This window comes from Salmo salar, unplaced genomic scaffold (assembly GCF_965601325.2).
Source record: "Salmo salar unplaced genomic scaffold, fSalSal1 ptg000152l, whole genome shotgun sequence".
NCBI classification, from domain to species: Eukaryota; Metazoa; Chordata; class Actinopteri; order Salmoniformes; family Salmonidae; genus Salmo; species Salmo salar.
In genome coordinates, this window is record NW_027675323.1 from 168168 (window position 1) to 240256 (window position 72089).

At 38.9% G+C, this 72089-nt stretch overlaps 4 protein-coding genes across 4 annotated transcripts; 2 read left to right on the forward strand and 2 right to left on the reverse strand.

Moving 5' to 3' along the window:
- Positions 1–13414: 13414 nt before the first annotated feature.
- On the forward strand, positions 13415–23248 carry LOC145867013 (uncharacterized). The gene is made up of 2 exons (XM_082971057.1): positions 13415–13995; positions 19183–23248. Exons 1-2 carry the CDS (start codon positions 13641–13643, stop codon positions 20760–20762), a joined length of 1935 nt encoding a protein of 644 aa, XP_082827183.1. The 5' UTR covers positions 13415–13640; the 3' UTR covers positions 20763–23248.
- Positions 23249–29876: 6628 nt separating this feature from the next.
- LOC145866964 (uncharacterized) lies at positions 29877–34917 on the reverse strand. Its single transcript, XM_082971019.1, has 2 exons — positions 34910–34917; positions 29877–31136 (listed from the first exon to the last, which is right to left on the reverse strand). Exons 1-2 carry the CDS (start codon positions 34915–34917, stop codon positions 29954–29956), a joined length of 1191 nt encoding a protein of 396 aa, XP_082827145.1. The 3' UTR covers positions 29877–29953.
- A 19-nt stretch (positions 34918–34936) lies between these two features.
- LOC145866965 (uncharacterized) lies at positions 34937–42866 on the forward strand. The gene is made up of 2 exons (XM_082971020.1): positions 34937–34946; positions 42037–42866. Exons 1-2 carry the CDS (start codon positions 34937–34939, stop codon positions 42696–42698), a joined length of 672 nt encoding a protein of 223 aa, XP_082827146.1. The 3' UTR covers positions 42699–42866.
- An 11867-nt stretch (positions 42867–54733) lies between these two features.
- LOC145866966 (uncharacterized) lies at positions 54734–55720 on the reverse strand (the record flags this gene model as incomplete). The annotated part of the gene is made up of 1 exon (XM_082971021.1): positions 54734–55720. A coding segment is annotated over one exon (828 nt), but the record flags the coding sequence as incomplete, so codon positions are not given.
- Between the last annotated feature and the right edge of the window lie 16369 nt (positions 55721–72089).

The following is a 72089-nucleotide window of genomic DNA, read 5'->3' on the forward strand; positions in this document are numbered from 1 at the left end:
GTTAAAAAATCCCTGGAGGACGTCATGAACAATTCATACAGTACAAAAACATATTTGAGTGTAGAATGCCCTTTTAAAAATCACACATTAGTTCAACAACTGCAGAGTTTGTGTCCCTGTTTTATAAGATATTACTCACTGTATTTACTGGTGTTAATCAGATCAATGTCCCTGTTTTATAAGATATTACTCACTGTATTTACTGGTGTTAATCAGATCAATGTCCCTGTTTTAAACTGTTGGGGATAGGGGGCAGTATTTACACGGCCGGATAAAAAAACGTACCCATTTAATCTGGTTACTACTCCTGCCCAGTAACTAGAATATGCATATAATTATTGGCTTTGGATAAAAAACACCCTAAAGTTTCTAAAACTGTTTGAATGGTGTCTGTGAGTATAACAGAACTCATATGGCAGGCAAAAACCTGAGAAGATTCTTACCAGGAAGTGGCCTGTCTGACAAGTTGTTGTCCATCTTGCCTCTGTTTATTGAAGACTGAGGATCTCTGCTGTAACGTGACACTTCCTATGGCTCCCATAGGCTCTCAGAACCCGGGAAAAAGCTGAATGACGTAATTCAAGGCCCAGGCTGAAACATTATCGAATTGGGCAAGTGCTCTATCAGAGGGCCATTAGACGAGGCTCGTGCATGAGGGGATAGCATGCTTTTACTTTCTCTCTCATTGAATGTAAACAGACTTTGCCGGTCGGAATATTATCGCTTTTTTATGAGAAAAGTGGCAAAAAAATTGATTTTAAACAGCGGTTGACATGCTTCGAAGTACGGTAATGGAATATTTAGACATTTTTTGTCACGAAATGCGCCATGCTCGTGACCGTTATTTACACTTCAGATAGTGTCTTGAACGCACGAACAAAACGCCGCTGTTTGAACATAACTATGGATTATTTGGGACCAAACCAACATTTGTTATTGAAGTAGAAGTCCTGGGAGTGCATTCTGACGAAGAACACCCAAGGGAATCAAACTTTTCTAATAGTAAATCGGAGTTTGGTGAATGCTAAACTTGCTGGGTGTCTAAATAGCTAGCCCAGTGATGCCGGGCTATCTACTTAGAATATTGCAAAATGTGCTTTCACCGAAAAGCTATTTTAAAATCGAGTGCATAGAGGAGTTCTGTATCTATAATTCTTAAAATAATTGTTATGTTTTTTGTGAACGTTTATCGTGAGTAATTTAGTAAATTCACCGGAAGTGTTCGGTGGGAATGCTAGTCACATGCTAGTCACCTGCTAATGTAAAAAGCTGGTTTTTGATATAAATATGAACTTGATTGAACAGACATGCATGTATTGTATAACATAATGTCCTAAGATTGTCATCTGATGAAGATCATCAAAGGTTAGTGCTGCATTTAGCTGTGGTTTGGGTTTATGTGACATTATATGCTAGCTTGAAAAATGGGTGTCTGATTATTTCTGGCTGGGTACTCTGCTGACATAATCTAATGTTTTGCTTTCGTTGTAAAGCCTTTTTGAAATCAGACAGTGTGGTTAGATTAAGGAGAGTCTTGTCTTTAAAATGGTGTAAAATAGTCATATGTTTGAGAAATTGAAGTAATAGCATTTCTAAGGTATTTGAAAATCGCGCCACAGGCTGGCAGTGGCTGTTACGTAGGTGGGACGAATTCGTCCCGCCTAGCCCATAGAGGTTAAGTATTCAGACCCTTTGCTATGAGACTCGAAATTGCTTTCGGGTGCATCCTGTTTCCATTAAATCATCCTTGAGATGCATCAACAACTTGTTCGGAGTCCACCTGTGGTAAATTCAATTGATTGGATATGATTTGGAAGGCACACACCTGTCTATATAAGGTCCCAGAGTTGACAGTGCATGTCAGAGCAAAAACCAAGCAATGAGGACGAAGGAATTGTCCGTAGAGCTCCGAGACAGGATTGTGTTGAGGCACAGATCTGGGGAACGGTACCAAAAAACACTCTGCAGCATTGAAGGTCCCCAAGAACACAGTGGCCTCCATCATTCTTAAATGGAATACTCTTCCTAGAGCTGGTCACCCGGCCAAACTGAGCGATTTGAGGAGGAGGGCCTTGGTCAGGGAGGTGACCAATAACCTGATGGTAACTCTGACAGAGCTCCAGAGTTCCTCTGTGGAGATGGGAGAAACTTCCAAAAGGACAACCATCTCTGCAGCACTCCACCAATCAGACCTTTATGGTAGAGTGGCCAGATGGAAACCACTCCTGAGTAAAAGGCACATGACGGCCTGCTTGGAGTTTGACAAAAGGCACCTTAAGACTCTAAGACCATGAGAAACAAGATTCTCTAGCTTGATGAAACCAAGATTGAACGCTTTGACCTGAATGCCAAGCGTCACGTCTGGAGGAAACCTGGCACCATCCCTACGGTAAAGCATGGTGGTGGCAGCATCATGCTGTGGGGATGTTTTTCAGCAGCAGGGACTGGGAGACTAGTCAGGATCCAGGGAAATATTAACAGAGCAAAGTGCAAAGAGATCCTTGATGAAAGACCTGCTCCAGAGTGCTCAGGACCTCAGACTGGGGCAAAGGTTCACCATCCAACAGGACAACGACCTTAAAGCACACAGCCAAGACAACACAGGAGTGGCTTCGGTAGAGGTCTCTGAATGTCCTTGAGTGGCCCAGCCAGAGCCCGGACTTGAGCCCGATCTAACATCTTGGGAGAGACCTGAAAATAGATGTGCAGTGATGTTCCCCATCCAACCTGACAGAGCTAGAGAGGATCTGCAGAGAAGGATGGGAGAAACTCCCCAAATGCAGGTGTGCCAAATAAATGAGCTAAATGAAAGGGGGGGGGGGAGAATTTAATCAATTTTAGAATAAGGCTTTAACGTAACAAAATGTGGAAAAAGTCAAGGGGTCTGAATACTTTCCGAATGCACTGTATACAGCAACACCTCCCCCATAAGCATTCCTGTCTTTTCTGTAGATGTTATATCCCTGTATTGCTACTGCTGTATGAAAGGAATTATCTCAGTGAGTTTCAGATGAACAGTACAGTGCATTCCAAATTCAATAGGCAGGCAAGTAAACAAAAGGGTTTTCAAATAAAAACTATTCCAGAAAATGTCAGGGCGTATTTAACACCCATCCAAGAGACTGTCGACCAATCGCGTTCACATTGTCATGCTGTCATGCTAATTCTCACGAAATCCCCTTTTTAAAGTCAGGGTATGAGCCGAGAAACAGGCCTATTATCCTTCAAAGTATGTAATGTTACGATTGCAAAGCTATACAATATTACAGAGAACAAGTTAATTATCTCACATCTCTGAAAATATTTGTAATGTTGTACTTCTAGTTCACATAGTGTAATTCATGCCAATGTTCTTTTCTTTAAACCTGTTAGGGCTAGGGGGCAGTATTGACACGGCTGGATAAAAAACATACCCGATTTAATCTGGTTACCACTCCTACCCAGTAACTAGAATATGCATATACTTATTACATATGGATAGAAAACACCCTAAATTTTCTAAAACTGTTTGAATGGTGTCTGTGAGTATAACAGAACTCAAATGGCAGGTCAAAACCTGAGAGATTCCTTTACAGGAAGTGGGCTGTCTGACCATTTCTTGAACTTCTTTTCCATCTCTATCATTTACTAAGGATCTCTGCTCTAACGTGACACTTCCCACGTCGTCCATAGGCGCTCAGAGCCCGGGAAAAAACAGAATGTCGTCTTTCCAGCCCCAGGCTGAAACACATTATTGCCTTTCTCAAGTGGCCGATCAAGGGACACTGGGCTTATGCGCGTGACCCCGACCGCCCCCGCCTTTGGGATTTTTTCCTCTGTTTGCCGAAAAGGAGATTCCCTGTCGGAATATTATCGCTTTTCTACGAGAAAAGTGTCGTAAAAATTGATTTTAAACAGCGGTTGACATGCTTCGAAGTACGGTAATGGAATATTTAGAATTTTATTGTCACGAATTGCGCCATGCGCGCAACACTTCTTTACTATTTCGGATAGTGTCTGGAACGCACGAACAAAATGCCGCTATTCGGATATAACGATGGATTATTTTGGACCAAACCAACATTTGTTATTGAAGTAGCAGTCCTGGGTGTGCATTCTGACGAAGACAACAAAAGGTAATCAAACTTTTATAATAGTAAATATGATTATGGTGAGTGCTAAACTTGCCGGGTGTCTAAATAGCGAGCCCGTGATGCCTGGGCTATGTACTTAGAATATTGCAAAATGTGCTTTCACCAAAAAGCTATTTTAAAATCGGACATATCGAGTGCATAGAGGAGGTCTGTATCTATAATTCTTAAAATAATTGTTATGCTTTTTGTGAACGTTTATCGTGAGTAATTTAGTAAAATGTTAGCGAATTCCCCAGAAGTTTGCGGGGGGTATGCTAGTTCTGAACGTCACATGCTAATGTAAAAAGCTGGTTTTTGATATAAATATGAACTTGATTGAACAAAACATGCATGTATTGTATAACATAATGTCCTAGGGTTGTCATCTGATGAAGATCATCAATGGTGAGTGCTGCATTTAGCTGTCTTCTGGGTTTTGGTGACATTATATGCTGGCTTGAAAAATGGGTGTCTGATTATTTCTGGCTTGGTACTCTGCTGACATAATCTAATGTTTTGCTTTCGTTGTAAAGCCTTTTTGAAATCGGACAGTGTGGTTAGATTAACGAGAGTCTTGTCTTTAAATGGCTGTAAAATAGTCATATGTTTGAGAAATTGGAGTAATAGGATATTACAAGCGTCCCACCTAGCCCATAGAGGTTAAGCTGTTAATACGAATCGAAAGGAGTTTCCAATATCCTCATTTCTTAAAGTATTTCTGGTGATAGCTAGTGATAGTGACACACAAGCTAGGTCTATTTTAAACATTGCCATCCCATGGCAGCATTTACCAGCCACCAGATTCAGAAGCTTTAAAACCACATAAAAAATATTTTAAACGCAATTCTATTTTTGCCCAAAGTTAAGATATAAATTATTCAAACTGAACATAATTCATGCTGGTTATTATTTTAGGCTATTTTAGTTTTGGAGTCAAAGATAGTTTTGGAATAGTTTTCAAACAGGTTTGTTATTTTATTTCAGTTTTCTAAATAGTTTCCCCCTAATTACTTTTTCTATAATAAGCATGGAGGTTTCCCCTATCAACCAGTCATAGGTACTGGTGACAAAGCACCTCGTAACCTAGCTGGGAATGGGACAGACTGAAACCACTCCCCTATCAACCAGTCATAGGTACTGGTGACAAAGCACCTCGTAACCTAGCTGGGAATGGGACAGACTGAAACCACTCCCCTATCAACCAGTCATAGGTACTGGTGACAAAGCACCTCGTAACCTAGCTGGGAATGGGACAGACTGAAACCACTCCCCTATCAACCAGTCATAGGTACTGGTGACAAAGCACCTCGTAACCTAGCTGGGAATGGGACAGACTGAAACCACTCCCCTATCAACCAGTCATAGGTACTGGTGACAAAGCACCTCGTAACCTAGCTGGGAATGGACAGACTGAAACCACTCCCCTATCAACCAGTCATAGGTACTGGTGACAAAGCACCTCGTAACCTAGCTGGGAATGGACAGACTGAAACCACTCCCCTATCAACCAGTCATAGGTACTGGTGACAAAGCACCTCGTAACCTAGCTGGGAATGGACAGACTGAAACCACTCCCCTATCAACCAGTCATAGGTACTGGTGACAAAGCACCTCGTAACCTAGCTGGGAATGGGACAGACTGAAACCACTCCCCTATCAACCAGTCATAGGTACTGGTGACAAAGCACCTCGTAACCTAGCTGGGAATGGGACAGACTGAAACCACTCCCCTATCAACCAGTCATAGGTACTGGTGACAAAGCACCTCGTAACCTAGCTGGGAATGGGACAGACTGAAACCACTCCCCTATCAACCAGTCATAGGTACTGGTGACAAAGCACCTCGTAACCTAGCTGGGAATGGGACAGACTGAAACCACTCCCCTATCAACCAGTCATAGGTACTGGTGACAAAGCACCTCGTAACCTAGCTGGGAATGGGACAGACGGAAACCACTCCCCTATCAACCAGTCATAGGTACTGGTGACAAAGCACCTCGTAACCTAGCTGGGAATGGGACAGACTGAAACCACTCCCCTATCAACCAGTCATAGGTACTGGTGACAAAGCACCTCGTAACCTAGCTGGGAATGGGACAGACGGAAACCACTCCCCTATCAACCAGTCATAGGTACTGGTGACAAAGCACCTCGTAACCTAGCTGGGAATGGACAGACTGAAACCACTCCCCTATCAACCAGTCATAGGTACTGGTGACAAAGCACCTCGTAACCTAGCTGGGAATGGGACAGACTGAAACCACTCCCCTATCAACCAGTCATAGGTACTGGTGACAAAGCACCTCGTAACCTAGCTGGGAATGGGACAGACTGAAACCACTCCCCTATCAACCAGTCATAGGTACTGGTGACAAAGCACCTCGTAACCTAGCTGGGAATGGACAGACTGAAACCACTCCCCTATCAACCAGTCATAGGTACTGGTGACAAAGCACCTCGTAACCTAGCTGGGAATGGACAGACTGAAACCACTCCCCTATCAACCAGTCATAGGTACTGGTGACAAAGCACCTCGTAACCTAGCTGGGAATGGGACAGACTGAAACCACTCCCCTATCAACCAGTCATAGGTACTGGTGACAAAGCACCTCGTAACCTAGCTGGGAATGGGACAGACTGAAACCACTCCCCTATCAACCAGTCATAGGTACTGGTGACAAAGCACCTCGTAACCTAGCTGGGAATGGGACAGACGGAAACCACTCCCCTATCAACCAGTCATAGGTACTGGTGACAAAGCACCTCGTAACCTAGCTGGGAATGGGACAGACTGAAACCACTCCCCTATCAACCAGTCATAGGTACTGGTGACAAAGCACCTCGTAACCTAGCTGGGAATGGGACAGACGGAAACCACTCCCCTATCAACCAGTCATAGGTACTGGTGAGAAAGCACCTCGTAACCTAGCTGGGAATGGGACAGACGGAAACCACTCCCCTATCAACCAGTCATAGGTACTGGTGACAAAGCACCTCGTAACCTAGCTGGGAATGGGACAGACTGAAACCACTCCCCTATCAACCAGTCATAGGTACTGGTGACAAAGCACCTCGTAACCTAGCTGGGAATGGACAGACTGAAACCACTCCCCTATCAACCAGTCATAGGTACTGGTGACAAAGCACCTCGTAACCTAGCTGGGAATGGGACAGACTGAAACCACTCCCCTATCAACCAGTCATAGGTACTGGTGACAAAGCACCTCGTAACCTAGCTGGGAATGGGACAGACTGAAACCACTCCCCTATCAACCAGTCATAGGTACTGGTGACAAAGCACCTCGTAACCTAGCTGGGAATGGGACAGACTGAAACCACTCCCCTATCAACCAGTCATAGGTACTGGTGACAAAGCACCTCGTAACCTAGCTGGGAATGGACAGACTGAAACCACTCCCCTATCAACCAGTCATAGGTACTGGTGACAAAGCACCTCGTAACCTAGCTGGGAATGGGACAGACTGAAACCACTCCCCTATCAACCAGTCATAGGTACTGGTGACAAAGCACCTCGTAACCTAGCTGGGAATGGGACAGACGGAAACCACTCCCCTATCAACCAGTCATAGGTACTGGTGACAAAGCACCTCGTAACCTAGCTGGGAATGGGACAGACTGAAACCACTCCCCTATCAACCAGTCATAGGTACTGGTGACAAAGCACCTCGTAACCTAGCTGGGAATGGGACAGACGGAAACCACTCCCCTATCAACCAGTCATAGGTACTGGTGACAAAGCACCTCGTAACCTAGCTGGGAATGGGACAGACGGAACCCTTCTGTGGTAACAGACAGGGGAGATTTGTAATCAAATCTAATTCCCAGGAATGGGGTTCATATGAACCACAGAGACTGTGTGGGATAATAACATGGCCGTGTCCAACCCTGCTTGTTCCCTCGACTCCGCTACCAACCACCAATCTCCAACAGGGCCCTTAACCTGTATCACTAGACACCTCATAGTGAGCTACAGGTAGGAATCAGCAATGAATCCCAATAATGAGACACCTCTGGGGAGGGGTGTCAGCAACATTTAAATAATATATATAGTGTTTTATGATAAACCGTTTTTACAAATCTGTCAAGACACCAACTTAGACTTTACCGATTTTGATGTGATATTTAAATATTGTGTGAAATTACTCTGAATTGATATGAAAGTACCGCAATTTATGTTTCTAGAAACGTATCGCAATTGAGAATCGATTCACATTTAGATGGATTATTTGACTATTTTAGCTGCCAGAGCCAGTCTACCACTGAAAATAACATACAGTCCTTGGACCTTGAGGAGTAACGGGGGCAGCAATCAGCAGTAGAAACAATAACAAAGCGTACTCCCTGCCCGTTTCGGTAAAAAGCTGAGGGATGGGGCTGGAGAAATGTAACCATCCATGATATCAACATTCTAGTTTTAACCATGTTTTGAGGATATACAATGTTTGTTATATTTACTGACAAACATTGGAGTAAATAAAAGCTTATATTTTGGGTTCTGATGGGGTTCGACAGTTGAACTAAGCTCATGAGGCATTTATAAGTGAATTCTTCAAGAAACAGATGGGTACATATCATTAATGTATAAGTCCCCAAATGGATGTAACAACTGCTGATTGCCACTTTAAGAGAACATATTGGGCTAATCTAATAGGAGATATTGAGGACTACAGTATTTCAGGCATTGTCATTGGATGCATTTGATCAATTGTTAACGTTTTGTTGATGGTCCACTCTTGATGTTCTACACGTTACAGTGAAGCTTCAGCCATTCCTACAGAACAACATTAAAGTGTAGAACCCCTTTACTGCATATTGGTTCAACGACTGCAGAGACGGTACTTACTGGTGTTAAACAGATCTCCAACCTCCTCTTCTTCCTCCAATGTGACAGTAATCTCCCCCTCCTCCTCTTTCACTCCAAAAACGACATCCTCCTCTTCTTCCTCTTCTTTTACTGTAACATCCTCCTCCTCTTTCACTCTGAACGTGTCTTCCTCTTCTTTTACTGTAACATCCTCCTCCTCTTTCACTAGAGCTTCTTTCTCCGTCCAGCAGACCTCCTCTTCTTTAGCAGGAGGAGAGTAGCTTAGTGAACTCATGGTCGGAGATGTTAGCATTAGCGACTAGCCTAGTTCTAAGCTAACTTAGCAAACCAGCTAGCTGACAAACAACGTAAATATATAATTAAATGGGCCAACAAGTACATACGACAGAAGTGTGTTTAATACACAGCGACTAATATACACCAAAACAGTGTAAAGAGCGTGAATGTTGTAGCTATGTTTGCTAGAAAGCTACCGAGGTGTCTGACTAGCTGTTGTTGTTGAAGGAGCGTCCCGTCCACTAGATTATACGTCACACTGGCAGCATCGCCTGAACCTAAAAGACGCACATCGCCATCTGCTGACTGGACTGGGCAACGCAGTTGAGGAACCAAACGTTTATTTTTCATTTATTTCATAAAAGTTGAATATTATATTAAGTCGTTCAAAGAGAAGCATGTGTTGATTGATTCGTTTTTAATGAGTGAGAATTTAAAACAAACTTTACACCCACTACATATTTTCATTGAACCATACTTCTGACATGGATCATTTTGACCCCAGAGGCATATCTTTTATCATAGCCAAAATGTGATTTATTCAATTCTTCCAATTTTTCATGACTTTGTCAATCACCTGGTTCTTAATAAATCTATATCATGGTTTAGTGTTTCTGTATCAATATGGACTTTTAACAAATTCAAATCCTTTGGAGTCATTTTAACTCCAGCCAAAAGCACCTTTGATAAATAGTATGTTTATTTCAAATCAAAATCACATACATGTGTTTAGCAGATGTTATTGCGGGTGTAGTGAAATGCTTGTGTTTCTAGCTCTGACAGTGCAGTAATATCTAACAATTAATATCTAACAATATCACAACATATACCCAATAAACACAAATCTAAGTATTTGAATCTAGGTTTCTCTGTAGACATGATCAATCCCAGCAGAGGGTGGAGGGGCTCCTGTATCAGTGGTTTTGACCAGATAGACACATGCAGACACACAGTATAGTGCCTCCCATGTACTCTCCTATGATTGGACTTTTCTATATCACATATCACATGACAGTGTATAAAGGTTCATTTGATTTGATCATGTACAAAACTGCGGTAGAAAAGTAAAGTATTCAGACCCCTTCACATTTTCCACATTTTGATACGTTACAGCCTTATTCTAAAATGTAATATTTTTTCCCCCTCATCAATCTACACACAATAGCCCATAATGTCATCACAATACCCCATAATGACATCACAATAGCCCATAATGACATCACAATACCCCATAATGATATCACAATACCCCATAATGACATCACAATACCCCATAATAACAAAGTGAAAACAGGTTTTTAGAGATTTTTGCAAATGTATTTACTTAGGTATTCAGTCCTATTGCTATGAGACTCGAAATTGAGCTCAGATGCATCCTGATTCCATTGATCATCCTTGAGATGATGCATCCTTGAGATGTTTCTACAACTTGATTGGAGTCCAGTTGTGGTAAATGCAATTGATTGGACATGATTTGAAAGGCACACATCTGTCTATGTAAGGTCCCACAGTTGACAGTGCATGTCAGAGCAAAAACCAAGCCATGAGGTCCAAAGGAATTGTCCATAGAGCTCTGAGACAGGATTGTGTCAAGGCACAGATCTTGTGAAGCGTACCAAAAAATGTATTCAGCATTGAAGGTCCCCAAGAACAAAGATGCCTCCATCATTCTTAAATGGAAGAAGTTTGGAACCACCAAGACTCTTCCTAGAGCCGGCCGCCCGGCCAAACTGAGAAATCGTAGAAGGGCCTTGGTCAGGGAGGTGAACAAGAACCCGATGTTCACTCTGACAGAGCTCCAGAGTTCCTCTGTGGAGATGGGAGAACCTTCCAGAAGGACAACCATCTCTGCAGCACTCCACCAATCAGGCCTTAATGTAGCAATGATTCAATTGTCAAAATGTATTTCAATGGACAATTCAGTGAACTGTTCTGTGAAAGGTGTTGGCTAGAGATGACATGCAGGAGCTCGCAGGGATTTGTAGTCTTGCATGTCGTCTACTTTGATGCCAATTAGCATTTTAGATTCCAAGAGTAAAGAGACACAAATATATTGATAAAGTATTTGTATTTATTATGGATCCCCATTAGTTCCTGCCAAGGCAGCAGCTACTCTTCCTGGGTTTTTATTAAGGATCTCCATTAGTTCCTGCCAAGGCAGCAGCTACTCTTCCTGGGGTTTATTATGGATCCCCATTATTTCCTGTCAAGGCAGCAGCTACTCTTCCTGGGGTTTATTATGGATCCCCATTATTTCCTGTCAAGGCAGCAGCTACTCTTCCTAGGGTTTATTATGGATCCCCATTAGTTCCTGTCAAGTAAGAAGTATGGTTAGGGAGTGTGCCAGCCTGCCTGAACCACCCCTTTCAAGCAAAAGGTATAAATGATGGGTTATGAACTAACAGGTATAAATGATGGGTAATGAATTAACAGGTATAAATGATGGGTTATGAATTAACAGGTATAAATGATGGGTTATGAATTAACAGGTATAAATGATGGGTTATAAATGATGGGTTATGAACTAACAGGTATAAATGATGGGTTATGAATTAACAGGTATAAATGATGGGTTATGAATTAACAGGTATAAATTATGGGTTATGAATTAACAGGTATAAATGATGGGTTATGAACTAACAGGTATAAATGATGGGTTATGAATTAACAGGTATAAATGATGGGTTATGAATTAACACATCCCCTGCGAGCCCAGGCATTTCAATACATTCAGGATTTCTTACGGTCCATGTGCAATGTATATGGTTATCTCTGTCTCTCTCTCCATCTCTTCTTTAACAAGCAGCCATGTTGTTGTCATTCCACTAGGGACCTGTTTTCAGCATTTTAAGTCTGCAGTCAATAACCGGTGTACTGGAATTATCCCTCTACAGTTAGGAGCACTCCCTTTAAGAGTGTGCTCCTAATCTCAGCTCGTTACCTGTATAAAAGACACCTGGGAGCCAGAAATCTTTCTGATTGAGAGGGGGTCAAATACTTATTTCCCTCACTAAAATGCAAATCAATTTATAACATTTTTGACATGCATTTTTCTGGATTTTTTTGTTGTTATTCTGTCTCTCACTGCTCAAATAAACCTACTATTAAAATTATAGACTGATTATTTCTTTGTAAGTGGGCAAATGTACAAAATCAGCAGGGGATCAAATACTTTTTCCCCCCACTGTACATCTACATGATGTATTGTTACACCATGTAGGAGCAGTATAGACCTAGTCTGTTCATTATATACATCTACATGATGTATTGTTACACCATGTAGGAGCAGTATAGACCTAGTCTGTTCATTATATACATCTACATGATGTATTGTTACACCAAAAAAAAGGGAAATTATATTATTTTATACTAATACAATTGCTCAGAGAAAGAGATTTAGTTTAACATGTAATTCTCAAAAGGCAGGGGTCTGAATTATTGCTACCCATGTTTTCAATACTCCAGCACCCTCCGCTTGGGAGGATAATGACACTGAAATGTTTAATGACATTGGAGAACACATTGGGTGGTATCTTAGACCATTCCTCCATACAGAATCTCTCCAGGTCCTTGATTTATTTAGTCTGTCTTATGGACTGCCCTGTTCAATTCAAACCACAGGTTTTCAATGGAGTTCAAGTCCGAAGACTGAGTTGGCCATAGAACATTTTTGATTTTGTGCCCAATTTACAGTTTCTTTGTTTTGCTGGAAGACCCACTTATGGCCAAGTTTCAGCCTCCTAGCAGAGAGGTAACCAGGTTTTGGGCTAAAATATCCTGGTAGTGGTTAAAGTTGATTTATTTTATACATTTTTGCTCATCTTTATCAAGGGTATTAATAACTAGGTGCTTATTTTGATATCTTGTTTTTTGACTGAGTCAGAAATACAGATGTGGAGTAGATGTAGAGTTTGTTTTAAATTCTCATAAAAAACTGAACTAATCAAACAACACTTGTTGCTCTTTGTACGTGTTGATATAATATTCATATTTAATGGAGAGGAAAAACGTTTCCCTAAACTGCTTTATAATATTATAATTCAATGAAGAAGAATAAAAATAGTTTTCCCTCCTCAACTGCGTTTCCTCCCTCCAGACAGCAGATGGCGATATGTGTCTTTCAGGCGATGTTTCTAGTGTGACGTATAATCTAGTGGACGGAACTCTTCTTCAACAACTGCAGCCACCTCGGTAGCTCGCTAGGCGACAAAGTCTGAACATTCAAGCTGTTTGGACAATTTCGTGGTTTAATTGCCACTGTGATTTAAACATACTTATTTGGAAACAACTAGCTACACCATTTAATTTAATATTTACGTTGTAAGTCAACTAGCTGGCTGGTTAAGTTAGCACTAGTCTAGTCGCTAATGCTAACTAGCTATTATCTCTAGCTAACATCTCCGACCATGAGTTCACTAAGCTACTCTCCTCCTGTTAAAGAAGCGGAGGTCTGCTGGACGGAGAAAGAAGCTCTGGTGAAAGAGGAGGAGGAGGAGGAAGAGGAGGCTGTTACAATACAAAAACAAGTAGAGGGTGAGGCTGTTACCGTGAAAGAAGAAGAAGAGAAAGACGTTTCAGTGAAAGAAGAGGAGGATATTACTGTGAAAGAAGAGGAGGAAGATGCAGTTTTTGGAGTGGAGGATGACGTGAAAGAAGATGAAGACGTTTTTGGATTGAAGGATGAAGAGGGGGAGATTACTGTCACATTAGAGGAGGACGAAGAAGAGAAGACTGGAGAGCTGATTAACACCAGTAAATACAGTGAGTACTATCTAATAAAACAGGGACATTGATCTGATTAACACCAGTAAATACAGTGAGTACTATCTAATAAAACAGGGACATTGATCTGATTAACACCAGTAAATACAGTGAGTACTATCTAATAAAACAGGGACATTGATCTGATTAACACCAGTAAATACAGTGAGTACTATCTAATAAAACAGGGACATTGATCTCATTAACACCAGTAAATACAGTGAGTACTATCTAATAAAACAGGGACATTGATCTGATTAACACCAGTAAATACAGTGAGTACTATCTAATAAAACAGGGACATTGATCTGATTAACACCAGTAAATACAGTGAGTACTATCTAATAAAACAGGGACATTGATCTGATTAACACCAGTAAATACAGTGAGTACTATCTAATAAAACAGGGACATTGATCTGATTAACACCAGTAAATACAGTGAGTACTATCTAATAAAACAGGGACATTGATCTGATTAACACCAGTAAATACAGTGAGTACTATCTAATAAAACAGGGACATTGATCTGATTAACACCAGTAAATACAGTGAGTACTATCTAATAAAACAGGGACATTGATCTCATTAACACCAGTAAATACAGTGAGTACTATCTAATAAAACAGGGACATTGATCTGATTAACACCAGTAAATACAGTGAGTACTATCTAATAAAACAGGGACATTGATCTGATTAACACCAGTAAATACAGTGAGTACTATCTAATAAAACAGGGACATTGATCTGATTAACACCAGTAAATACAGTGAGTACTATCTAATAAAACAGGGACATTGATCTGATTAACACCAGTAAATACAGTGAGTACTATCTAATAAAACAGGGACATTGATCTGATTAACACCAGTAAATACAGTGAGTACTATCTAATAAAACAGGGACATTGATCTGATTAACACCAGTAAATACAGTGAGTACTATCTAATAAAACAGGGACATTGATCTGGTTAACACCAGTAAATACAGTGAGTACTATCTTATAAAACAGGGACATTGATCTGATTAACACCAGTAAATACAGTGAGTACTATCTAATAAAACAGGGACATTGATCTGATTAACACCAGTAAATACAGTGAGTACTATCTAATAAAACAGGGACATTGATCTGATTCACACCAGTAAATACAGTGAGTACTATCTAATAAAACAGGGACATTGATCTGATTAACACCAGTAAATACAGTGAGTACTATCTAATAAAACAGGGACATTGATCTGATTAACACCAGTAAATACAGTGAGTACTATCTAATAAAACAGGGACATTGATCTGATTAACACCAGTAAATACAGTGAGTACTATCTAATAAAACAGGGACATTGATCTGATTAACACCAGTAAATACAGTGAGTACTATCTAATAAAACAGGGACATTGTTCTGGTTAACACCAGTAAATACAGTGAGTACTATCTTATAAAACAGGGACACAAACTCTGCAGTTGTTGAACTAATGTGTGATTTTTAAAAGGGCATTCTACACTCAAATATGTTTTTGTACTGTATGAATTGTTCATGACGTCCTCCAGGGATTTTTTAACTTTTCCTGTTGAAAAGTGATATAAATACAGTAAAGTATAAACACACTAATGGGAAACAAATAAATGTTTTGAGCAAAATAGTGTTTTTTTAACAACTGCAAACTAGAAGGAGTGAGTGATGTCATAGTAAGGCCTCCAAGGAGTTGGCTTGATGGGAAGTCATGATGTCATCCAATAGGAGACTGATCTTCATGTGAATATTCATTATTCTTTTTAAAATCCTTCCTGTTCTGTCAAGTTGTTTGTTGATCATTGCTAGAAAGCCGTTTTCAAGTCTTGCCATTGACTTTCAAGATGATTTAAGTCCAAACTGTAACTAGGCCACTCAGGAACATTCAATGTCATCTTGGTAAGCTCCTCCAGTGTAGATTTGGCCTTGTGGTTTAGGTTATTGTCCTGTTAGGACGGTTTTCTGTATTCAGATCTCTGAAATGCTCTCTACCTACGTAACATTTAGTGTCTCCTTATGTTACGCTGGCAAAACAGTTTTTATGGGCACAGAAATCCTAAATAATTTCAGAGTTTGCTAAATCCAATGGTTCTAACCGAGAGTCACCTTAACTTTATTGACAACACCCAAATAGATACTGTCATTAACGTCGTTCTTCAATAATTACACATAATACTTAATACTGTAGCTGTTTAGTTACAGTCACATGTTCAACTATCATCAGCTGATCCAGGAAATCATTTTCTGAATGACAGTCACATGACAAACATCATGACATGCAACAACAACCAAAGTGCTTCTTCATTCATTACTCTGGTAAAGACAGTTATGCCGTGCTCCACGTTGGATCCAACATCCCAAACAAATGTATGTTTATAAAGTGTTATTGTCTGCTTGATTTACAGTAGGGTCTTGTTAGTCTGTTTGGACACAGAGATACTTAGCTCATAATGTGTAGAGAACTGTTCCTTGATGGATAGGCTATTGTTCAGGACATTTAGAATGACAACACATTACAGAGTAGCCTAGTGGGATTATTCACAAAATTATCTGGTGATCAGGTTATGAAATGTCACGACAAAAACATTTTAGTTTCCATGTTTCACCTGAAATATTAAATGATTTATAGTCCTAGGTCTATGTTATTGTTAGGTGAAGTTATGGGTCTTACAGTTGGTCTATGTTATTGTTAGGTGAAGTTATGGGCCAATTTGTTAAACACTTAGTGTACAAACCCTCATTGTCAGGCTGATGGCAAAGCCAAAGAGCATTTTACTGGTTGAAGTGTTTTTTAAGTATAAAGCAGTTGATATGCGACAATAACACAAACATATTAAGCAGGTGATTCAAGCGAGTCTTACAATTATAATCCATATTTAATGTGAAATGCACTCATAAGCAACCTGTAAATGGAGGCTATATTTGCTGTCAGCCTATGAGAACTCCCCTGAGTTTTCCCCCACGGTGGTGAATTAGTGAATAGACACAGAGCTTAATGTGAGTTTCCTTGAGTAGCACTCCTGATCTTGTGCTGTATTATTCAGAATACATTGTGAAAACTAAAATCTTTGCTCACTATTTTTTGCTCCAGGCATATATACTACATCCATAACTAGTGGTTTCCTCATTACCAGATATACTACATCCATAACTAGTGGTTTCCTCATTACCAGATATACTACATCCATAACTAGTGGTTTCCTCATTAGCAGATATACTACATCCATAACTAGTGGTTTCCTCATTACCAGATATACTACATCCATAACTAGTGGTTTCCTCATTACCAGATATACTACATCCATAACTAGTGGTTTCCTCATTACCAGATATACTACATCCATAACTAGTGGTTTCCTCATTACCAGATATACTACATCCATAACTAGTGGTTTCCTCATTACCAGATATACTACATCTATAACTAGTGGTTTCCTCATTAGCAGATATACTACATCCATAACTAGTGGTTTCCACATTACCAGATATACTACATCCATAACTAGTGGTTTCCTCATTACCAGATATACTACATCCATAACTAGTGGTTTCCTCATTAGCAGATATACTACATCCATAACTAGTGGTTTCCTCATTACCAGATATACTACATCCATAACTAGTGGTTTCCTCATTACCAGATATACTACATCCATAACTAGTGGTTTCCTCATTACCAGATATACTACATCCATAACTAGTGGTTTCCTCATTACCAGATATACTACATCCATAACGAGTGGTTTCCTCATTACCAGATATACTACATCCATAACTAGTGGTTTCCTCATTAGCAGATATACTACATCCATAACTAGTGGTTTCCTCATTAGCAGATATACTACATCCATAACTAGTGGTTTCCTCATTACCAGATATACTACATCCATAACTAGTGGTTTCCTCATTACCAGATATACTACATCCATAACTAGTGGTTTCCTCATTAGCAGATATACTACATCCATAACTAGTGGTTTCCTCATTACCAGATATACTACATCCATAACTAGTGGATTCCTCATTACCAGATATACTACATCCATAACTAGTGGTTTCCTCATTAGCAGATATACTACATCCATAACTAGTGGTTTCCTCATTACCAGATATACTACATCCATAACTAGTGGTTTCCTCATTACCAGATATACTACATCCATAACTAGTGGTTTCCTCATTACCAGATATACTACATCCATAACTAGTGGTTTCCTCATTAGCAGATATACTACATCCATAACTAGTGGTTTCCTCATTACCAGATATACTACATCCATAACTAGTGGATTCCTCATTACCAGATATACTACATCCATAACTAGTGGTTTCCTCATTAGCAGATATACTACATCCATAACTAGTGGTTTCCTCATTACCAGATATACTACATCCATAACTAGTGGTTTCCTCATTACCAGATATACTACATCCATAACTAGTGGTTTCCTCATTACCAGATATACTACATCCATAACTAGTGGTTTCCTCATTACCAGATATACTACATCCATAACTAGTGGTTTCCTCATTACCAGATATACTAGTGGTTTCCTCATTACCAGATATACTACATCCATAACTAGTGGTTTCCTCATTACCAGATATACTACATCCATAACTAGTGGTTTCCTCATTACCAGATATACTACATCCATAACTAGTGGTTTCCTCATTACCAGATATACTACATCCATAACTAGTGGTTTCCTCATTACCAGATATACTACATCCATAACTAGTGGTTTCCTCATTAGCAGATATACTACATCCATAACTAGTGGTTTCCTCATTACCAGATATACTACATCCATAACTAGCTGTTTCCTCATTAGCAGGGAGGTGTTTCTGCAATCAAATTGTGTGCGCATTGCCCTCGTGCTGCAATTTTAGCAAACACAGGGCCTATATTGGAAACCAAAAGTCATCTGGCGCACTGCTTAGGATTTCAACAACTTTAATAACTTATTTCTAGTTACTACTAATGTGAAAACAAGACAAAATGTGATTGTTGCTAAGTTAACTGTCTTAATGGTCAAATCATTTAACAGAAGTCAATTGTTGTACAAGTTCATGGGTATGCTCTGGGCATCACCTTTTACCTCAAATAAACAGTGGATTTCTGCTGTCGTGGGCCTTTAACCATCTGTCTGACTTTGTTCTCACAGGAGAGAGACGGGACTATTGTGGATCCTCTGGGGAGCCTCAGCAACATCATGATGCTGATGAGGCAGAGAAGAGTCTCTCCAGATCAGAACTCCTCAAGAAACACCAGCGAGTTCACACAGGAGAGAAATCTCACTGCTGCTCTGACTGTGGGAAAAGATTAAACTCTTCACTAGGCCTTAAAATACATCAAAGAATTCACACAGGAGAGAAATCTTATGGCTGTGATCAATGTGGGAAGAGTTTTACTGACTCTAGCAGTCTGACTCAACACCAGAGAACACACACAGGAGAGAAACCTTATGGCTGTGATCAATGTGGGAAGAGTTTTTGTCAATCTAGCCATCTGACTCAACACCAGAGAACACACACACGAGAGAAACCTTATAGCTGTACTCAATGTGGGAAGAGTTTTGTTACATCTAGCCAGCTCACATTACACCAGAGAACACACACAGGAGAGAAAACTTATTGCTGTGGTCAATGTGGGAAGAGTTTTACTAACTCTAGCAGTCTGACTCTACACCAGAGAAGACACACGGGAGAAAAACCTTATAGCTGTGGTCAATGTGGGAAGAGTTTTGTTCAATCTAGCCATCTGACTCAACACCAGAGAACACACACACGAGAGAAACCTTATAGCTGTGGTCAATGTGGGAAGAGTTTTACTAAATCTAGCAGTCTGACTAAACACCAGAGAATACACACAGGAGAGAAACCGTATAGCTGTGATCAATGTGGAAAGAGTTTTACTAAATCTAGCAGTCTGACTAAACACCAGAGAATACACACAGGAGAAAAATCTTATAGCTGTGGTCAATGTGGGAAGAGTTATGTTAAATATGCACATCTGACTCGACACCAGAGAACACACACAGGAGAAAAACCTTATAGCTGTGGTCAATGTGGGAAGAGTTTTGTTCAATCTAGCCATCTGACTCTACACCAGAGAATACACACAGGAGAGAAATCTTATAGCTGTTGTCAATGTGGAAAGAGTTTTGCTGCATCTGGCAGCCTGACTCGACACCAGAGAACACATACAGGAGAGAAATCTTATAGCTGTTGTCAATGTGGAAAGAGTTTTGCTGCATCTGGCAGTCTGACTCGACACCAGCGAGTACACACAGGAGAGAAACCATTCCACTGTTCAGATTGTGGGAAAAGATTCTCAACTTCACAGAATTTGAAGACGCACCAGAGAACACACACAGGAGAGAAACCTTTTAGCTGTGATCAATGTGGGAAGAGTTTTACTACATCTAGCAGTCTGACTAAACACCAGAGAATACACACAGATGATAAACCTTATAGCTGTGATCAATGTGGGAAGAGTTTTGTTAAATCTACACATCTGACAGTGCACCAGAGAACACACACAGGAGAGAAACCTTATAGCTGTACTCAATGTGGAAAGAGTTTTACTAAATCTAGCAGTCTGACTCTACACCAGAGAATACACACAGGAGAAAAACCTTATAGCTGTGGTCAATGTGGGAAGAGTTTTGTTCAATCTACAGATCTGAGAGTGCACCAGAGAATACACAGAGGAGAGAAACCTCTTAGCTGTGACCATAGATAATCTGATAAAAGATCTCTGATCAAATATTAGAAAATACATTAAGGAGTTGTTTCATGATATCAATGAATTAATGTCACAATGTAGAATGTTTAAACATTGTAGTAGGAGTATTTTAATGATGTCACAATGTAGAACCCTAAACGTTTGTCCCCTGTTCTATTGATTTCAACATGATATGGATATTAGCCTCAGGGGGAAAATCCAGGCTCTGAAATGGAAGAGTTACTATTTATGAGATTTAACAAAAAGTGACTAACACAAAAAGAGTTGTGTTACACTCACCACGTTGGTGACGCACTGGAATCACAATGCAACACTTCAAAATGTAGATAGCTGTTTTCTACAAATTGTCCTCTAACCAGGGATGTACACATTATTCCCAGATTCCGTGTGGTTTTGGAGCTGTTAGTTTTAACAGGACTTGCAACCTCATCTCCCTTCTGTCACACAAATGATTTTAGCGATGAGTTATGACAAATAAGTGTTGTGTTCCTTTGTTTAGGGACCCCTAAATTTAAATGTTTCACTCCAAAATGTAGCTGACTGTCTTCGGCAGGTTGTCCTCTAACCAGTGAGGTAAAATATATCTCCCATTTCCATGTGTTTTTTAGTTGTGTTAGTTTCAACAGCACGTACAACCTGATTTCCCCCCTAATCGATATCAGTGATTTATTGCTACTTGTCAAAACAACAGTGTTTCTGGTGCTTGTGCAGTTTATAAGGTGCTTGTTTTTAAAAAGTAATATGATTATTGTGGCAGATGTTTGTGTATATAGCACATGTTATGTTTAGGTTTTCAATTTATCACAAACTGTTTCTGCATATTGGTTATTGATTTGTACATGTTAAAACTGTGTTTTGACATTGGGGATATCCCACCTAGAAAAATGTAATTGAAAATACTTTGAAAAAAGGACTATGCAACCAAATATTTATTTATGCAACCAACTGACAATTTTTGGTACAATTATATTGACATTGTTGCCCTGCTATTAGAATATCAGGGTTCATTCTCAGATGTGCCAACCCAAATGTACTATAGCATGACATTGGGGACTGGGCCCCGATCCAACAACATGCCTATCTAGTGAACCCTGAGAAGAGAGAGAAGCTCGAAATCAGACATGTCCGTGGTGAGGACAACTTGGTTGCTGATTGTGGGCAGTTAAAAAGTTTTGCGTTAGCCAGTGCGTTGCCATTGATTACAATTTATTTTGACTGGTTTTTTGGCGATGAGTTTTATCTCTTATTCTTTTCTGTATTTTTCATTCCAAGGGGACCAGAGTTCTAGAAGGGGGAAAAAATATAAAAAATCCAGAAGCGTTTTAGGAAGACAAGGTTTTTTTCTTGTTTTTAATTGTTGACATCCAGTAGACACCATGTTTATATTGGTGAAGGTGAAGCATTGTAGTTGATTATAATGTGAAATTGAAGTTGTTTTCTGTTGGTGGTGAGCAAACTTTTAAGGTGTTAGTCTTTGGTTTTTCCATTTTGTTTTGAGGTTTGACTTTAGCACGTCTAGCTCGTTAGCACGTCTAGCTCGTTAGCACGTCTAGCTCGTTAGCACGTCTAGCTCGTTAGCACGTCTAGCTCGTTAGCACGTAGGACGCACTGATTGGTGTCACCTCGTTAGTCAGTATGTGTTACACCTGTGCTGGCTTGTCCATCTCGTTAGTGGGAAGGTGTTTCACCTGAGCTGGTCCAGGTTCTATTTAAGAGTGTCTGGCCCAGTGCTCCAGTTGTCTTGATACATGTGGAGAGTCAACACCTTTAGTTGCTCCACCTTTTTGGTTTGCTTCCTGTCTTTAAGTTTGGTGTGGGTTTTTCTTTTGTTTGCCTCTTCTTGGGCAGATTTAGTGGGTCTCATGGTGGGTGTCTTTTAGGTCCCAGTTGTTGTTACTCGTCAACTTTCAGTGGACACTGAGAGCAAAATTGCAAGATTATGTTATAATACTTTTATTGCATCAAATGGTTGTTTTATGCAACAGATTAGAGGGTTCTTAGAACTATTGTGTCTGTGTTCTACTGAGGATGGGCCTCTGGGAGAAAACACTGACAGGAGATTTACAATGTCTTTTGGGTGATAAAACCTAAAGAGACTGCATTCCAGAGCATGAGATAATGTTTCTGTTCTATATGGTACCAGGGAGAGATGACCCCAGGGCCAGACCCTGGTCTCTACACAAAGAGTACTGTTTTTACAGCAGATACTGTCTGCTGAGAATTATAAGTATCTTTCATACAAATCTTAACCTTGTGACCCGTTCTATACATCTGTTGTTGGTCATGTAGGTTAAAAGGGGTGTATCTTGGCTATAAAAGACCATTGTACTTTTGTATTGTGGCTCTCAACGAATCATCTGGGGGTGATTCATCGACCAGCCATCATTATCGTAGAGCACTCAATTGATTCACTTTATATGTGTGTTGTATTGACCTGCTCCCTTATTATTAAGTGAATAAAGATTGAGTTTTAGTATAACTCTGACTTGTGTGATAAGTTTGTCTCATTTGATATGAAAGAAATTAACCACCACATTTGGCGATGGGGATGTGAATCTTCACTTGGTGACTGCTCCTGATGACCTGGGTAAATGGTGCAGTTTTTAGAAAATCCTCTGAGTGTGTATTTCTGTGTGAGGGGCACCTTGGAGGCGTAAACAGGGCCGAGGCAGTAGGCTCTGAGTGTGTAGTATTGTACATGTAACGTTATGCCCCCTTGTGAGTTAATAGTATTGCATGCTGTAGCAGGCTATATAAAGAGGAAGACCTCCATTGACGATTCAGTTCGTTGTAACATCTGGTCTGGACAGGTCACTGTCCTTAGTTAGTTAGTTAGTTAGTTAACGAAGCTAACGTTAGCTAGTTCATTATCACAAAAGTGAGAACTGCTCTTGATTGGAAACTTACATTAATGAGTGTAAAGCCATGTTGGCTTTATGGAAACGATATACAATATATGGGAAAGAATATAGTTGAGGAAATAATCCAAACCTAGTTGTGCCTAGTTAGGACATAACGTTAGCTAGCTAGCTAACGGTACTGTACTGTAGCTCATACAACGCCGACGGTCAAACCCGGCTTTCTAATATTAACGTTAATTAACTATAGTAACGTTATGGAAGATATTCACAGAAAACTATCATTGTCTTCGTTATTCATTATTAGTATGTTATATTATTATAATACATTATTTCGAGACATATTCAGAGCCAAACATCAACCCAACATAACCTTTTTAACTGTTGTCCCATCCAAACTTGTCACCATCGTTTTCAGTTGTAATTGCGAAGTTCCCGGAAGAAGTCCAGCAACAACGGAGGTTCCTCGATGAACCCACCTTCTAACAAGTTCTTTGAAGAACCTTTTGGGGCTGTTTTTCATTGACCAAGAACCCTACGGTTCTTAGGGGATCTGAGAACAACTCCAGTTGAACCCTTCATTTTTAGAGTGTAGTCGGCTCTATTTACTCTCAGATTCAAACATGATGATTAGTATCAACGATCAAGTCAGCTCCAATACAGTATGAGGTGAGACGGTGAACTGATGTTGAACTGGGCAGTCAGCTGCTGCTGCTCCAATACAGTATGAGGTGAGACGGTGAACTGATGTTGAACTGGGCAGTCAGCTGCTGCTGCTCCAATACAGTATGAGGTGAGACGGTGAACTGATGTTGAACTGGGCAGTCAGCTGCTGCTGCTCCAATACAGTATGAGGTGAGACGGTGAACTGATGTTGAACTGGGCAGTCAGCTGCTGCTGCTCCAATACAGTATGAGGTGAGACGTGAACTGATGTTGAACCGGGCAGTCAGCTGCTGCTGCTCCAATACAGTATGAGGTGAGACGGTGAATATGTACATGTAGGTAGAGTTATTAAAGTGACTATGCATAGATGATAACAGAGAGTGGGGGGGGGGGGGGGGCTTCCTCTGACACCGCCTGGTAAAGAGGTCCTGGATGGCAGGAAGCTTGGCCCCAGTGATGTACTGGGCTGTACGCACTACCCTCTGTAGTGCCTTGCGGTCGGAGGCAGAGCAGTTGCCATACCAGGCAGAGATGCAACCAGTCAGGATGCTCTCGATGGTGCAGCTGTAGAAGCTTTTGAGGATCTGAGGACCCATGCTAAATCTTTTCAGTCTCTTGAGGAGGAATAGGTTTTGTCGTGCCCTCTTCACGATTATCTTGGTGTGCTTGGACCATGATAGTTTGTTAGTGATGTGGACACCAAGGAACTTGAAGCTCTCAACCTGCTCCACTACAGCCCCGTCGATGAGAATGGGGGCGTGCTGTCTTCCTTTTCCTGTAGTCCACAATCATCTCCTTTGTCTTGATCATGTTGAGAGAGCGGTTGTTTTTCTTGCACCACACGGCCAGGTCTCTGACCTCCTCCCTATAGGCTGTCTCATCGTTGTTGGTGATCAGGCCTACCACTATTGTGGCATCGGCAAACTTAATGATGGTGTTGGAGTCGTGCCTGGCCGTGCAGTCATGAGTGAACAGGGACTACAGGAGGAGACTGAGCAGCACCCCAGAGGGGCCCCTGTGTTGAGGATCAGCGTGGCGGGTGTGTTGTTACCTACCCTTAAAAAACCTCTCTGGGCTACGCAACAGCCAGTGTAATCCCGTGGCGCGATATTCAAATACCTTAGAAATGCTATTACTTCAATTTCTCAAACATATGACTATTTTACACCATTTTAAAGACAAGACTCTCGTTAATCTAACCACACTGTCCGATTTCAAAAAGGCTTTACAACGAAAGCAAAACATTAGATTATGTCAGCGGAGTACCCAGCCAGAAATAATCAGACACCCATTTTTCAAGCTAGCATATAATGTCACATAAACCCAAACCACAGCTAAATGCAGCACTAACCTTTGATGATCTTCATCAGATGACAATCCTAGGACATTATGTTATACAATACATGCATGTTTTGTTCAATCAAGTTCATATTTATATCAAAAACCAGCTTTTTACATTAGCATGTGACGTTCAGAACTAGCATTCCCACCGAACACTTCCGGTGAATTTACTAAATTACTCACGATAAACGTTCACAAAAAACATAACAATTATTTTAAGAATTATAGATACAGAATTCCTTTATGCACTCGCTATGTCCGATTTTAAAATAGCTTTTCGGTGAAAGCACATTTTGCAATATTTTGAGTAGATAGCCCAGCATCACAGGGCTAGCTATTTAGACACCCACCAAGTTTAGCCCTCACCAAAGTCAGATTTACTATACGAAAAATGTTATTACCTTTGCTGTTCTTCGTCAGAATACACTCCCAGGACTTCTACTTCAATAACAAATGTTGGTTTGGTTCAAAATAATCCATAGTTATGTTCAAATATCCTCTGTTTTGTTCGTGCGTTCAAGACACTATCCGAAGGGTAAATAAGGGTGACGCGCCCGACGCGTTTCGTGACAAAACATTTCTAAATATTCCATTACCGTACTTCGAAGCATGTCAACCGCTGATTAAAATCAATTTTGATGCCATTTTTCTCATAAAAAAGCGATAATATTCCGACCGGGAAAGCGTGTTTAGTTCAAAGACAGAGAAAATAAAAACATGGGGTCGCCTCGTGCATGCGCCTCAGTCTCATTGTCCTCTGATAGACCACTTACCAAAGGCGCTAATGTTTTTCAGCCAGGGGCTGCAAAGACATCATTCAGCTTTTTCCCGAGTTCTGAGAGCCTATGGGAGCCGTAGGAAGTGTCACGTTACAGCAAAGATCCTAAGTTTTCAATAAAGAGAGTCAAGAAGCCCAAGGAATGGTCAGAGAGGGCACTTCCTGTACAGAATCTTCTCAGGTTTTTGCCTGCCATATGAGCTCTGTTATACTCACAGACACCATTCAAACAGTTTTAGAAACTTTAGGGTGTTTTCTATCCAAAGCCAATTATATGCATATTCTAGTTTCTGGGCAGCAGTAATAACCAGATTAAATCAGGGACGTTTTTTATCCGGCCGTGTAAATACTGCCCCCTACCCCTAACAGGTTAAAAAACATGAGCTGGCGCACACCCAGAAAAATAGTTTGTGTGGAGGTGCTGACTAACGGCGAATAAACTATAAACTATCAAAATAAAGTTGCACACTCCATATATAAACTCCCAGTAATTTATTGGGTATTTACCAACGTTTCGGCATCATTGTGCCTTCCTCAGGGTGATGTCATGAATACTTCAACCAGGTTCTGTAGACAAACAGTGCAATTAGTGCAACCAATGACAATAGAGAGGGGTGTGTCATAATGATTAAGTTAATTAAAATGAATTAGTGAAACTGTTAAAAAATATATGACATTAAATATTTTACTGTATTGTTATCATATAGAAACATCATGGAATATTGTACATCATATTAAATATATTACTCTATTGTTATCATATAGAAACATCATGGAATATTGTACATCATATTAAATATATTACTCTATTGTTATCATATAGAAACATCATGGAATATTGTACATCATATTAAATATATTACTCTATTGTTATCATATAGAAACATCATGGAATATTGTACATTATATGACCATCAACATACATTATTGTTTCATTCAATTTCACATAATAAGGATATTTAATATTTTCAAGTTCAGAAGTCAGAACCCATCACCTGCTATGTAAAATAGACAGAAGAATGCACAATGGTCAATGCTATCTGGGATCCTTGGGACATCCTACCCTAAACCCTAACCTTAACCCCTACCTTAACCATTTTAAATGTCAACTTCAATGGGCTAGGGACGTCCCAAGGATGCATCTCTACCTAGAAATACATGATCTAAGTGATTGATAGTTGGTATTCAGCAGTCATAAAGCCTCATTTACTTTAATGAACTACTAAAATAGTGATTTTATCAGACAGCATAGACAGCAGCTCTACACTTTATTGACTGACTGATCCATTCATCCTTCCATCCCTCCTCCCAACATCTCTTTACATTGCTTATGCATATTTGGTGGCCTGACTGTATCCATACTATATCAGAAGCCCATCCTGGTAGATCTGAACCTAATGCAGCTTGGAGTGATCAGATGACAGAAGTCACATTTAGGTGCCAGGTGTAACTGAGGCCATAGATGCTCCATATCCATTACTTTGAGTGGTTTATATAATATGACTAAATGTGTTTCTGTGTTGCAGGGGCAGTCAGAAATGGAACAGCAAGGCCACAGAACATGACATAAGCAGAGGTGTGGGAGACCACCTCAAGCCCCTGGTAGAGCCGGGGGTGGTGTTTACCACTCCACTACGCCTTCAGCAGGCTGGAAAAGTGGGATTGATACGGGTTTTCATACTAAGGTGGACTTGATTGGTCGGTCATTGGGTTAATTTGTTTTACAATATGTTCAAATCAAATCAAGCTTTATTTATACAGCACATGTCAGACATGGATGCAACACAATGGCTTCACAGGAAAAAACTATGAAAATAATCAGAAATATTTAGTACACAAATATGAGGATAAAAAACAATAATAACAACTGAAAGACTAATGAGCATTGTAAGGAAATGCCATTGATTAAAATATCAACAATATGATGCAATATCCAACCCACAATATAACTTGTTTTTTTAGGAGGGGTTCTGAAAGACACTATGGGGGTGTCCACTGGAAGTTGACTAGTAACAACAACTGGGACCTAAAAGACACCCACCATGAGACCCACTAAATCTGCCCAAGAAGAGGAAAACAAAAGAAAAACCCACACCAAACTTAAAGACAGGAAGCAAACCAAAAAGGTGGAGCAACTAAAGGTGTTGACTCTCCACATGTATCAAGACAACTGGAGCACTGGGCCAGACACTCTTAAATAGAACCTGGACCAGCTCAGGTGAAACACCTTCCCACTAACGAGATGGACAAGCCAGCACAGGTGTAACACATACTGACTAACGAGGTGACACCAATCAGTGCGTCCTACGTGCTAACGAGCTAGACGTGCTGACGAGGTAGACGGGCTGACGAGCTAGACGTGCTAACGATTTGACGTGCTAACGAGCTAGACGTGCTAACGAGCTAGACGTGCTAAAGTCCAACCTCAAAACATAAATGGAAAAACCAAAGCCTGTAACACCTTAAGACAACAAATATATCCTATATTTATGTTGGACAAGTTTGCTCACCACCAACAGAAAACAACTTCCATTTCATATTATAATCAACTACAATGCTTCACCTTCACCAATATAAACATGATGTCTACTGGCTGTCAACAATTAAAATCAAGAAAAAACACGTATTTCTAAATAATAATATACAATAGGATTATTTGTTTCTCCTTTTTCTTTCTATAGAATCCTAAATCCCACTAGCTTCTAGAACACTCATCTTCCTAAAACCCACTAGCTTCTAGAACACTCCTCTTCCTAAATCCCACTAGCTTCTAGAACTCTCCTCTTCCTAAATCCCACTAGCTTCTAGAACTCTCGTCCCCTTGGAACGAGCCCAAACAAAACTCATCTCCAATACGGAAAAACGTGCAGTCAAAATAAATAAAGATCCATAGCAACGCACTAGCTAAACGCAAAACACAAATCTTATATCCATTTGGGGGGAAATCAGGTTGAACCTGCTCTTGAAACTAACACAACAAAACAAAAAACACATGGAAATGGAGATATCTTTTTCCTCACTGGTTAGAGGACAACCTGCAGAAGACAGTCAGCTACATTTTGGAGTGATGCAGTTAAATTTAGGGGTCCCTAAACAAAGGAACACAACACTTATTTGTCATAACTCATCGATATCATGTTGAAATCAATTGTGCCGAGAGGAGGGAGATGAGGTTGCAAGTCCTGTTAAAACTAACAGCTCAAAAACCACACGGAATCTGGGAATAATGTGTACATCCCTGGTTAGAGGACAATTTGTAGAAAACAGCTAGCTACATTTTGATTCAAGTGCGTAACCAACATGGTAAGTTTAACACAACTCTTTTTTTGTTAGTCACTTTTTGTTAAAACTCATAAATAGTAACTCTTCCATTTCAGAGCCTGGATTTTCCCCCTGAGGTTAATATCCATATCATGCTGAAATCAATAGAACAGGGAACAAACGTTTAGGGTTCTACATTGTGACATCATTAAAATACTCCTTCTACAATGTTAAAACATTCTACATTGTGAGATTTCATTTCATTGATATCATGAAACAATTCCTTCATGTATGTATTTTCTGATGTTTGATCAGAGATCTTTTATCAGAGCATCTCTTGTCACACTGATCACAGCTATAAGGCTTCTCTCCTGTGTGTGTTCTATGGTGAAGAGTCAGAGTGCTCAATGCAGCAAAACTCTTCTCACATTGACCACAGCTATAAGGTTTCTCTCCTGTGTGTCTTCTCTGGTGTCGAGTCAGAGAGCCAGATCGACCAAAACTCTTCCCACATTGATCACACCTATAAGGTTTCTCTCCTGTGTGTGTTCTCTGGTGTAGAGTCAGAGAGCCAGATCGACCAAAACTCTTCCCACATTGATCACACCTATAAGGTTTCTCTCCTGTGTGTATTCTCTGGTGTAGAGTCAGAGAGCCAGATTGACTAAAACTCTTCCCACATTGATCACAGATATAAGGTTTCTCTCCTGTGTGTGTTCTCTGGTGTAGAGTCAGACTGCGAGATGCAGCAAAACTCTTCCCACATTGACCACAGATATAAGATTTATCTCCTGTGTGTGTTCTCTGGTGCACTGTCAGCCCTCCAGATACACCAAAACTCTTCCCACATTGATCACACCTATAAGGTTTCTCTCCTGTGTGTATTCTCTGGTGTGATACCAGATGGCCAGATTGACCAAAACACTTCCCACATTGATCACAGCTGTATGGTTTCTCTCCTGTGTGTATTCTCTGGTGTTGAGTCAGAGTGCCAAATGTAGTAAAACTCTTCCCACATTGATCACAGCTATAAGATTTCTCTCCTGTGTGTATTCTCTGGTGTAGAGTCAGAGAGTCAGATCGACCAAAACTCTTCCCACATTGATCACACCTATAAGGTTTCTCTCCTGTGTGTATTCTCTGGTGTGATATCAGGCTGCATGGCTGAGTAAAACTCCTCCCACATTGACCACAGTTATAAGGTCTCTCTCCTGTGTGTGTTCTCTGATGAATTTTAATGCCTGATGAGGTGAATCTCTTCCCACAGTCAGAGCAGCAGTGAGTTCTCTTCCCTGTGGATCTCTGCAGGTGTTTATTGAGGTGTTCTAATGTGGAGAGACTCTTCTCTGCCTCTTCAGCATCATGAGGTTGTTGAGGCTCCCCAGAGGATCCACGATAGTCCCATATCTCTCCTGTGTGAACAACAAAGTCAGACAGATGATTAAAGGCCCACAACAGCGGTAATCCACTGTAAAAGGTGATGCCAACAGCGGAGCCATGATGTTGGACAACAATTGACGTCTGTAATGAATGTTAAAATTATTTGATATTTGCCTTAAAATGAGCAAGAATAGTCATATTTTGTCTTGTTTTCACATTCGTAGTAACATAGATGATTGTAGGCTAGAAATAAGTTATTCATGTTGTTGAAACTCTAAGCAGTGTGCCAGACGACTTTTGGTCTCCAATATAGGCCCCTTTCTGTATTTGCTAAAATTGCGGCACGAGGGCAATTTGATTGCAGAAACTCCTCCCTGCTAATGAGGAAACCACTAGTTATGGATGTACTATATCTGCCTGGAGCAAAAATGGTGAGCAAAGATTTTAGTTTTTCACAATGTATTCTGAATGTGAATGGGGGAAATTCAGGGGAGTAACCTCCATTTCCAGGTTGATGATGAGTTCATTTCACACTACTTTGGATTATAATTGTAAGGATATTTGAATGTCCTGTTTAATATAATGCTTGCTAAAGCATTAAGAATTATGTGTAATTATTGAAGAACCGCGTTAATGACAGTATCCATTTGGGTGTTGTCAATAAAGTTAAGATTTTATTTATTTATTTAACCAGGTAGGCCAGTTGAGAACAAGTTCTCATTTACAACTGTGACCTGGCCAAGATAAAGCAAAGCAGTGCGACAAAAAAACAACAGAGTTACACGTTGGATAAACAAACGTACAGTCAATAACACAATAGAAAAATCTACATACAATGTGTGCAAATGGAGTACGGAGGCAAGGCAATAAATAGACCATAGTAGTGAAGTAATTACAATTTAGCAATTTAACACTGGAGAGATAGATGTGCAGATGATGATGTGCAAGTAGAAATACTGGTGTGCAAAAGAGCAAAAAAGTAAATAAAAACATGGGGATGAGGTAGGCAGTTGGATGGACTATTTACAGATGGGCTGTGTACAGCTGCAGCGATCGGTAAGCTGCTCAGATAGCTGATGCTTAAAGTTAGTGAGGGAGATATATGTCTCCAACTTCAGACATTTTTGCAATTCGTTCCAGTCATTGGCAGCAGAGAACTGGAAGGAAATGCGGCCAAAGTAGGTGTTGGCTTTGGGGATGACCAGTGAGATATACCTCCTGGAGCGCGTGCTATGGGTGGGTGTTGCTATGGTGACCAGTGAGCTGAGTTAAGGCGGAGCTTTACATAGCAAAGACTTATAGATGACCTGGAGCCAGTGGGTTTGGCGACGAATATGTAGCGAGGGCCAGCCGACGAGAGCGTACAGGTCGCAGTGGTGGGTGGTATATGGGGCATTGGTGACAAAACGGATGGCACTGTGATAGACTGCATCCAGTTTGCTGAGTAGAGTGTTGGAGGCTATTTTGAAAATGACATCGCCGAAGTTAAGCTCTATGGGCTTTTTACATGCTAATGTAAAAAGCTGGTTTTTGATATAAATATGAACTTGATTGAACAAAACATGCATGTATTGTATAACATAATGTCCTAGGAGTGTCATCTGATGAAGATTATCAAAGGTTAGTACTGCATTTAGCTGTGGTTTTGGTTTTTGTGACATATCAAACGCTGTTTAAAATCTATTTTTATGCTACTTTTCTCGTAAAATAGCGATAATATTACAACCGGGCAACGTTGTATTCATTCGAAGGCTGAAAGAAAAAAAAATTGAATTCTCGTGAACGCGCATCTCAGTCTCACTGTCCCCAGGCTGACTGATCACAAACAGAGCTGCTGTACTTTGCCCAGAGACAGCAGACACCCCATTCCACTTTCTGGTGGCTTTAGAGAGCAAATGGAAGCCTTAGAAAGTGTCACGTTACAGCACAGATGCTGTAATGTCGATAGAGATGCAGAAGGACAACAAATTATCAGACAGGGCCTTCCTGTATGGAATCTTCTCAGGTTTTTGCCTGCCATATGAGTTCTGTTATACTCACAGACACCATTCAAACAGTTTTAGAAACTTTAGAGTGTTTTCTATCCAAATCTACTAATTATATGCATATTCTAGTTTCTGGGCAGGAGTAGTAACCAGATTAAATCGGGTACGTTTTTTATCCGGACGTGAAAATACTGCCCCCTATCCCAAACAGGGTAAACTATCATTATAACATCATGGATGAATTCTAGAATATACTATATAGCCTAGAAACCTGGTTAAACTATCATTATGACCTCATGGATGGCCAGTCCTTGTATTCATAGTGTAGTGAATTCAGGGGGAGGCCCTGAGCTGAACTCAAACCTGGGTCCAGTGACTGTCATGCCAACACCTTATAACTGTTATGCCAAGATGTCTGAACTTCTTGACGAGGTCCCTATGAATTTGAGAGTGGTTACATTTCTCCTTCCCCCATCCCTCAGCTGTTCACCAAACCAAGTCTCTGGGCAGCCATTTTGTTTCTGTTTTAAAACTAGGTTGCCCCTTTAAAAAAGCCACACAATCAATCAACCAATCTGCAGTTCATACAATAACAAAGCTGTCATTCCACCACTGTTTTGGTAATAAGATGATTATGGGTCTGGAGAAATGTAACTACTCTCAAATTCATAGACTGACCTATGGATGCAAGGACTGACCATCCATGATGTCAACATTATAGTTTTAACCATGTTGAGGCTATACAGTGTTGGTTTACATTGTTTCTAAACATTGGAGTAAAAAAAGTTTCTTTGGGGGTTCTGATGGGGTACAACAGTTGAACTAAGCTCATGAGGCATGTGTTATATTCTTCAAGAATCAATGGCTATAAATTAATAATTATAAAGTCACAATATGGATGTAGCAATTGCAGATTTCCCCTTTAACACCACACATCAGTTCAACAACTGCAGAGTTTGTGCCTCTGTATTTAAGACAGTACTTACTAGTGTTAATCAGGGCCCGTTCATTGTTAAAACCATTGGATGCCTTAACATGCCTTTGGGAAACCGGGCCCAGATATACAGTTTCCTCCTCTTCTTCCTTTTTCGATGTGACAGTCATCTCCCCCTCCTCTTCCACTCCATAAACTGCATCTTCCTCCTCTTCTTTTACAGTAACATCCTCCTCCTCTTTCACTCTGAACGCATCTTCCTCTTCTTTTACTGAAACGTCTTTCTCTTCTTCTTTCACTGTAACAGCCTCACCCTCTACTTGTTTTTGCATTGAAACAGCCTCCTCTTCCTCCTCCTCTTTGACGAGAGCTTCTTTCTCCGTCCAACAGACCTCTTCTTTAGCAGGAGGAGAGTAGCTTAGTGAGCGCATGGTCGGAGATGTTAGCTAGCTAAGCTAATGCTAACTTAACCAGCCCGCTAGCTGAATAATAACAACAACACCGTAAATATGAAATTAAATCGGATAACTAACTAGACGACAGTAGTGGGTTTAAAACACAGTGGCTAATATACACGAAAGCATCTAAAGAGCTTTATTGGTTTGGCTATTTTGTCTAGCAAGCTACCGAGGTGGCTGAATAACTGTTGTTGCTGTTGAACGAAGCGTTCCGTCCACTAGATTTTACGTCACACCAACAGCATTACCTTAAATTCCCAGACCGCCATCTGCTGACTGGAGTGGGTAACGCAGTTGAGTAAAATGTATATTATAATGTTCAGACAAAAAGTTAAACGGTAGGAACTTCCTGAATTGGAATTATCCCTCTACACATGTACTGCACTGGAATTATCCCATTGGCTGGCAGAAACGTGCAGTTTCGTTTTTATTGGGCCATCAAAGCTGTGTCAGGGATTTTTGTGATTGGTTACATTTCAGTCACATGTGCATAAGGGAGAGGTGGTGTCTGATGTCTGCAGGTCAATGCAGCTGAGAAATATGATCCTTGTAATTATTCTCTGTGAATATCAGCAGTGGTAATGATTGTGAAATATGATCCTTGTAATTATTCTCTGTGAATATCAGCAGTGGTAATGATTGTGAAATATGATCCTTGTAATTATTCTCTGTGAATATCAGCAGTGGTAATGATTGTGAAATATGATCCTTGTAATTATTCTCTGTGAATATCAGCAGTGGGAATGATTGTGAAATATGATCCTTGTAATTATTCTCTGTGAATATCAGCAGTGGTAATGATTGTGAAATATGATCCTTGTAATTATTCTCTGTGAATATCAGCAGTGGGAATGATTGTGAAATATGATCCTTGTAATTATTCCCTGTGAATATCAGCAGTGGTAATGATTGTGAAATATGATCCTTGTAATTATTCTCTGTGAATATCAGCAGTGGTAATGATTGTGAAATATTTAGTTCATTTCATCAGAGCAACATGATAATTAATGATTTCTGAACAACAATTTTTTATTTAATGTCTATTAAGAATATCTGATCAACTTTATTTCACTTGGTGATGTTTCATTATAGAGAACATAACAATACATGACATCTACAGTGGTGATGTTTCATTATAGAGAACATAACAATACATGACATCTACAGTGGTGATGTTTCATTATAGAGAACATGACATAACAATACATGACATCTACAGTGGTGATGTTTCATTATAGAGAACATAACATAACAATACATGACATCTACAGTGGTGATGTGTCATTATAGATAACATGACATAACAATACATGACATCTACAGTGGTGATGTTTCATTATAGAGAACATAACAATACATGACATCTACAGTGGTGATGTTTCATTATAGAGAACATAACATGACAATACATGACATCTACAGTGGTGATGTTTCATTATAGAGAACATGACATGACAATACATGACATCTACAGTGGTGATGTTTCATTATAGAGAACATGACAATACATGACATCTACAGTGGTGATGTTTCATTATAGAGAACATGACATGACAATACATGACATCTACAGTGGTGATGTGTCATTATAGAGAACATAACATAACAATACATGACATCTACAGTGGTGATGTTTCATTATAGAGAACATAACAATACATGACATCTACAGTGGTGATGTTTCATTATAGAGAACATAACAATACATGACATCTACAGTGGTGATGTTTCATTATAGAGAACATGACATAACAATACATGACATCTACAGTGGTGATGTTTCATTATAGAGAACATAACAATACATGACATCTACAGTGGTGATGTGTCATTATAGAGAACATAACAATACATGACATCTACAGTGGTGATGTTTCATTATAGAGAACATAACATGACAATACATGACATCTACAGTGGTGATGTTTCATTATAGAGAACATAACAATACATGACATCTACAGTGGTGATGTTTCATTATAGAGAACATAACATAACAATACATGACATCTACAGTGGTGATGTTTCATTATAGAGAACATGACATGACAATACATGACATCTACAGTGGTGATGTTTCATTATAGAGAACATAACATGACAATACATGACATCTACAGTGGTGATGTTTCATTATAGAGAACATGACAATACATGACATCTACAGTGGTGATGTTTCATTATAGAGAACATAACAATACATGACATCTACAGTGGTGATGTTTCATTATAGAGAACATGACATGACAATACATGACATCTACAGTGGTGATGTTTCATTATAGAGAACATAACATAACAATACATGACATCTACAGTGGTGATGTTTCATTATAGAGAACATGACAATACATGACATCTACAGTGGTGATGTGTCATTATAGAGAACATAACAATACATGACATCTACAGTGGTGATGTTTCATTATAGAGAACATGACATGACAATACATGACATCTACAGTGGGGATGTGTCATTATAGAGAACATGACATGACAATACATGACATCTACAGTGGTGATGTTTCATTATAGAGAACATGACATAACAATACATGACATCTACAGTGGTGATGTTTCATTATAGAGAACATGACAATACATGACATCTACAGTGGTGATGTTTCATTATAGAGAACATAACATGACAATACATGACATCTACAGTGGTGATGTTTCATTATAGAGAACATAACAATACATGACATCTACAGTGGTGATGTTTCATTATAGAGAACATGACATGACAATACATGACATCTACAGTGGGGATGTGTCATTATAGAGAACATGACATGACAATACATGACATCTACAGTGGTGATGTTTCATTATAGAGAACATAACAATACATGACATCTACAGTGGTGATGTTTCATTATAGAGAACATGACAATACATGACATCTACAGTGGTGATGTTTCATTATAGAGAACATAACAATACATGACATCTACAGTGGTGATGTTTCATTATAGAGAACATAACATGACAATACATGACATCTACAGTGGTGATGTTTCATTATAGAGAACATGACAATACATGACATCTACAGTGGTGATGTTTCATTATAGAGAACATAACAATACATGACATCTACAGTGGTGATGTGTCATTATAGATAACATGACATAACAATACATGACATCTACAGTGGTGATGTTTCATTATAGAGAACATAACAATACATGACATCTACAGTGGTGATGTTTCATTATAGAGAACATAACATGACAATACATGACATCTACAGTGGTGATGTTTCATTATAGAGAACATGACATGACAATACATGACATCTACAGTGGTGATGTTTCATTATAGAGAACATAACAATACATGACATCTACAGTGGTGATGTTTCATTATAGAGAACATGACATGACAATACATGACATCTACAGTGGTGATGTTTCATTATAGAGAACATGACAATACATGACATCTACAGTGGTGATGTTTCATTATAGAGAACATGACATGACAATACATGACATCTACAGTGGTGATGTGTCATTATAGAGAACATAACATAACAATACATGACATCTACAGTGGTGATGTTTCATTATAGAGAACATAACAATACATGACATCTACAGTGGTGATGTTTCATTATAGAGAACATAACAATACATGACATCTACAGTGGTGATGTTTCATTATAGAGAACATGACATGACAATACATGACATCTACAGTGGTGATGTTTCATTATAGAGAACATGACAATACATGACATCTACAGTGGTGATGTTTCATTATAGAGAACATGACATGACAATACATGACATCTACAGTGGTGATGTGTCATTATAGAGAACATAACATAACAATACATGACATCTACAGTGGTGATGTTTCATTATAGAGAACATAACAATACATGACATCTACAGTGGTGATGTTTCATTATAGAGAACATAACAATACATGACATCTACAGTGGTGATGTTTCATTATAGAGAACATGACATAACAATACATGACATCTACAGTGGTGATGTTTCATTATAGAGAACATAACAATACATGACATCTACAGTGGTGATGTGTCATTATAGAGAACATAACAATACATGACATCTACAGTGGTGATGTTTCATTATAGAGAACATAACATGACAATACATGACATCTACAGTGGTGATGTTTCATTATAGAGAACATAACAATACATGACATCTACAGTGGTGATGTTTCATTATAGAGAACATAACATAACAATACATGACATCTACAGTGGTGATGTTTCATTATAGAGAACATGACATGACAATACATGACATCTACAGTGGTGATGTTTCATTATAGAGAACATAACATGACAATACATGACATCTACAGTGGTGATGTTTCATTATAGAGAACATGACAATACATGACATCTACAGTGGTGATGTTTCATTATAGAGAACATAACAATACATGACATCTACAGTGGTGATGTTTCATTATAGAGAACATGACATGACAATACATGACATCTACAGTGGTGATGTTTCATTATAGAGAACATAACATAACAATACATGACATCTACAGTGGTGATGTTTCATTATAGAGAACATGACAATACATGACATCTACAGTGGTGATGTGTCATTATAGAGAACATAACAATACATGACATCTACAGTGGTGATGTTTCATTATAGAGAACATGACATGACAATACATGACATCTACAGTGGGGATGTGTCATTATAGAGAACATGACATGACAATACATGACATCTACAGTGGTGATGTTTCATTATAGAGAACATGACATAACAATACATGACATCTACAGTGGTGATGTTTCATTATAGAGAACATGACAATACATGACATCTACAGTGGTGATGTTTCATTATAGAGAACATAACATGACAATACATGACATCTACAGTGGTGATGTTTCATTATAGAGAACATAACAATACATGACATCTACAGTGGTGATGTTTCATTATAGAGAACATGACATGACAATACATGACATCTACAGTGGGGATGTGTCATTATAGAGAACATGACATGACAATACATGACATCTACAGTGGTGATGTTTCATTATAGAGAACATAACAATACATGACATCTACAGTGGTGATGTTTCATTATAGAGAACATGACAATACATGACATCTACAGTGGTGATGTTTCATTATAGAGAACATAACCATACATGACATCTACAGTGGTGATGTTTCATTATAGAGAACATAACATAACAATACATGACATCTACAGTGGTGATGTTTCATTATAGAGAACATGACATAACAATACATGACATCTACAGTGGTGATGTTTCATTATAGAGAACATAACATAACAATACATGACATCTACAGTGGTGATGTTTCATTATAGAGAACATAACAATACATGACATCTACAGTGGTGATGTGTCATTATAGAGAACATAACATGACAATACATGACATCTACAGTGGTGATGTTTCATTATAGAGAACATAACATGACAATACATGACATCTACAGTGGTGATGTTTCATTATAGAGAACATAACATAACAATACATGACATCTACAGTGGTGATGTTTCATTATAGAGAACATGACATAACAATACATGACATCTACAGTGGTGATGTTTCATTATAGAGAACATAACATAACAATACATGACATCTACAGTGGTGATGTTTCATTATAGAGAACATAACAATACATGACATCTACAGTGGTGATGTTTCATTATAGAGAACATAACATAACAATACATGACATCTACAGTGGTGATGTTTCATTATAGAGAACATGACATGACAATACATGACATCTACAGTGGGGATGTGTCATTATAGAGAACATGACATAACAATACATGACATCTACAGTGGTGATGTTTCATTATAGAGAACATGACATGACAATACATGACATCTACAGTGGTGATGTTTCATTATAGAGAACATGACAATACATGACATCTACAGTGGTGATGTTTCATTATAGAGAACATAACATAACAATACATGACATCTACAGTGGTGATGTTTCATTATAGAGAACATGACATAACAATACATGACATCTACAGTGGTGATGTTTCATTATAGAGAACATAACAATACATGACATCTACAGTGGTGATGTTTCATTATAGAGAACATAACAATACATGACATCTACAGTGGTGATGTGTCATTATAGAGAACATAACATGACAATACATGACATCTACAGTGGTGATGTTTCATTATAGAGAACATAACATGACAATACATGACATCTACAGTGGTGATGTTTCATTATAGAGAACATGACAATACATGACATCTACAGTGGTGATGTTTCATTATAGAGAACATAACAATACATGACATCTACAGTGGTGATGTTTCATTATAGAGAACATGACATGACAATACATGACATCTACAGTGGGGATGTGTCATTATAGAGAACATGACATGACAATACATGACATCTACAGTGGTGATGTTTCATTATAGAGAACATAACAATACATGACATCTACAGTGGTGATGTTTCATTATAGAGAACATAACAATACATGACATCTACAGTGGTGATGTTTCATTATAGAGAACATGACATGACAATACATGACATCTAAGTAGCTGAATATGAATATGGACTAACAGTCTAACAGTTTGAAGGACACAACTCCTGTTATTCTGGTTAAACAGTTGATTATGGAGTGGGGATTTTTTTACAATTAGGAAATAATATGTCATGTTAAAAAAAAAAAATGATGTTACTCCCTTTTATCTCCCCAATTGGTAGTAGTGACAGTCTTGTCTCATCGCTGCAACTCCCATACGGACTCTGGAGAGGCGAAGGTCGAGAGCCATGCGTCCTCCGAAACACAACCCAACCTAGCCGCGCTGCTTCTTGACACAATGCCCATCCAACCCGGAAGCCAGCAGCACCAATGTGTCGGAGGAAACACCGTACACCTGGCGACCTGGTCAGTGTGCACTGCGCCCGGCCCGACACAGGAGTCGCTAGTGCGCGATGAGACAAGGATATCCCTGCCGGCCAAACCCTCCCCTAACCCGGACGACGGTGGGCCAATTGTGCGTCGCCCCATGGGCCTCCCGGTCGCGGCCGGCTGCAACAGAGCTTGGACTCGAACCCAGAATCTCTAATGGCACAGCTTAGGCCACTTGCTCACCATTTTTGCTCCAGGCAGATATACTACATCCATAACTAGCGGTTTCTGCATTAGCAGGGAGGTGTTTCTGCAATCAAATTGTGTGCGCATCGCCCTTGTCGCAATTTTAGCAAACACAGAAAGGTGCCTATATTTGAGAACAAAAGTGGCTTGGCACACTGCTTAGGAGTTCAACACCTTTTACTTATTTCTAGTTACTACTAATGTGAAAACAAGACTAAATATGACTATTGTTGCTCACTTGACTGTCTTAAGACAATTGTCAAGTAATTTTAACATTCATTACAGACGTCAATTGTTGTACAGTATCATGGCTACGCTGTTGGCATCACCTTTTTCAGTGGATTTCTGCTGTTGTGAGCCTTTAACTATCTGTCTGACTTGTTCACACAGGAGAGAGACGTGACTATCATGGATCCTCTGGGGAGCCTCAACATCATGATGCTAACGAGTCAGAGAAGAGTCTGTCCAGATTCTATCACCTCAAGAAACACCAGCAGAGACACCCACAGGGAAGAAATCTATCTGCTGCTCTGACTGTGGAAAACATTGCAAATCTTCATCAGAACTTAAAATACACCAGCGAACACACACAGGAGAGAAATCTCACCACTGTTTTGATTGTGGGAAGAGTTACTTAAGATTAAAAGCACTAAAAGTACACCAGAGAATACACACAGGAGAGAAACCTTACAGCTGTACTCAATGTGGGAAGAGTTTTACTCAGTCAAGCAACCTGTTATCACACCAGAGGATACACACAGGAGAGAAATCTTTTAGTTGTAATCAATGTGTGAAAAGTTTTATTTCATCTAGTTACCTGACTGTACACCAGAGAACACACACAGGAGAGAAACCTTATAGCTGTGATCAATGTGGGAAGACTTATATTTCATCTTGCCATCTGACTAGACACCAGCGAATACACACAGGAGAGAAACCTTATAGCTGTAATCAATGTGGGAAGAGTTTTACTCGGTCAGACAACCTGATATTACACCAGAGAACACACACAGGAGAGAAACCTTATAGCTGTGATCAATGTGGGAAGAGTTTTACTACATCTGGCTCTCTGACTCTACACCAGAGAACACACACAGGAGAGAAATCATAGCTGTGATCAGTGTGACAAGAGATTCTCCGATAAGACATCTGATCAAACATCAGAAAATACATGAAGGAGTTGTTTCATGATATCAATGATATAATGTCACAATGTAGAATGTTTTAACATTGTAGAAGGAGTATTTTAATGATGTCACAATGTAGAACCCTAAACGTTTGTCCCCTGTTCTATTGATTTCAACATGATATGGATATTAGCCTCAGGGGGAAAATCCAGGCTCTGAAATGGAAGAGTTACTATTTATGTGATTTAACAAAAAGTGACTAACAAAAAAAGAGTTGTGTTATACTTACCATGTTGGTGACCCACTGGAATCAAAATGCAACACTTCAAAATGTAGCTAGCTGTTTTCTACAAATTGTCCTCTAACCAGGGATGTACACATTACTCCCATATTCCATGTGGATTTTGAGCTGTTAGTTTAACAGGACGTGCAACCTCATCTCCCTCCTCTCGGTACAATTGATTTCAACATGATATCGATGAGTTATGACAAATAAGTGTTGTGTTCCTTTGTTTACCGACCCCTAAATTTAACTGCATCACTTCAAAATGTAGCTGACTGTCTTCTGCAGGTTGTCCTCTAACCAGTGAGGTGAAAGATATCTCCATTTCCAAGTGTTTTTTTTTTTTGTTGTGTTAGTTTCAGGAGCAGATTCAACCTGATTTCCCCCCAAATGGATATTAGATTTGTGTTTAGCTAGTGCGTTGCTATGGATCTTTATTTATTTTGACTGCACGTTTTTCCGTATTGGAGATACATTTTGTTTGGGCTCGTTCCAAGGGGACAAGAGTTCTAGAAGCTAGTGAGTTTTAGGAAGACGAGAGTTCTAGAAGCTAGTGAGTTTTAGGAAGACGAGAGTTCTAGAAGCTAGTGAGTTTTAGGAAGAGGAGAGTTCTAGAAGCTAGTGAGTTTTAGGAAGATGAGTGTTCTAGAAGCTAGTGAGTTTTAGGAAGAGGAGAGTTCTAGAAGCTAGTGAGTTTTAGGAAGATGAGTGTTCTAGAAGCTAGTGGGATTTAGGATTCTATAGAAAGAAAAAGGAGAAAAATAATACTATTGTATATTTTTATTTAGAAATACGTGTTTTTTTCTTGTTTTTAATTGTTGACAGCCAGTGATTATATTGTAGAAGGTGAAGCATTGTAGTTGATTATAATGTGAAATGGAAGTTGTTTTCTGTTGGTGGTGAGCAAACTTTTCCAACAAAAATATAGGATATATTTGTTGTCTTAAGGGGGAAGGTGTTACAGGCTTTGGTTTTTCCATTTATGTTTTGAGGTTGGACTTTAGCACGTCTCGCTCGTTAGCACGTATAGCTCGTTAGCCCGTCTCGCTCGTTAGCACGTCTAGCTCGTTAGCACGTCTAGCTCCGTCAGCACGTCTAGCTCCGTCAGCACGTCTAGCTCGTTAGCACGTAGGACGCACTGATTGGTGTCACCTCGTTAGTCAGTATGTGTTACACCTGTGCTGGCTTGTCCATCTCGTTAGTGGGAAGGTGTTTCACCTGAGCTGGTCCAGGTTCTATTTAAGAGTGTCTGGCCCAGTGCTCCAGTTGTCTTGATACATGTGGAGAGTCAACACCTTTAGTTGCTCCACCTTTTTGGTTTACTTCCTGTCTTTAAGTTTGGTGTGGGTTTTTCTTTTGTTTTCCTCTTCTTGGGCAGATTTAGTGGGTCTCATGGTGGGTGTCTTTTAGGTCCCAGTTGTTGTTACTAGTCAACTTTCAGTGTCCCAAGCTTATATTTTGGGTTGGATATTGCATCCAATTAACATTTTAATCATTAGTTTTTCAGTTTAGTCTTCTGTTTTTTATCCTCTTATGTTTGTTGTGTACTAAATATTTCTGTTTATTTTCAATGTTTTTAAAAATATTTTTCCTGTGAAGCCATTTTGTTGCATCCATGTCTGAAATGTGCTGTATGAATCAAGCTTGATTTGATTTGACCATATAATAAAACAAATGAACCCAGTGACTGACCAATCAACAGACTGCTGAAGAGGTAAACACCACCCCCGGCTCTACCAGGGGCTTGAGGTGGTCTCCCACAGCTCTGCTTATGTCATGTTCTGTGGCCTTGCTGTTCCATTTCTTGACTGCACCTGCAACACAGAAACACATTTAGTCATATTATATAAACCACTCAAAGTAAAGGATATGGAGCATCTATGGCCTCAGTTACACCTGGCACCTAAATGTGACTTCTGTCATCTGATCACTCCAAGCTGCATTAGGTTCAGATCTACCAGGATGGGCCTTTGACATCATCTGGATGCAGTCAGGCCACTGAATATGCATCAGCAATGTAAAGAGATGTTGGGGAAAAGTACATTATACACAAATGACCTTCGTAATATCAAAGAACAAATGTGTGTGCCTGAGGGGAAATTAACTTCATACAGCCAAGAGGGGTGAGAAATTACACCAATATCAGTGGACAATTTGCACTAATGTAAATAAATATAGATGATGGAACATATTCCCTTTAGCTGACGTGATGAACCGCTAAGGGGACATAAATATTTACCATCTAAACCATGTGTGACCTCTCACCTCTATGGCTGTAGAAGTGTTCTTCCTAACCAGTCCCTCAACAGCTCTCTGACTGAGCTTCACCCTCACTGGGTCTTCAGAGGAGAGGAAGGCTGAGGAGGGATGGAAGGATGAATGGATCAGTCACTCAATAATGTGTAGAGCTACTGTCTATGCTGTCTGACTAAATCACTATTTTAGTAGTTCATTAAAGTAAATAAGGCTTTATGACTGCTGAATACCAACTATCAATCACTTAGATCATGTATTTTCAGGTAGAGATACATCCTTGGGACGTCCCTAGCCCGTTGAAGTTGACATTTAAAATGGTTAAGGTAGGGGATAAGGTTAGGGTTTAGGGTAGGGATGTCCCAAGGATCCCAGATAGCATTGACCATTGTGCATTCTTCTGTCTCTTTTACATAGGTTGGGTTCTGACTTCTGAACTTGAAAATATTAAATATCCTTATTATGTGAAATTGAATGAAACAATAATGTTGATGGTCATATAATGTACAATATTCCATGATGTTTCTATATGATAACAATAGAGTAATACATTTAATATGATGTACAATATTCCATGATGTTTCTATATGATAACAATAGAGTAATATATTTAATATGATGTATAATATTCCATGATGTTTCTATATGATAACAATAGAGTAATATATTTAATATGATGTACAATATTCCATGATGTTTCTATATGATAACAATAGAGTAATATATTTAATATGATGTACAATATTCCATGATGTTTCTATATGATAACAATAGAGTAATATATTTAATATGATGTATAATATTCCATCATGTTTCTATATGATAACAATAGAGTAATATATTTAATATGATGTATAATATTCCATGATGTTTCTATATGATAACAATAGAGTAATATATTTAATATGATGTACAATATTCCATGATGTTTCTATATGATAACAATAGAGTAATATATTTAATATGATGTACAATATTCCATGATGTTTCTATATGATAACAATAGAGTAATATATTTAATATGATGTACAATATTCCATGATGTTTCTATATGATAACAATAGAGTAATATATTTAATATGATGTACAATATTCCATGATGTTTCTATATGATAACAATAGAGTAATATATTTAATATGATGTATAATATTCCATGATGTTTCTATATGATAACAATAGAGTAATATATTTAATATGATGTACAATATTCCATGATGTTTCTATATGATAACAATAGAGTAATATATTTAATATGATGTATAATATTCCATCATGTTTCTATATGATAACAATAGAGTAATATATTTAATATGATGTACAATATTCCATGATGTTTCTATATGATAACAATAGAGTAATATATTTAATATGATGTATAATATTCCATCATGTTTCTATATGATAACAATAGAGTAATATATTTAATATGATGTATAATATTCCATGATTTTTCTATATGATAACAATAGCGTAATATATTTAATATGATGTACAATATTCCATCATGTTTCTATATGATAACAATAGAGTAATATATTTAATATGATGTATAATATTCCATGATGTTTCTATATGATAACAATAGAGTAATATATTTAATATGATGTACAATATTCCATGATGTTTCTATATGATAACAATAGAGTAATATATTTAATATGATGTACAATATTCCATGATGTTTCTATATGATAACAATAGAGTAATATATTTAATATGATGTACAATATTCCATGATGTTTCTATATGATAACAATAGAGTAATATATTTAATATGATGTATAATATTCCATGATGTTTCTATATGATAACAATAGAGTAATATATTTAATATGATGTACAATATTCCATGATGTTTCTATATGATAACAATAGAGTAATATATTTAATATGATGTATAATATTCCATGATGTTTCTATATGATAACAATAGAGTAATATATTTAATATGATGTACAATATTCCATGATGTTTCTATATGATAACAATACAGTAATATATTTAATATGATGTACAATATTCCATGATGTTTCTATATGATAACAATACAGTAATATATTTAATATGATGTACAATATTCCATGATGTTTCTATATGATAACAATAGAGTAATATATTTAATATGATGTACAATATTCCATGATGTTTCTATCTGATAACAATAGAGTAATATATTTAATATGACAAATACTATTTTTTAACCGTTTCACAAATTCATTTTAATTAACTTAATCATTATGATTCAACATCAGTTCACCGTCTCACCTCGTACTGTATTGGAGCAGCAGCAGCTGACTGCCCAGTTCAACATCAGTTCACCGTCTCACCTCATACTGTGTTGGAGCAGCAGCAGCTGACTGCCCAGTTCAACATCAGTTCACCGTCTCACCTCATACTGTATTGGAGCAGCAGCAGCTGACTGCCCGGTTCAACATCAGTTCACCGTCTCACCTCATACTGTATTGGAGCAGCAGCAGCTGACTGCCCAGTTCAACATCAGTTCACCGTCTCACCTCATACTGTATTGGAGCAGCAGCAGCTGACTGCCCGGTTCAACATCAGTTCACCGTCTCACCTCATACTGTATTGGAGCAGCAGCAGCTGACTGCCCAGTTCATCATCAGTTCACCGTCTCACCTCATACTGTATTGGAGCAGCAGCAGCTGACTGCCCAGTTCAACATCAGTTCACCATCTAGGTTTGGATTATTTCCTCAACTATATTCTTTCCCATATATTGTATATCGTTTCCATAAAGCCAACATGGGTTTACACTCATTAACCTAAGTTTCCAATCTACATGTACAACTAGCTAACGTTAGCTTCGTTAACTAACTAACTAACTAACTAACTAACTAAGGACGGTGACCTGTCCAGACCAGATGTTACAACGAACTGAATCGTCAATGGAGGTCTTCCTCTTTATATAGGCTGCTACAGCATGCAATACTATTAACTCACAAGGGGGCATAACGTTACATGTACAATACTATCCCATTTTGGAAACGTTACATGTACAATACTATCCCATTTTGGAAACGTTACATGTACAATACTATCCCATTTTGGAAACGTTACATGGACAATACTATCCCATTTTGGAAACGTTACATGGACAATACTATCCCATTTTGGAAACGTTACATGGACAATACTATCCCATTTTGGAAACGTTACATGTACAATACTATCCCATTTTGGAAACGTTACATGTACAATACTATCCCATTTTGGAAACGTTACATGGACAATACTATCCCATTTTGAAAAAGTTACATGTACAATACTATCCCATTTTGGAAACGTTACATGGACAATACTATCCCATTTTGGAAACGTTACATGTCCGCCCCCTTGTGGAGGGAAATTAATATCTTAGATGGTACAGAACATGGACACAATGCAATTGGGATTAAGAAGAAGGTACAGATATGATGTAGGACAGCTGCATTTGAAGTGTACATTTAACCTACATAGCAGTCAATACAAACTGAAATCTATTAGCGTACAAATGTGTGCAAATGATCTTTTCAGATCTTCTCAGAAATTAATCAAGTCCATGGAATGGATATAGACAAAAATATAATTCAAGGACTATCAGAGGTAGAGAGGCGAGGCAGGGGTGAGGACATCATCCTGCTATTTTGACAGTCCCTGAAGGACAATACAGAAGAGGTATCTGCTCTTATTCCTTCACTTTCTCTAATGTATTTTGTAATAAAATTAGCAAGTGTAGTAAGATCATTGCTTTACTTTACTAGGACTGGAGACCACAGCAGTGATTCTGCTCTTGCCCTACCTCTTCAATGAGGACCCGAGTGGCCTTTATGTCCGTGACAAGGTATGTCTATGCACCAATCATGTGTTTCTTCATAAACATAGGTGTGCATGCTTATATAAAACTACAGCTGAACATTTGTTATGTTCTTTGTTAATTGTATGTGTATTAATCATTTCTTACTTTTGTTGACACAGATTTCACCGCTCTTCACTCCTTTACTGCACATCGGTGGAAATCCATTTCACCATGAGAGTGAAATCCCGCTGGCCTTTGACGGGGAGAACATCCAGGCCCTCGAGGACGTCCCCATGGGACTTGGGGCTCTGCTACGGCTGGATTTTTTTATTTTCCCTTCAATTTCCCAAAAATGTCAGAAAAACACTTATGTTGTTAAGTTACTGTGTTCTGGGGATCAGAGAAGTTGGGGTGAAGTTACCAGGGCCGGTCATAAAGATGGAAAACTTACTAACATAACTAAGTGGATACGATATACACACTAAAGCTGAAAAATCTGTATTTAGCATCAAGTCTACAATATTGTTAGTTTACCTGTGATTCACTCCAGTTTCATCGAACTGCCCAGACTTTGTATTTTCTCAACTGCGATACCAACTCCAGTCAGCAGATGGCGATGTGCATCTTTCAGGTGATTCTGCCACTGTGACGTATAATCTAGTGGATGGGACGATTCTTCAGCATCAACAGCTAGTCAGCCACCTTGGTTCACTCTAACTTTATGGAAAAAGGTTTATTCAATAAATCTAGCAACTCCTCTCATACTGGGAAGAACCCCCCCCCCCGGCCTTAAGGGCAGTTTATTTCAAAAGTAGTACCTGGACGGAGAAAATCCAATTAGCGTTTTATAGTTACATCGTTAGGGTAACTTAACCTAAAGTGGACACACTCCCATCAGTTTCTGAGACAACTGCCCAGACTTTATAGACAGTTTAATAATGCTTAAACCTCATCTTTATCAAATGATCCATTAAAGATACCAACTCAAAACCTACGTTCGTCTACATATGGGTTGTTTAAATTGTATCTAATTGTATTACTTTATCAAATCTCTAGTAATCGATTATGCACACATATAATTCATCATATTTTCATATATTCACAGAATCCATATAAAACGTAAGAAATTCTCAGGTAGTCATGACAACCATTCCATTTGCTTTTTCAAGGACTCTCCATAGCAACGAAGCAGCTCTCCAAACATCCTCCCAGCAGAACCAAAAATAAACTTTAGTTTCCCAGACAATGACCATGGGATCCTCAACGGTTCTCTAACCTCCCAGAGACCACGGCAAAATCAAGCCTCCCAGGAACTATAGATCTTCCGCTGCTTTCTAAAATATCATCCCCCTCTCAATACCACCCTGTGATCTTCTATGATGGGCAGTGAAGGAACGGAACCCCAAGATAACGTTATAATAAAGCTTATTATCCACATGTCAATCATCTGATTAAGCATATTTATATATGAGGAACTATAGACCTCTATGAGGAACTATAGATCTCTGTGAGGAACTATAGATCTCTGTGAGGAACTATAGATCTCTGTGAGGAACTATAGATCTCTGTGAGGAACTATAGATCTCTAGGAGGAACTATAGATCTCTAGGAGGAACTATAGATCTCTAGGAGGAACTCTAGGAGGAACTCTAGATCTCTAGGAGGAACTATAGATCTCTGTGAGGAACTATAGATCTCTGTGAGGAACTATAGATCTCTGTGAGGAACTATAGATCTCTGTGAGGAACTATAGATCTCTGTGAGGAACTATAGATCTCTGTGAGGAACTATAGATCTCTGTGAGGAACTACAGATCTCTGGGAGGAACTATAGATCTCTGGGAGGAACTATAGATCTCTAGGAGGAACTATAGATCTCTAGGAGGAACTATAGATCTCTAGGAGGAACTATAGATCTATCTCTATGAGGAACAATAGATCTATCTCTATGAGGAACTATAGATCTCTAGGAGGAACTATAGATCTCTAGGAGGAACTATAGATCTCTGTGAGTAACTATAGATCTCTAGGAGGAACTATAGATCTCTAGGAGGAACTATAGGAGGAACTATAGATCTCTAGGAGGAACTATAGATCTCTAGGAGGAACTATAGATCTCTGTTACTATCCAAACATCAGATTATGACTCAGTCACACAACTCTCATATCACAGTCACACAATGCTATTCCCAAACATACCTAATCAATTAGTTGTTTTTCAACAATATTTTAACCTGCGGGAATATTTCCACATTTCTATCTCATGGTTAGTTCCTAGGATAATGTAACTCATACATTTATATCTTTCAATATATCTAAAATGGGGTACAGGTTTAAAACAATTCCAGGTTTAAAATAATTACAGGTGCACCTTACTATCTTGTACTATATCATAAATGGTCTTAACTAGTAAACACAGATTCTAGTTGTCATCTCGTTCACACAGATTCTAGATATTTAACGCTAAATGACCGAACCCAGGGCATACCTGGCAGCACATTTAAAATCATTGGAATTCACCACTTCTGAGGGGGCCCTGTTTACACCTCCAAGGTGCCCCCTCTACACAGGAAAACACACTCAGAGCCTCCTGACTGGGCCCTGTTTACACCTCCACACAGGAATACACACTCAGAGCCTCCTGACTGGGCCCTGTTTACACCTCCACACAGGAATACACACTCAGAGCCTCCTGACTGGGCCCTGTTTACACCTCCACACAGGAATACACACTCAGAGCCTCCTGACTGGGCCCTGTTTACACCTCCACACAGGAATACACACTCAGAGCCTCCTGACTGGGCCTGTTTACACCTCCACACAGGAATACACACTCAGAGACTCCTGACTGGGCCCTGTTTACACCTCCACACAGGAATACACACTCAGAGCCTCCTGACTGGGCCCTGTTTACACCTCCACACAGGAATACACACTCAGAGCCTCCTGACTGGGCCCTGTTTAAGCCTCCACACAGGAATACACACTCAGAGCCTCCTGACTGGGCCCTGTTTACACCTCCACACAGGAATACACACTCAGAGCCTCCTGACTGGGCCCTGTTTACACCTCCACACAGGAACACACACTCAGAGCCTCCTGACTGGGCCCTGTTTACACCTCCACACAGGAATACACACTCAGAGCCTCCTGACTGGGCCCTGTTTACACCTAGACACAGGAATACACACTCAGAGCCTACGAGGATTTTCTAAAAACTCCACTTTGCGTGTTTCACTCACCTCTTTTTTTAAACTACGTTCGAGATGTGGTATCCACTCGGCTCGCTGCCTCTCAGATTAAAGGTGGGTCCATTTGTTCTGTTCCCGCAGTGTGGTCTCCCTGAGATCCCAAGTTAGAGGGATCCCTGGAGCACCATTTACCCAGGTCACCAGGAGCGGTCACCAAGTGAAGATTCACATCCCCATCGCCAATTGTGGTGAATTTCTTTAATATTAATTGAGACAAACTTATCACACAAGTCAGAGTTATTCTTAAACTAAATCTTTATTCACTTATAAGGGAGCAGGTCAATACAACACACATATAAAGTCAATCAATTGGGTGCCCTATGATAAAGATGGCTGGTGGAACAATCACCCCCAGATGATTCGTTGAGAGATGAATCAACCCCAGATGATTCGTTGAGAGCCATGAGACAAAAGTACAAAGGTCTTTTACAGCCAAGATACACCCCTTTCAACCTACATGACCAACAACAGATGTATAGAACGGGTCACAAGGTTAACATTTGTATGAAAGATACTTATAATTCTCAGCAGACAGTATCTGCTGTAAAAACAGTACTCTTTGTGTAGAGACCAGGGTCTGGCCCTGAGGTCATCTCTCCCTGGTACCATATAGAACAGAAACATTAACTCATGTTCTGGAATGCAGTCTCTTTAGGTTTTATCAGCCAAAAGACATTGTAAATCTCCTGTCAGTGTTTTCTCCCAGAGGCCCATCCTCAGTAGAACACAGAGACAATAGTTCTAAGAACCCTCTATTCTGTTGCATAAAACAACCATTTGATGCAATAAAAGTATAATAACATAATCTTGCAGTTTTGCTCTCAGTGTCCACAAAAGAAAAACACACACCAAACTTAAATACAGGAAGTAAACCAAAAAGGTGGAGCAACTAAAGGTGTTGACTCTCCACATGTATCAAGACAACTGGAGCACTGGGCCAGACACTCTTAAATAGAACCTGGACCAGCTCAGGTGAAACACCTTCCCACTAACGAGATGGACAAGCCAGCACAGGTGTAACACATACTGACTAACGAGGTGACACCAATCAGTGCGTCCTATGTGCTAACGAGCTAGACGTGCTAACGAGCAAGACGTGCTAACGAGCTAGACGTGCTAACGAGCTAGACGAGCTAACGAGCTAGACGTGCTAACGAGCTAGACGAGCTAACGAGCTAGACGTGCTAACGAGCTAGACGTGCTAACGAGCTAGACGAGCTAAAGTCCAACCTCAAAACATAAATGGAAAAACCAAAGCCTGTAACACCTTCCCCCTTAAGACAACAAATATATCCTATATTTCTTTTGGACAAGTTTGCTCACCACCAACAGAAAACAACTTCCATTTCACATTATAATCAACTACAATGCTTCACCTTCACCAATATAAACATGGTGTCTACTGGATGTCAACAATTAAAAACAAGAAAAAAACACGCATTTCTAAATAATAATATACAATAGGATTATTTTTTCTTCACCTATAATCAATTGTTCTCCTTTTTCTTTCTATAGAATCCTAAATCCCACTAGCTTCTAGAACTCTCGTCTTCCTAAATCCCACTAGATTCTAGAACTCTCCTCTTCCTAAAACTCACTAGCTTCTAGAACTCTCGTCTTCCTAAATCCCACTAGATTCTAGAACTCTCCTCTTCCTAAAACTCACTAGCTTCTAGAACTCTCGTCTTCCTAAATCCCACTAGATTCTAGAACACTCGTCTTCCTAAAACTCACTAGATTCTAGAACTCTCGTCTCCTTGGAACGAGCCCAAACAAAACTCATCTCCAATACGGAAAAACGTGCAGTCAAAATAAATAAAGATCCATAGCAACGCACTAGCTAAATGCAAAACACAAATCTTATATCCATTTGGGGGGAAATCAGGTTGAACCTGCTCTTCAAACTAACACAACAAAACAAAAAACACATGGAAATGGAGATATATTTTACCTCACTGGTTAGAGGACAACCTGCAGAAGACAGTCAGCTACATTTTGGAGTGATGCATTTAAATTTAGGGGTCCCTAAACAAAGGAACACAACACTTATTTGTCATAACTCATCGATATCATGTTGAAATCAATTGTGCAGAGAGGAGGGAGATGAGGTTGCACGTCCTGTTAAAACTAACAGCTCAAAAATCACACAGAATCTGGGAATAATGTGTACATCCCTGGTTAGAGGACAATTTGTAGAAAACAGCTAGTTACATTTTGAAGTGTTGCATTGTGATTCCTGTGCGTCACCAACGTGGTAAGTGTAACAGAACTCCTTTTGTGTTAGTCACTTTTTATTAAATCTCATAAATAGTAACTCTTCCAATTCAGAGCCTGGATTTCCCCCCTGAGGCTAATATCCATATCATGTTGAAATCAATAGAACAGGGGACAAACGTTTAGGGTTCTACATTGTGACGTAATTAAAATACTCCTTCTACAATGTTAAAACATTCTACATTGTGACATCATTAAAATACTCCTACTACAATGTTAAAACATTCTACATTGTGACATTATTTCATTGATATCATGAAACAACTCCATGTATTTTCTGATGTTTGATCAGAGGCCTTTTATCAGAGTATCTCTTGTCACATTAACCACAGCCAAAATATTTCTCTCCTGTGTGTGTTCTCTTGTGTTGAGTCAGATGTGCAGATCGACCAAAACTCTTCCCACATTTATAAGGTTTCTCTCCTGTGTGTGTTCTCTGGTGTAGAGTCAGAGAGCCAGATTGACTAAAACTCTTCCCACATTGATCACAGCTACAAGGTTTCTCTCCTGTGTGTGTTCTCTGGTGTAGAGTCAGAGAGCCAGATTGACTAAAACTCTTCCCACATTGATCACAGCTATAAGGTTTCTCTCCTGTGTGTCTTCTCTGGTGTACAGTCAGAATGCTTGACCTAGTAAAACTCCTCCCACATTGATCACAGCTATAAGGTTTCTCTCCTGTGTGTCTTCTCTGGTGTACAGTCAGAATGCTTGACCTAGTAAAACTCCTCCCACATTGACCACAGATATAAGGTTTCTCTCCTGTGTGTGTTCTCTGGTGCACTGTCAGATAGCGAGACTGACTAAAACTCTTCCCACATTGATCACAGCTAAAAGGTTTCTCTCCTGTGTGTGTTCTCTGGTGTGATATCAGGCTGCTTGACTGAGTAAAACTCTTCCCACATTGATCACAGCTATAGGGTTTCTCTCCTGTGTGGATTCTCTGATTCATTTTAATGCCTGATGAGGTGCATCTCTTCCCACAGTCAGAGGAGCAGTGAGTTCTCTTCCCTGTGGATCTCTGCAGGTGATTATTGAGGTGTTCTAATGTGGAGAGACTCTTCTCTGCCTCTTCAGCATCATGAGGTTGTTGAGGCTCCCCAGAGGATCCAAGATAGTGAAGTATCTCTCCTGTGTGAACAACAAAGTCAGACAGATGATTAAAGGCCCACAACAGCAGAAATCCACTGTAAAAGGTGATGCCAACAGCGTAGCCATGATGTTATACAACAATTGATATCTGTAATGAATGTTAACATGATTTAACAATTGTCTTAAAATGAGCAAGAACAGTCATATTTTGTCTTGTTTTCACATTAGTAGTAACATCGATGATTGTAGGCTAGAAATAAATTATTAGAGTTGTTGAAACTCTAAGCAGTGTGCCAGACGACTTTTGGTCTCCAATATAGGCCCTTTCTGTGTTTGCTAAAATTGCGGCACGAGGGCAAAGCACACAATTTGGTTGCAGAAACTCATCCCTGCTAATGAGGAAACCACTAGTTATGGATGTAGTATATCTGGTAATGAGGAAACCACTAGTTATGGATGTAGTATATCTGGTAATGAGGAAACCACTAGTTATGGATGTAGTATATCTGGTAATGAGGAAACCACTAGTTATGGATGTAGTATATCTGGTAATGAGGAAACCACTAGTTATGGATGTAGTATATCTGGTAATGAGGAAACCGCTAGTTATGGATGTAGTATATCTGGTAATGAGGAAACCGCTAGTTATGGATGTAGTATATCTGGTAATGAGGAAACCACTAGTTATGGATGTAGTATATCTGGTAATGAGGAAACCACTAGTTATGGATGTAGTATATCTGGTAATGAGGAAACCACTAGTTATGGATGTAGTATATCTGGTAATGAGGAAACCACTAGTTATGGATGTAGTATATCTGGTAATGAGGAAACCACTAGTTATGGATGTAGTTGTCACGTCCTGACCCTTGTAAGATGTCATTTTCTATAGTAGTGTGGGCAGAGCGTGACAGGGGGTGTTTTTGGGTGGTTTTCTATGTCTATGTTTAAGTTCTAGTTTTTCTATTTCTATGTTGTTGTTTTTGGGGTTGATCTCCAATTGGAGGCAGCTGGTCCTCGTCCTTGTATTCTGAATATTACAGCACACTATCAGGAGTGCTACTCAAGGAAACTCACATTAAGCTCTGTGTCTATTCACTAATTCACCACCATGGGGGAAACTCAGGGGAGTTCTCATAGGCTGACAGTAAAAATAGCCTCCATTTACAGGTTGCATATGAGTGCATTTCACATTACTTTGGATTATAATCGTAGGGCTCGTTTGAATCTCCTGCTTAATATGTTTGTGTTATTGTCGCAAATCAACTGCTTTACACTTAAAAAACACTTCAACCAGTAAAATGCTCTTTGGCTAGCTTTAACATCAGCCTGACAATGAGGGTTTGTACACTAAGTGTTTAACAAATTGGCCCATAACTTCACCTAACAATAACAGAGACCTACTGTAGGACCCATAACTTCACCTAACAATAACATAGACCTACTGTAGGACCCATAACTTTATCTAACAACGACATAGACGTAGGACTATAAATCATTTAATATTTCAGGTGAAACATGGAAATTAAAATGTTCACCAGATAATTTTGTGAATAATCCCACTAGGCTACTCTGTAATGTGTTGTCATTCTAAATGTCCTGAATAAAGGAAAATATCTCTGTGTGTTGTACAATAGCCTATCCACCAAGGAACAGTTCTCTACACATTATGAGCAAAGTAGGGATGTTGGATCCAACGTGGAGCATATCTCTGTGCACAAACAGACTAACGAGACCCTACTGTAAATCAGCCAGACAGTAACACATTATAAACATCGATTTGTTTGGGATGTTGGATCCAACGTGGAGCACAGTATAACTGTCTTTACCAGAGTAATGAATGAAGAAGCACTTTGGTTGTTGTTGCATGTCGTGATGTTTGTCATGTGACTGTCATTCAGAAATTGATTTCCTGGATCAGCTGATAATAGTTGAACATGTGACTGTAACTAAACAGCTACAGTATTAAGAATGATGTGTAATTATTGAAGAACCGCGTTAATCACAGTATCCATTTGGGTGTTGTCAATAAAGTTAAGGTGACTCTAGGTTAGAACCATTGGATTTAGCAAACTCTGAAATGATTTATGATTTCTGTGCCCATGAAAACAATTTTTCCAGCGTAACATAAGGAGACACTAAATGTTAAGTAGGTAGAGAGCATTTCAGAGATCTGAATACAAAAAACTGTCCTAACAGGACAATAACCTAAACCACAAGGCCAAATCTACACTGGAGGAGCTTACCAAGATGACATTGAATGTTCCTGAGTGGCCTAGTTACAGTTTGGACTTAAATCGTCTTGAAAGTCAATGCAAGACTTGAAAACGGCTTTCTAGCAATGATCAACAACCAACTTGACAGAACAGGAAGGATTTTAAAAAGAATAATGAATATTCACATGAAGATCAGCCTCCTATTGGATGACATCACGACTTCCCATCAAGCCAACTCCTTGGAGGCCTTACTATGACATCACTCACTCCGTCTAGTTTGCAGTTGTTAAAAAAACACTATTTTGCTCAAAACATTTATTTGTTTCCCATTAGTGTGTTTATACTTTACTGTATTTATATATCACTTTTCAACAGGAAAAGTTTAAAAATCCCTGGAGGACTTCATGGACAATTCATACAGTACAAAAACATATTCAAGTGTAGAATGCCCTTTTAAAAAGCACACATTAGTTCAACAACTGCAGAGTTTGTGTCCCTGTTTTATAAGATAGTACTCACTGTATTTACTGGTGTTAATCAGATCAATGTCCCTGTTTTATAAGATAGTACTCACTGTATTTACTGGTGTTAATCAGATCAATGTCCCTGTTTTATTAGATAGTACTCACTGTATTTACTGGTGTTAATCAGATCAATGTCCCTGTTTTATTAGATAGTACTCACTGTATTTACTGGTGTTAATCAGATCAATGTCCCTGTTTTATTAGATAGTACTCACTGTATTTACTGGTGTTAATCAGATCAATGCCCCTGTTTTATTAGATAGTACTCACTGTATTTACTGGTGTTAATCAGATCAATGTCCCTGTTTTATTAGATAGTACTCACTGTATTTACTAGTGTTAATCAGATCAATGTCCCTGTTATATTAGATAGTACTCACTGTATTTACTGGTGTTAATCAGATCAATGTCCCTGTTTTATTAGATAGTACTCACTGTATTTACTGGTGCTAATCAGATCAATGTCCCTGTTTTATTAGATAGTACTCACTGTATTTACTGGTGTTAATCAGATCAATGTCCCTGTTTTATTAGATAGTACTCACTGTATTTACTGGTGTTAATCAGATCAATGTCCCTGTTTTATTAGATAGTACTCACTGTATTTACTGGTGTTAATCAGATCAATGCCCCTGTTTTATTAGATAGTACTCACTGTATTTACTGGTGTTAATCAGTTCTCCAGTCTTCTCTTCTTCGTCCTCCTCTAATGTGACAGTAATCTCCCCCTCTTCATCTTTCACTCCATAAACTGCATCCTCCTCTTCTTTTACTGTAACATCCTCCTCCTCTTTCACTCTGAAGGCGTCTTCCTCTTCTTTCACTGTAACGTCTTTCTCTTCTTTTTTCACGGTAACAGCCTCACCCTCTACTTGTTTTTGTATTGTAACAGCCTCCTCTTTCACGAGAGCTTCTTTCTCCGTCCAACAGCCCTCTTCTTTAGCAGGAGAGTAGCTTAGTGAACTCATGGTCGGGGATGTTAGCTAGCTAGGCTAGTGCTAACTTAACCAGCCAGCTAGTTGACTTACAACGTAAATATTAAATTAAATGGGGTAGCTAGTTGTTTCCACATAAGTATGTTTAAAGCAAAGTGACAAATAAACCACGAAATTGTCTAAAGAACTTGAATGTTCCGACTTTGTCGTCTAGCGAGCTACCGAGGTGGATGCAGTTGTTGAAGAAGCGTTCCGTCCACTAGATTATACGTCACACTAGAAACATCGCCTGAAAGACACATGTCGCCATCTGCTGTCTGGAGGGAGGAAACGCAGTTGAGGAGGGAAAACTATTTTTCTTCTTCATTGAATTATAATATTATAAAGCAGTTTAGGGAAACGTTTTTTTCCTCTCCATTAAATATGAATATTATATCAACACGTATAAAGAGCAACAAGTGTTGTTTGATTAGTTCAGATTTTTTCTGAGAATTTAAAACAAACTCTACATCTACTCCACATCTGTATTTCTGATTCGGTCAAATAACTAGATATCAAAATAAGCACCTAGTTATTGATATCCTTGATAAAGATGAGCAAAAATTACTGTATAAAATAAATAAATAAACTTTACCCACTACCAGGATATTTTAGCCCAAAACCTGGTTACCTCTCTGCTAGGAGGCTGAAACTTGGCCATAAGTGGATCTTCCAGCAACATCCATGAAGAAATGGTTAATTGGGCACAAAATCAACATTTTCAATGGCCATCTCAGTCTTCGGACTTGAACTCCATTGAAAACCTGTGGTTTGAATTGATCAGGGCAGTCCATAAGACAGACTAAATAAATCAAGGACCTGGAGAGATTCTGTATGGAGGAATGGCTTGTTCGACATTGCAAGCGACTGCCGATTGACTGATCTACAAATTCCCTGTTGCTGCTGTTGAAAGAAGCGTTCCGTCCACTACATTATACGTCACACTAGCATCGCCTTAAAGCCCCACCTGATGTATTGTTACACCATGTAGGAGCAGTATAGACCTAGTCTGTTCATTATATACATCTACATGATGTATTGTTACACCATGTAGCAGCAGTATGGAGGTACAGTGGGGGACAAAATTGTTGACACTCTTGATAAAGATGAGCAAAAACGACTCTATAAAAAAAATTCAAATACTGAGCTATATTGTGTCAAAAATACAGGGAAATGATTTTATACTAATACAATAGCTCAGAGAAAGATATTTAGTTTAACATGTAATTCTCAAAAGGTAGGGGTCTGAATTATTGCCACCCATGTTTTCAATACTCCAGCACCTTCCCCTTGGGAGAATAAAGACACTGAAATGTTTTATGAGATTAGAGAACACATTGGGTGGGATCTTCAAGCCCAATACCAAACCAATCAGGTGGTTGTTTGATGAAATGAAGCTTCAGACGCCATTGATGACGTGCTGCTGATAAAGTGATACAGGCATCGGTACACTGCTTTGAAGTTTACTGCTTATCGATTTGGACGCAGGCGTCGTAGCTCCGGTATCAAAAGTAACATCCCTACTGACAACAAGGCAGCAAGAGTCTACCGTGCTAATGCGTTCCCACTAGATATCACAACCACACAGTATATGAAAGCATGAGGTGTGGCTGACGTTTACAAGCTGGAGCTAAATACCGAGCTAGCATACAAACTCTGTAGCACATAGTGCATTGTGGGTAGTTTAGAAGATATCCGGAAATAAGTCAAGAAATATGTAACAACGCAAAAACATAACTGTTTGTACTTATAGGGAACCATATCGTGACTACAACTAGCTTACTACGTCTTTAACCACACTGTGTTGTTACACTAGCGAGTAAAAACGAATGCTTCCTATACTTTAACCTTTTGTCTGAAAATTAAAATAAACATTTTACTCAACTGCGTTACCCACTCCAGTCAGCAGATGGCGGTGTGGGAATTTAAGGTAATGCTGTTGGTGTGACGTATAATGTAGTGGACGGAACGCTTCGTTCAACAGCAGCAACAGTTATTCAGCCACCTCGGTAGCTTGCTAGACAAAATAGCCGAACCAATAAAGCTCTTTAGACGCTTTCGTGTATATTAGCCACTGTGTTTTAAACCCACTTCTGTCGTCTAGTTAGTTATCAGATTTAATTTCATATTTGCGGTGTTGTTGTTATTAGTCAGCTAGCGGGCTGGTTAAGTTAGCATTAGCCTAGCTAGCTAACATCTCCGACCATGAGTTCACTAAGCTACTCTCCTCCTGATAAAGATGATGTTGTTGTTGAACTGATGTGTGGTGTTAGAGGGGAAATATTCAATAGCTACATCAATATTTTGACTTTTAAATTATTTATTTATGGCCATTGAGTCTTGAAGAATATAACACATGCCTCATGAGCTTAGTTCAACTGTTGTACCCCATCAGAACCCCAAATAAGCTTTTTATACTCCAATGTTTAGAAACAATTTAAATGATAAACAAACACTGTAAACACTCACACTCAAAACATGGTTAAAACTATGTTGATATCATGGATGGTCAGTCCTTGTATCCATAGGTCCGTCTATGAATTTGAGAGTAGTTACATTTCTCCAGCCCCATCATCATCTTATTACCAAATCAGTGGTGGAATTACAGCTTTGTTATTGTTTGAACTGCAGATTAATTGGTTGATTGTGTGGCTTGTTTAAAGGGACAACCTAGTTTTTAAACAGAAACAAAATGGCTGCCCAGAGACTTGGTTTGGTAAACAGCTGAGGCATGGGGGCTGGAGAATTGTAACCACTCTGAAATTCATAGAGAAAGCTATTGTAGCAACCGTAACCCAACACCTAGCAACCTCTTCAAGAAGTTCAGACATCTTGGCGTAACAGTTATAAGCTGTTGACTTGACAGTCGCTGGACCCAGGTTTGAGTTCAGCTCAGGACTACCCCCTGAATTCACTACACTCTGAATACAAGGACTGGCTGGCCATAAGGTCAAAATTATAGTTTTTCACTACACTCTGAATACAAGGACTGGCTGGCCATAAGGTCAAAATTATAGTTTTAACCAGATTTCAAGGCTATACAGTGCTTGTTTACAAACAGTGGCGTTTTTCAAGCTTATGTTTTGGTTTCTGATGGGGTAATACAGTTGAAACATTTGAGGCATTTCTAAGTTATATTCTTCAAGAATCAATGGTTATATAGTAAATGGGTCTTTCTATAACTGCCAGTGTAGATTTTCCTGTGGGGGTCAAATTGTTAGAGCTGTTGATAAGTCATTAGCTGTGTTAGAATACTCATACTAACCGTACTATTTGTGATGTTAATTGAGTATATAGTGTGCTTATTGGTCATAGTATGATATAGTTAGTATGCCAAAACCTCCCGGATGTCGTACTAAATTCGCCATAATATGACGTAAACACGCAGTACGTTAGGGCCCATAATGCAATTCTTCAGGAAATGGGCGTGGCTTCACATCGTTTTCAGATTTGAAGAAAATTGCAGAAAATATGCAGCCGAAGTCCAACGAGAGCCGATACAAATTCATTGCTTTAACTAATTATGACAAATGTTAAGAAAATGTTGAGCAATGTAATAAAATAATTACTTTTCAAATAAGTTACTTTACACGTCATTTTGGCTGACTATTTGCAAGCATGTTATTACAGCAGTATGTACCGGTATGTTAACTAGCTACCTAACGTTAGTTGGCTACTTATACATCAAACTTGCCAGTATATGAACTATATTCTATCTAACTAACTACCCAACGTTTATTGACTTGATTATTCCCGTCATTCTTAGCTTAGCTAAATGGTATAGTCGTTGTGCTTTCTCAATGGACATTCGGGTGCTTTTATAAATTCACTCTGACTATCTACTCTGATTTCAGAGCACTCTCGTCTGAGTACCAGAGTGCAGAATAATGAATTTACTAGCGCTCAACACCCGTTGAATATGTCCAGGTGTCAGTAAACGTAGGCAACAAAAACCGTAAATAAATGTTTTCCAGCAGCACAGTTACAGTCACCCATTATAACATGAAAACTGCCTAACAGCTCTGCTAGGGCGAGTAAAATGGTCAGAGTCTCATTTGTGTCTGGAAGTAGCAAAGATAATATTCAGAATACATTGTGAAAAACTAAAATCTTTGCTCACCATTTTTGCTCCAGGCAGATATACTACATCCATAACTATCGGTTTCCTCATTACCAGATATACTACATCCATAACTAGTGGTTTCCTCATTACCAGATATACTACATCCGTAACTATCGGTTTCCTCATTACCAGATATACTACATCCATAACTAGTGGTTTCCTCATTAGCAGATATACTACATCCATAACTAGTGGTTTCCTCATTACCAGATATACTACATCCATAACTAGTGGTTTCCTCATTACCAGATATACTACATCCATAACTAGTGGTTTCCTCATGACCAGATATACTACATCCATAACTAGTGGTTTCCTCATTACCAGATATACTACATCCATAACTATCGGTTTCCTCATTAGCAGGGAGGAGTTTCTGCAATCAAATTGCCCTCGTGCCACAATTTTAGCAAACACAGAAAGGGGCCTATATTGGAGACCAAAATTCGTCTGGCACACTGCTTAGAGTTTCAACAACATGAATAACTTATTTCTAGCCTACAATCATCGATGTTACTACTAATGTGAAAACAAGACAAAATATGACTATTCTTGCTCATTTTAAGGCAAATTTCAAATAATTGTAACATTCATTACAGACGTCAATTGTTGTCCAACATCATGGCTCCGCTGTTGGCATCACCTTTTACAGTGGATTACCGCTGTTGTGGGCCTTTAATCATCTGTCTGACTTTGTTGTTCACACAGGAGAGATATGGGACTATCGTGGATCCTCTGGGGAGCCTCAACAACCTCTTGATGCTGAAGAGGCAGAGAAGAGTCTCTCCACATCAGAACACCTCAAGAAACACCTGCAGACATCCACAGGGAAGAGAACTCACTGCTGCTCTGACTGTGGGAAGAGATTCACCTCATCAGGCATTAAAATTCATCAGAGAACACACACAGGAGAGAAACCTTATTGCTGTGGTGAATGTGGGAAGAGTTTTACTGACTCTAGTGGTCTGACGAAACACCAGAGAATACACACAGGAGAGAAACCTTATAGCTGTGGTCAATGTGGGAAGAGGTTTGCTGCATCTACCAGTCTGACTCTACATCAGAGAACACACACAGGAGAGAAATCTTATATCTGTGGTCAATGTGGGAAGAGTTTTGGTCAATCTTGCCATCTGACTCAACACCAGAGAACACACACAGGAGAGAAATCTTATAGCTGTGATCAATGTGGGAAGAGTTTTGCTCGATCTGGAGAGCTGACAGCTCACCAGAGAATACACACAGGAGAGAAATCTTATAGCTGTGATCAATGTGGGAAGAGTTTTGCTGCAACTAGAACTCTGACACTACACCAGAGAACACACACAGGAGAGAAATCTTATAGCTGTGATCAATCTGGGAAGAGTTTTTGTCGATCTGGAGTGCTGACAGTGCACCAGAGAAGACACACAGGAGAGAAACCTTATAGCTGTGATCAATGTGGGAAGAGTTTTACTACATCTTTCTATCTGACTAAACACCAGAGAATACACACAGGAGAGAAACCTTATAGCTGTAATCAATGTGGGAAGACTTTTACTCAGTCAACCAACCTGGTATCACATCAGAGAACACACACAGGAGAGAAATCTTATAGCTGTGGTGAATGTGGGAAGAGTTTTACTCAGTCAAACAGCCTGGTATCACATCAGAGAACACACACAGGAGAGAAATCTCATAGCTGTAATCAATGTGGGAAGAGATACTCTGATAAAAGATCTCTGATTAAACATCAGAAAATTCATGAAGGAGTTGTTTCATGATATCAGTGAAATAAAATGTAGAATGTTTTAACATTGTAGTAGGAGTATTTTAATGATGTCACAATGTAGAACCCTAAACGTTTGTCCCCTGTTCTATTGATTTCAACATGATATGGATATTAGCCTCAGGGGGAAAATCCAGGCTCTGAAATGGAAGAGTTACTATTGATGTGATTTAACAAAAAGTACTAACACAAAAAGAGCTGTGTTACACTTACCACGTTGGTGACCCACTGGAATCAAAATGCAACACTTCAAAATGTAGCGAGCTGTTTTATACAAATTGTCCTCTAACCAGGGATGTACACATTATTCCCAGATTCCGTGTGATTTTTGAGCTGTTAGTTTTAACAGGACGTGCAACCTCATCTCCCTCCTGTCGTACAATTGATTTCAACATGATATTAATGAGTGATGACAAATAAGTGTTGTGTTCCTTTATTTAGTGACCCCTACATTTAAATGCATCACTCCAAAATGTAGCTGACTGTCTTCTGCAGGTTGTCCTCTAACCAGTGAGGTAAAATATATCTCCCATTTCCATGTGTTTTTTTAGTTGTGTTAGTTTCAACAGCACGTACAACCTGATTTCCCCCCTAATCGATATTAGTGATTTATTGCTACTTGTCAAAACAACAGCGTTTTTGGTGCTTGTACAGTTTTATAAGGTGCTTGTTTTAAATAATACAAGTAATATGATTATTGTGACAGATGTTTGTGTATGTATTACATTTTATGTTTAGGTTTTCAATTTATCACAAACTGTTTCTGCATTTGTACTACTGATTTGGACACGTTTAAACTGTGACATTGGGGATATCTCACCTAGCAAAATGTCGTTGAAAATAAGACTATGCCCGACATACAATATAAGTTTGGTTTTAGTTGAAAGTGAAAGTTGAAAAGAAAACAATTTAATTTCAACATACTTACAGCCTAAAACACATAGTCGCCGTACAATAATCAATTATATGAACAATCCTACATCACTCCAGTATTTATTTACAACATTCAAGTACTAATTGTCTTTATTCCACTACTGAAGAAGCAGGACTCAAACATTCAGCCTGACAAAAGATTCATTTTATGCCTCACCATTAAGTGAATTATTGCTAATACATATTAACAAAGGGGTGTACATTTGGTTTTTATATTTCATGTTTAATATTCATGTAAGATTTAGTAATCATAATTATTTATGCAACCAACTGACAATTTTTGGTACAATTTATATTGACATTGCTGCCCTGCTTTTAGAATATCAGGGTTCATTCTCAGATGTGCCAACACAAATGTACTAGAGCATGACATTGGGGACTGGGCCCCGTTCCAACAACATGCCTATCTAGTGAACCCTGAATAGAGAGAGAAGCTCCGCAGTGAGGTGGAAAGTTACTATGGATATTGCAGGAGTTTCCTCTTGAAATCAGACATGTCCGTGGTAAGGACAACTTGGTTTCTGATTGTCTCAAGGGTGGGCAGTCAAAAAGATTTGTGTTTAGCTAGTGCGTTACCATGGATCACAATGTATTTTGACATTTTTTGACTGCACGTTTTTCCGTATTGGAGATGAGTTTTGTTTGGGCTCGTTCCAAGGAGACGAGAGTTCTAGAAGCTAGTGGGATTTAGGAAGACGAGAGTTCTAGAAGCTAGTGAGTTTTAGGAAGACGAGAGTTCTAGAAGCTAGTTAGTTTTAGGAAGATGAGAGTTCTAGAAGCTAGTGGGATTTAGGAAGACGAGAGTTCTAGAATCTAGTGAGTTTTAGGAAGACGAGAGTTCTAGAAGCTAGAGGGATTTAGGATTCTATAGAAAGAAAAAGGAGTAACAAATAATACTATTGTATATTATTATTTAGAAATACGTGTTTTTTTCTTATTTTTAATTGTTGACAGCCAGTAGACACCATGTTTATATTGGTGAAGGTGAATCATTGTAGTTGATTATAATGTGAAATGGAAGTTGTTTTCTGTTGGTGGTGAGCAAACTTAGGATATAGGATATATTTGTTGTCTTAAGGTGTTACAGGCTTTGGTTTTTCCATTTATGTTTTGAGGTTGGACTTTAGCACGTCTAGCTCGTTAGCACGTCTAGCTCGTTAGCACGTCAAATCGTTAGCACGTCTAGCTCGTTAGCCCGTCTAGCTCGTTAGCCCGTCTAGCTGGTTAGCCCGTCTAGCTCGTTAGCACGTAGAACGCACTGATTGGTGTCACCTCGTTAGTCAGTATGTGTTACACCTGTGCTGGCTTGTCCATCTCGTTAGTGGGAAGGTGTTTCACCTGAGCTGGTCCAGGTTCTATTTAAGAGTGTCTGGCCCAGTGCTCCAGTTGTCTTGATACATGTGGAGAGTCAACACCTTTAGTTGCTCCACCTTTTTGGTTTGCTTCCTGTCTTTAAGTTTGGTGTGGGTTTTTCTTTTGTTTTCCTCTTCTTGGGCAGATTTAGTGGGTCTCATGGTGGGTGTCTTTTAGGTTCCAGTTGTTGTTACTAGTCAACTTTCAGTGGACACCCCCATAGTGTCTTTCAGAACCCCTTCTGTTTGAGAAACATTTGAGATTTTTCTTGGTGGGGAACGCAACAACAAACAATGTAGTAAAACAAGCTGGTATTTTGGGTTGGATATTGCATCCAATTCTTAGTATTTTAATCGATGGCATTTCCATCTTTCAGTTGTTAACCTTCTGTTTTTTATCCACTTATGTTTGTTGTGGTAAATAATTGTTTATTTTTGTTTTTTCCTATGAAGCCATTGTGTTCCATGTCTGAAATGTGCTGTATAAATAAAGCTTGATTTGATTTCAACAAATGAACCCAATGACTGGCCAATCAACAGACTCCTGGTCCCTCTTAGTATGAAAATCAGTATCACGTTTCAAGCCTGCTGAAGACCTGGCACCTAAATGTGACTTCTGTCATCTGATCACTCCAAGCTGCATTAGGTTCAGATCTACCAGGATGGGCCTTTGACAGTCTGGATGCAGCCAGGCCACTGAATATAAATAAGCAACGTAAAGAGATGAATGAGTGGGGAAAAAACAATTTAATAAGAAATGAAGTCACATGTGTTTAGCAGTTGTTGTTGCGGGTGTAGTGAAATGCTTGTGTTCGTAGCTCCAACAGTGCAGTAATATCTAACAATTTCACAGCAAATACCTAATACACACAAATCTAAGTAATGGAATAAGAATAAGAATATATAAATATATGGACGAGCAATGTCAACGCTGCATAGACAGATACAGTAGAATAGAATACAGTATATACATATGAGATGAGTAATACATAGACAGATACAGTAGAATAGGATAGAATACAGTATATACATATGAGATGAGTAATACATAGACTAAGATACAGTAGAATAGGATAGAATACAGTATATACATATTAGATGAGTAATACATAGACAGATACAGTAGAATAGTATAGAATACAGTATATACATATGAGATGAGTAATACATAGACTAAGATACAGTAGAATAGGATAGAATACAGTATATACATATGAGATGAGTAATACATAGACAGATACAGTAGAATAGGATAGAATACAGTATATACATATGAGATGAGTAATACATAGACAGATACAGTAGAATAGGATAGAATACAGTATATACATATGAGATGAGTAATACATAGACTAAGATACAGTAGAACAGTATAGAATACAGTATATACATATGAGATGAGTAATGCCAGATATTTATAGCCGAGGCCAGATACTTTTTCACAACATTTCCAACCGAGACCATCAGGTTTGTCGGCATGATTAGTGATCATACTGTAGCTCAAACCTACTGTGACTGTTGAATGTCTGACGACGACGACGACCTAACTTTATAATAGTTTGTAGCCTACCTACCAGAATCTGCTCGTCTTTCCTTCAAATCATCACATTTATCTGTCTTCTAATGCAGTGGTGTAAAGTACTTCAGTAAAAATACTTTAAAGTACTACTTAAGTAGTTTTTTGGGGTGTCTGTCCTTTACTTTACTATCTATATTTTTAACAACTTTTACCTTTACTTCACTACATTCATAAAGAAAATGATGTACTTTTTACTCCATACATTTTCCCTGACACCCAAAAGCACTCGTCACATTTTGAATGCTTAGCAGGACAGAAAATTGTCCTATTTGCAGACTTGTCAAGAGAACAACCCTGGTCGTCCCTACTGCCTCTAATCTGGCAGACTCACTAAACACATGCTTCATTTTTAAATGATGTCTGAGTGTTGGAGTGTGAACCTGGCTATCTGTAAATTAAAATAACAAGAAAATTGTGCTGTCTGGTTTGCTTAATAAAAGGAAATTATTGCTACTTTACTTTTACTTTTGACACTTAATTAAATGTAAAACCAAAAACTTTTAGACTTTTACTGAAGAAGTATTTTACTGGGTGACTTTCACTTTTACTTGAGTCATTTTCTATGAAGGTATCTTTACTTTTACTCAAGTATGAGAATTGAGAACTTTTTCCACCACTGTTCTAACGTTCTAGAGACATATGAGCCACAGTTTCAACAGACATTTTGTAACTGTGTGGGCTACAAAGTTACTTTCAATTTCATATAAGGAAATAAAGTAACGGCCACTGGGTGAATTCGTTTTGCATTGCCCGGCTCCCCGGGTGCGCAGAGTTTACGCATTTTAGACCATTCCATTGTTCCTTAAAATAAAACTCCACTCACCTGTAGCACCGGGCCATGCAAAACGAACTTCCCACTGTCGCAGGGCACTGAGACGCAGAGTTCTAAACCCAGACGCGTTTCTTCAAGACATCTCTCTTACATTATTTTAGCTAAACATATAATTTACTCGTAACCAAGTTTAGCTGTGTTTTTTCCTCCAAAATGTGAGTTACTGTAGGACTTTAATAATTGTTTACAGGCCTACAAACCCAAAAGGTTTTAATTTGAGAATGTTCATTTGTTGGCTTCAAATATTAAACTGTCTTAAATATTTGATGATTAGTTGAATCAGGTGTGTAAGTGCTGGTCAGAACAAAAGGATTGAGAAACCCTGAGATAAACATAAAACCATATAATGTAAAAGCTCCTCCACCATCTTTACCAGACGTTTTACTGATAACATGTAGACCTACTGATTAGTTTCCACTTTGAAAACTGCTGTCTGTCAGCAACTCAGCTCAAGTAGCAGTTCTACTAACTAGTAATATCTCATTCCAGGTATTCATTCACATACTCTGTCCTTTAGAATGTATTGTTGTTCAGAAATACTTACTTTATTTTTCAATAGTCTCCATATAGTGTTTTCTGCTCTGTCGTCTCAAAATGGATCCTGAACAAAATAACATATTTACTTTCTGTTTCAGCTCAGCCGCCTCCCGAATGGTGCAGAGTCCCGCCTCTTGCGTCACTGCAGTACCTGGTTAGAGTCCAGGCTGCATGACTGGGAGTTCCAGCGCACAATTGGCCCAGCGTCGTCAAGGTTTGGCCGGGGTAGGCCGTCATTGTTAATAAGAATTTGTTCTGACTTACCTAGTTAAATAAAAGTGAAATAAAAATAAAACATATTCCACTAGATGGCAGTAAACACCTGCTGTAACCTGACTTTACAGGAGTATCAATATGATATAAACAGCTAAACTGATCTGAGATCAGCTCTCTTATGAAGACTGTCACAGGTTTACAGCAGTATCAATATGATATAATAAGCTAAACTGATCTGAGATCAGCTCTCTTATGAAGACTGTCACAGGTTTACAGCAGCTGACAGTTGCTACTTCATCGCTACTAACTCAAACTACCTTGGTTTAAATAAAGACAATATATGTAAAGATTAAAAGGTATATAACTTATAAATCATGAGCCTCATCTTGAGGAGTATGTGATTGGATGTTATAGACCCCATCTGAACAGTTTCTTTCCCCATAGAGACTAAAGGACTATGCTGTGGCCCCCACCATCTGGCCCATAGAGACTGAAGGACTATGCTGTGGCCCTCACCATCTGTTCATCTGGCCCATAGAGACTAAAGGACTATGCTGTGGCCCCCACCATCTGGCCCATAGAGACTAAAGGACTATGCTGTGGCCCTCACCATCTGGCCCATAGAGACTGAATGACTATGCACTCTACGCTGCACACCACCTCAACGGGGATGTGGTGGAGGGTAAACACACGTAAACGCACTTACACACCTTTTTATTTGTAAAATAGCGTTTACTCAACACTGTATTTTGTTAATTATCGTTTACCACTTCTTATGCGTTTCCAGCGTTAAGTCTAAATTCTATCGCAGAAACCGGGCCCAGGTTGGTCAGCATGATAAAGAATCATATCTCAAGGTTACTCTGTCTATTGAATGTCTGACTACGACCTAACTTTATAATAGTTATATGTAGCCAAGACTTACCAGAGTCTGTCCGTCTGTCCTTCAAATCAACACATTTATCCTGCTTCTGATGTTGCAGAGAAATGTGCGCTACATTTTGTAACCACAGTTACTTTCATTTTCATATGAGGAAACACGTCAATTCGCACGTCACTGGTGTATGGTTAAATAATGATGACAGAAGAGATCTACTTACTAGTAATAATATGTAATTCCAGGTATTCATTATCTTACTCTGTCCTTTATTGTTCAGAAATACTTTATTTGTACTTCTCTCCATATAGTGTGTTTTCCTCTTTTGTCATCTCACCATGGATACTGCACTCAGCCGTCTCCCCACCCTGATAATAAAGTGTTTTATTGGAATCTTCCACTAGATGGCAGTAAACACCTGCTGTAACTACACTTTACAACAGCATTCCTTATTCATAAAGGCAGTGTCTCAAAGGAGGAGTGCTGAATCAGGATCAGG

Coding starts and splice junctions, on each gene's coding strand:
- LOC145867013 (XM_082971057.1), top strand. CDS start 13,641: ATGAGTTCACTAAGCTACTCTCCTCCTGTTAAAGAAGCGGAGGTCTGC. Junction 13,996..19,182: donor GATTAACACCAGTAAATACA/GTGAGTACTATC, acceptor TTGTTCTCACAG/GAGAGAGACGGGACTATTGT.